Genomic DNA, 66480 nt, shown 5'->3' on the forward strand with positions numbered 1-66480 from the left:
ATTTCCTTTCTCTCGTCCTCTAAACTAGGACACTGATTCAAGCTTAATTTAATATGCGGCCCCATTGGTGTTTTGACAAGTTTACAATCAAGCATATTAAACATCTAATTACTTTCTCAAGATACTCCTTTTGAGATAGAATACTCCTCGTTTTCCTATCTCTCTCTATGTTCATTCCTAGGATTTTCTTAGCCTACCCCAAATCTTTCATTTCAAACTGTTTGTTCATTTCTACCTTAAACTTAGCAATTTAAGCTACATCTTTACAAGCCAACAACATGTCATCAACATAAAGTGCTAAGTAAAGATAGCAGTCATCATATAAACATTTAAAATAAAGGCAGCTATCAAACTTACTTCTTTTGAAACCAGAAGTGATCATGAAACTGTCAAATTTTTTATGACCTTACCTAGGTGACTGTTTTAGTCTATACGAGGACTTCTTTACAGAATACCTGATTTCATGCACCTTTCAAACATTTTAGGTGCCATTAGATTTTTTCTTCTAGATCACCATTGAAGAATGCTGTTTTGACATCAAGTTACTCTAATTCAAGTTCAAATTGAGCTACTAGGACAGTAAAGCCCTAATGGTAGTGTGCCTTACCATAGGTGAAAATATTTTAGTGTAATCTACCCTTTCAACCTATGTAAAGCCTGGTGACCAACAGCTTTAAATCTAGGAGCTTCTACCCTGGATTCTTCCTTCCTTTTGAAAACCCATTTGCACTTGACAACTCTACTCCCTTCAAGTTTCTTAATAAGAACCCAAGTCTTTCTTTACAAAGATCATTCTCTCTGCATAGCTAACCTCCACTACTAGATTCTCTACTTTCCATAGCTTCCTAACAGTCTTAGGTTCATCTTCTATTTCTTCAACAACTTAAAGTGCAAATGCAACCCTGTCAGCTTGTGAATACCTCTTAAGCAACCTAATTTCTCTCTTGCCTGTCTCTAGCAACTAGTAGTTCTGCAGTTTAGTTTCTTCATCATAAACGAATCATTTTCATTCTCCTCTAACACAGATTCTTCCTCTTGAGTTTTTAAGTTCTCTGCTGATATTGGTTTGCAGATTACCAGAATTGTTAGAAGAACTCCTCTATTCATTTAAAACCTAATTACTTCATAATTCAACTTACAGTCTTTTCATTCAAGCCACTCAATTCTTCTTCATTGAATCTGACATTCCTACTGTCTTTTCCTAGCAATATCCATCACTTATACCCTTTTTCCCCATAGGATACCCTATGAAATACCATAATGGCTTTAGGTTTAACTTATTAAATTTGTCATGCAAAAGACAGTGTAACCAAAACTCTCAAGCTACGTAATCAGCGGATGTCGTCCATCTCTCAATGGGTGTTTTAAACTCTATAGCTGAGGAGGGAATTCTATTGATCAGGAATACTACTTATGAGCAGCTTCAGCCCAAAACAGTGGGAAGTTTTCACAAGACAAAAACTTTTAACCTTTTCTAATTAGTTCTATTCATCCTTTTAGCTAACCCATTTTGTTGTGGGGGATATCTAACTATCCTATGTCTTAAGATTCCACTATCCTTACACAGTTTATCAAACCTCATTTATGAATTCTAAACTGTTATCAGTCCTCAATTTCCTAATTTTCTTCCTGTTGTTCTCAATCATAACTTTCCATTCCTAAACTTACCAAATGCTCTCCCTTGTTTTTCAAGAAATAGATCCATACTCTCCTAGAGTAATCATCTATGATGTTAATGAAATACTTACAACCCCAAAGATAGATATTTAGTTGGCCCCCACACATCAGAATGGTATAATCTAGGATAGCCTAGAACGGTGTTTCCCACATTTAATCTAATTTTGCTCATCTTCCCATAGATGCAATGGTCATAGAAATCGTTCTCTACTTTATCCCCTCTAGAACCTTTGCTGTACTCAGATCAACTAGACCTTTTCACTAACATGCACTAACCTCCTTGCCATCAAGTTGTCTATTGACTTCTGAGATAAAGATACAACTGTTGTCCCATGATGGTTGAACCATTTAGAAAAATAAACCCATCTTGTTCTCACTCTTCATTACAACTAAGGATCCTTTAGTGGACTTTAAGGACTCCACCCTAGCGATAGCTATATCCCATTGAGTCTAGACTTCCTAGAGAAATTAAATTTCTTTTTAGCTTTGGTGTATCTAACATCTATGACCATTTTGAACTACCATCATGCAAATTCAGCTTACATCTCCCAGCTTAAGACTCTACAAACTACATTGTTGCATCAAAAATTTCTCAATCCAGTTTTCTAAAGTTTGAAAAAAAAAAAAAAAAAATCTATTTGGAGTCATGTGGAAGTACAACTAGAATCAAGTATCCATTCAGTGTCAATTTCATTTCAGAGGCTACCAACACATAGAACTCTCATACCATTAGATCTACACTCCCACTAGCATCATTTTCCCTATTTTTTTCTTTCTACAAGACAGTCCCTCTTAAAATAACATCCTTATGACAGTGAAGCACTTTTCTAACAAATTTTGACTTAGACTTGATATACTCTTAAAACTCCCTTTTTATGACTTTTTTTCAGATCTTCCTTTCACATGTAACCCCTCACCATCTAGTTTACTGCTTTCCTAAAATCAGATCTTTGTAGTAATTGCAACCACGACCTCATCTAGTTCAAGGGTTTGCCTAACATATTTAGGGTATCAACAAAGTTAAAGCACATTTAGGTAGGGAGTTTATAGGATGACAAATTGATCCTCATCCTCTACTTTAAACTCAAACCTTCTAAGTCTTGCACTAATTTCAAAGTCATAATTTTCTCCTAATACTTCCCTCATCCATCTTAAAACCAAAGAATTTCTATTTTAAAACTAATCTATAGGAGAGACTTAAGACCTATATAAGGAGTCAAGTTTTTCCCAAACCCCTACTAGTGTATTCATTCTTTACCTCTCTCAAAACTTTGTCCCTCAAACCTAGAATAAGGTACCATGGGTTTATCTAGAAGATCTTTTTTCTCCTTTTCAGTTAAAGACTCTAGTAAACTGTCCTCCCTCTAAGGTAGCTTAAAACCCATCCTTAACTAAGACAACTCTCATTCAGTTCATAATCAATATCATTATCACCTGTCAACTCTCTACTTCGAACTTAGATATATCTGGTTTACTACTTCCTTATTACCAGGAGATGCGAAACCCAAAAAATCAAGATTTAGAACAAACCCTAAACAAGAACTGGGAACCAAAACTTATATCTAACCCTAGATAATCCAAAATCGAACAAACTCTAACATTCAAACCTAGTCTAGCTCTGATACTAGTTGTCAACTTACAGATTGTCAGTTTAGAAAACCTAAGTTTGCACCCAAAATTGCATTTGGAGCCGTGCTTAACGAAAGCTCCTTGAAGAGTCTCATCAGCAATCTATTGATAAGAAAAAAGCAATGAATGGAAGTAAGAGCAACTGTTTGAACATGCATATTCATGCCAATAAGATTTTGGATAGAGTTGTTTTTCAAGCTTTCTTTGATACATATCTGTGGTCTTTCACGGTTGTGTAAAGGTTATTATCGCCAAAATGATGCGATATGTTAAAAAAAATGATAAGACATTGCGTTGGGATAATAAATTTTCAACCAGAACTTCTGGTTGGTGCATAAAAGTGGCTCCTCGACCTCTTTGCAATCAGGTCGGGTAAACCAGAATCTCTCCAAAGCGTCAAGTCACGACATAATATGTAGTTTCCGAGGTTTGATTCTCAAACCTTAAAAACTGGGGAGTTCTGTTATGCCTGGAAAAGTAGGGTGACGCGGAGCCTAGTGAACATAAATGGTCAGAGCTTAGGTAAACTCTCAGCCATCCAAGCGCAGCCATCCAAGCGCAGCATCCAGGCATAGCCGTCGTGTGTGTTAGTAAACGTCCTGTATACGCAGCGGAAACAAAAAATATAACAGGATCGTTTACATGAGCCAGATCAAGGGTATAATTTTACAATTCAATAAAAGCAAGAATCTACAGAAATTAATAATCTGTGTTTAGAAACCATACACACGTTTGGAGGCTCCACCACGATTGTCTTTGAATGTTTTGCTACCAACAAGTGTAGGATCGAATCCACGTAGTCCACACGAAGACAATCTCAAAAGAACCAAAGAGGTATTCGCTAGACCTCTTTGGCTTCAAGATTAAGAAGAAAAACAAATCAAATGAATTGATTTAGGCTAAAGAAAGGTTTCTTGTAACGCCCCACTTGAGTATGTGTTATTGTTTCTTCTTTTGCTTTATTGAGTTGGTTTCTTGGTAATATTGTTGGTTGACCTTTGATTGAGTGTTATGTTGAATACTTGCCTGAAATGGTTGAAAATAGAGAAGTTCAGTGTTCCAAGCTCGCCGCGGCGAAGAGGTGTTGAAGCCACAGGAAGCTGCTGGACAGTTTCGCCGCGGCGACAGAAGCTTCCTGCCCGCGGCGACAGGCCGACCAAATGTTTGTTAAGTTTTAGATATTTTCTCCCTAAGGGCAATTTGACCATTCTACCCCTAATTAGCAGGAAAAGTGGGGAGTAAAATGTAAGGAATTTTATGGAGAATATGTTGCTATGGGGGTGTATTTGTAATGAATCAAAGGAAAGATATAGATAGAATTCCTAAAGAAGAGTAAGGGCAAAATGGGAATGTTGTGTATAAATTTCATTAAAAGGAATTAAGTCATTGCAAACCTTCCATATTTCTCCATCGCCACTCTCGCTCTTGCTTCCTCTCAAGTTCTCTTCTTTTGATCAAAGAGTTTTTAGGGCTTTTGGAGTGATTTGGGGTAGAAAAAACCAAAGGCATCCTAAGGCAAGGATTCTGCTTTGGTTGTGAAGTCTTGTGAGTTTTTGTTTATTTGAGTTTAAGGGGTTTTGTTCATTGTGGAAGAGTAGAGAGAAAGTCCAGCAAACCAAGTGAGAGGAAGAGTTATGAAATCTCTCCATAACAAGGTAAGTAAACCCCAACCCAAGTTGAGATTGGGAATTTCTTGATTAGGGTTTTGATAGCACTTATGTATGTATGTTATATACTGTTATATGCCATGTTATAAGGCTTAAATAGAGATTTCTAGTGCTTTGTGGTTGTGTATACATGCAAATGTAAGAAGTGAGATGTGGGTTGGAAAGGTAGTTTGAGATGGAATTGAAGGGGATTGAGGAAATCCTTTTGGAAGTGTCTTTCTTTGGCAGGATATGTGGCTATGTGGGGGTTTCTCCCCATTTGGATGGTTAGAGAAGATTAGAATTATTGTTATAGTAGAGTTTTATTATGCACTTGAGTGTTTGATGAAAAGCCTAATAGAGGTTTGAGTATGAGTAGTGAACCTTAATTCTTGCAATATTGCATGTTGCAGTATAAGTGCAGTAGGAGATGAACCATCCATAGGCATTAATTGTGCATTGAGAAGTGACCTAAGAAAGAGTAGGAAACTGTGTGATGCACTTGCTCTATGAGTAGAGAACTTTTGGGATGCAACTACTCTAAGGGTAGAGAGAATGAGAAGTGCTGAATAGAGTGAATGAGAAGAGTATTAGAAATGGGTGGATGCTTTGTGTCATCACGACAGTTATGAGAATCGGGTTGATGCTTTGTGATCACCACCCGAATAGCCATTAGAGATGGGTTGATGCTTTGTGATCATCACCGATAGGCATTAGAAACGGGTCGATGCTTTGTGACCATCACCCGGTTAGTTATTAGAAAATGGGTTGATGCTTTGTGATCATCACCCGATATTTATTAGAGATGGGTTGATGCTTTGTGATCATCACCCGATAGTGATTAGGAACGGGTTAATGCTTGGTGATCGTTACCCGAAAGTCATGAGGAATGGGTAGGTGCTATGTGGTCTCCACCTGATAGTTACGAAAACGGGTAGGTGCTTCGTGATCCCCACGGTAGTCACTAAGAAGGGTTGGTGTGTGTGATTCCACCCGATAGTCATGAAGGTGAGATAGTGCTGTGGAACACCATCCGGGTACCTCGGTAGATGAAGGCCATGACGTGTAGTAGGAAACAACAGAAAGTGTGAGGAAAGAATAAGAGTAATACATACGGGATAGACAGATAGAGGGTTTTACTTACTGAGCAATATTTTGTGTCACCCCGTTATTTTCCTTTGTGGATGCAGGATCTAGGTGATGATGTAGTCGGAGGGGCGTCGGCAAGCGAGGAGCAATAGCTACACTGTTTCCCCCTGTTTTGTCTTTTTAAAATGGCATTTTGTGAATGACGTTCTTTGTGTACAAAAGACGAATGACTAATAATAAAAAGGAAAAGGTTTGGGCCTATTTTCTATGTATTATGCATGCATGTACTAGTTTACAGTGGTTGTTACATTGGCATGGGAGTGTCAAATGGGGGCGTGTGTGTTTTATTTTTCAAGGAAAAATCAATTCTCTTTATTAATTAACACACACTTTCTTTTTATAGTAAAATAATCAAGTTGCCCTAATCCCATACGGAATAGGCTTGGGCTCCAACCCAAACGCCCCATATTGCCAAACACTCCTAATTTTATTTATTTATTTTTCATCATTATCTCAATTAAAATCAATTAAATAAATAAATATATATTAACATTTAACAATAATGATAATATATTTAAATATGTGCGAACACACATTTAAACGTAATTTCACTTATTTAATTTTCTAACAAATTAATAAAGGCTGCGACCTCAGCAAATTTAATTGCACTGTGAAATTACCAAAATATCCTTTCGCCTCAAAAGACGAAAACACCCTCTTTCTTCTTAGATCTTAAATTATTCTATGTGTGTGACCCATAGGCTCCTCATCATATCGGCAGTGTATAGTATCGCGATTAACACCAATTAATGTCTCACTAATACACAGACCAAGATTGGCCTCTAGCAAGGCATCATGGCCACCCGATAGATTCGGATTCAGCAAAGTAGCTACCTGGCAACGATATGGTTATCGTGCAATCGATCCTTTCATCATACATTATCTCGATGAGACGAAGGCATAGAAATAATGTCAACCTTCGGTTACTCTCGATTATGTATTTAGTTTCTAGACCAATGACCCGTATCATAAACTGGATAGAGCAACAACTCAATCCCACTGTGGCCACAGTTTTAGTGTCATTGCCATATACTAAATTGCGCCGTGAGATAACTTTCTCCATACCCGGGAGTGATGAATCTCTGTCAATCCACCATAGTCTTGATACACTCCTTGAGCAGCCAATCACCACCGTATTGCACACTCTGAAAAGAACTGTGTTAGGCTAGTGTCAAACTACACCAATCGGTGCACAGGCACTCCGGTGATCTCAAGTCTAAGGATCCCATGCACCACAATTCGTTAGAGGATTTATTCCATAGACACTGAGGGGACCATCCATATGGAATCCTCTGGTGGGTCAGTCCAGTGAACTTACTGCGGTGTAATCGCCTATAGCAAGCACCCATGTGTTGCACCAGGTTGTCACCAAACAACCTTGACAAGTGAGATCAGTCACTGCCTTTCGACAGGGTCGTTCAACACTATGATAGCCTTACCGTATTATCTGTGCCCTTACTTCAGAATAATACTGGGGCTACGGATGTTTCTAGAATGGCCACCATATGTGCTCATAGGGTTCTCACTATCAAGATTTGAAACACTTGATACCCTCGTCACGTTTCTACCATTCTAAGGACATATATCAATACATATTGCAATAATAATGATTTACGCGATATAGAATAAAATGCCTTCTATTGATTAATGAACATTATTACAAAGAGTCAATTCTACAATAATTGATTGGCTCTAGGGCATCTACTCTAACATGATGACATGAGCAGCATGCTTTTGTCAGTGCTGTGGGTGCGCGCCAGACTAGCTAAAGGCTGGAGAAGGTCCACGTGTCCAATCCCTGCACAAATCACGTAAATCGCTCTAATAGGTGGGCAACGGGACATAAAGAAGGATTTGCACAGAAGTCTGACCAACTCACAAATTTAGTAATCATTACCTTAACTCATCCCACTATAAATAAAGAGCTTCTCTCTCATTTGTGGGATTGGCTAATTTCTCTCTGGAATTACATATACATACTCTCTCTCTCTCTCTCTCTCTCTTGTAATCACTTGTAAGTCAGCTCGCTGATCGCAACCTGATCTCGATATATTAATACAATATTAGTGGACGTAGGAATCGCTTGTTTATGCATCCGAACCACTTTAAACATTGTTCTTCTTCTATTCAGTTCAATACCCTCATTCACGTGTGTTTTCTTGGCCAGCTCAGCATCTCACACGTACATTTAGTTAGTGTCAAAATCACGCATCAACAGTTTGGCGCTAGAAGGAGGGCTTGATTTAGTATTCATCCTTCATCAGAAGAATCTCTAACTAACTAGTCTTACAATAGCAAATGGCTTGCAGATTCAAATTTGATGACCCCATAATGGTGAGGAAGAAGTCCCTCAATTGCAAGAGGGCACTTCTTCCAAAGTACCCCCAGCTCCGAACAATCTCGTAGGGGATATTCCCTCAAGCTTATAGCTTGATCCAGCTGTCATGAGCTACCTGGAGAGGTTCAACAATACTCTCCAAACGGTCAACCAAAGGTTGGACCGCTTGGATTGGGTTGCACCACCCAAATCAAATGAGGCGGTGCCACCGCCAAAAACGCCTGCAGGTTGCATGAAAGCGCGAAAAAGGGCGATAGTCCGTGCCGCGCGCACTGTAGCATGTCAAAGGAAGGGAAAACAGGTGGCGAACAATGGGCCTAGAGGCTCTGAGGGACCAGCAAACACCGACCGTACCCTAGGCAGAATACCCATGGCGTAAAGACTCAATGACAGGTCACAGATCGAGCTGTCCCATGCCCTATCGCGCGAGCACTCCTACAAAAGTGCAAGACGAGGAGATTCCCACTATCGCCACAATAACGACCCCGATTGTCGTCACGCGGGAAGTTCCAACCATCCGTGGGTCGGTTCGCACCACCGCAGAGGTCAGGAAGGTTCCCTAGGCCATTCATCGCTGTCGCACGACTCTAACCAGCGTGTGTCAAGAGCGGCCAAAACTATCAGCCGAGGTGAGGAGGAGTCCGACCTCCGAACTTTTCTCAACTGCAATCAAGAGGGTCGAACCCGCATGAGGGAAAGCGATCCCCAGATAGCTCTACTGCCTCATATTGAGGAGCTATAGCAAGCTCTCGATCAATTAAAGGCTCGGCAAAATGACCGAGGTCACGTTGCAGAGGCGTATCCCTTTTTTGCGGTTGTGTTAGCCGCCTCTCTCCCGTCCAGATTCAGAATGCCCGATATGTGGGTGTTCGATAGGAATTTTTATCTGCAGGATCATCTGTACAAATTCAATGACCAGATGGAACTTTATCAAGAAGGTTCCCTGGGCCATTCATCGTCGTCGCATGAATCTAACCAGCGTGTGTCAAGAGTGGTCGGAACTGTCGATTGAGGCTAGGAGGAGTCCGACCTCCGCACTTTCCTCAACTGCAATCAAGAGGGTCGAACCCTCATAGGGGAAAACCGATCTCCAGATAGCTCCACTGCCTCATATTGAGGAGCTACAGCGAGCTCTCGATTGGTTGAAGGCTTAGCAAAATGATCGAGGTCAAGTCGTAGAGGGGCTCCCTTTTCTGCGGCTGTGTTAGCCGCCCCTCTCTTGTCCAGATTCAAAATGCTCGATATGCAGGCATTCGATGGGAATTTCAATCTGTAGGATCATCTGTATGAATTCAACGACCTGATGGAACTTCATCAAGAAGGTTTCCTGGGCCATTCATCACCGTCGCATGACTCTAACTAGCGTGTGTCAAGAGAGGCTAGAACTGTCGGCCAAGGCGAGGAGGAGTCTGACCTCCAGACTTCCCTTGACTGCAATCGAGAGGGTTGAACCCTCATGAGGGGAAAGCGATCTCCAGATAGCTCCACTGCCTCATATTGAGGAGCTACAGTGAGCTCTCGATCAGTTGAAGGCTTAGCAAAATGACTAAGGTCAGGTCGCAGAGGTGTCTCCCTTTTCTGCGACTGTGTTAGCTGCCCCTCTCCCGTCTAGATTCAAAATGCCCGATATGCTAGCGTTCAATGGGAATTCCAATCTGCAGGATCATCTATACGAATTCAACGACCTGATAGAACTTCATCAAGTTTCTGATTTGGCAAAATACCAATGCTTGATGGTGACCCTTACATCTTACGCTAAGCAATGGTTCAGGTGGCTCCCGGCGAGATCGATCAGCTCATTGAACCAAATGAGCTCGACATTCTTGAGACACTTCCAGGCAAACAGGAAGTTCTCAATGCCTTTAAGCTACCTCAGCAATATAAGGCAAGAGAGGGATGAATCCCTCCAATCTTACATCAACAGATTCCACAGAGAGCTCCATAAAGTAGCTCACACTCCCAAAGAGTCCGTTCAGACTCTCATCATAGCTGGAGTTCATCCACAGATAGATTTGAGGAAGGAGCTACAATCAGAGGATGATGTTTCTCTCACCCGCTTTTACAGCCTTACAAAGCAATACCTCTGTATCAAGAACTCCGTGGCAGCACTCCACCGCCATGACCCCGGCACTTCAGGTAGTGCGCTAGGTTGGGGGGAAAATAGGAGGGCTGATCGTCAATGGGCTAACGATGATTAGCGAAAAGGAAAGAAACAGCCGTTTGAGCCCAAGAAGTCTTATACTCCTGTTCCTCGTCGCGATCACGACAGGAATTGTATACCCCTTTGAATGCATCTGTCTCGACAATTCTTGACAAGTCAGAAGAGGCCAATCTGCTCGGAGAGTTGGAGCCCATGAAAAATCCCCCTTCAACTAGAAACAGTAAAAAGTACTATCATTATCATCGGGACAATGGGCATCACACTGATGAGTGCCAAGCTCTCAAGCAGGCAATCGAAGATCTTATCAAGCAGGGGCATTTCAAAGAGTATGTTGATGACTCTACTCCCGTAAGGGAGAAAAATTGAGAGGAATCGGGCAAGAAGCGTTGTAATCGCAAAGGTATCTATAGTATGGGGATAATTTTTGGGGGACCACACCTTGGGGGAAACTCGCAAGGTGCCCAGGAAAGATATGCTCACGTAGCCCATCACGACCCTATCCGTGTGATGAACATGATGCAGTGACCATCAAAGGTTTGGAAAGAGAAGGTGATTAAAAAAGATGCAGTCCGATTGCATCATCCCAACAATGATGCCCTCGTCATTACACCCCAAATAGGGCGCTATGATGTCCACAGAATTTTGGTGGGTAACGGGAGTGCTGTGAACATCCTGTTCCAGTTAGCTTTCGAAAGATTGAACTTGGATAAGGTCGACCTGAAGCCCGCCTCAATCCCTCTATATGGTTTTACAAGGGATCACCTGATCCCCAAGGGAATGATCTTGCTTTCAGTCACGTTGGGTGACTTCGACGAAGTGACCAAGGTCACCGAATTCTTGGTAGTGGACTGCCCCTTCGCCTTCAATGGTATCCTGGGACGACCTTTACTAAGAAGCTTCAAGCAGTCACTTCGATTTACCATCTTAAGATGAAGTTTCCCACCCCGACGGGGATAGGGGAAGTAAGAGAATCTTAGCATGCATCTCGCGACTGCTATGTGAGGGCAGTACAGATGGTGTGTAAAGGAAAAGGCATCCCTCGTGGCATTCCCAAACAGGCAATGGCGATCAGCCAGACCGAACCACCGAGCCGAGGATAATATGGATCCTCGTATCCAAGAATGCCCTTCCAGTGGGCCAGTTGAGGATCTATCGGAGGTGTCAGTCGACTTGAACGAGCCGAGCCGGGTATTAAGGATTAGAAGCAACCTCAACCCGCAGCTCGTTGACGACCTAACCAGCTTCCTCAGAAAAAATATAGATGTGTTCGCATGGACGCATACCGATATGGCCGGGATCAGCCCGGATATCATTTGCCATGCCTTGAACATTGATAACGAAACCAGGTCGGTCCGCCAGAAAATGAGAGTGATGGATCCAGTGTTAGTGTATATTAGTGTATGCCCTAGAAACCATTCGTGTTGTCGGTTTCAGAGCATTTTGTCTTGTATATATATATATATATATATATATGTGTGTGTGTGTGTGTGTGTGTGTGTGTGTGTATCATAAAGTAATAGAAGAAAGAGTTCTTCAATTGATATATGTAAATTGCTTCCTTTATTTAATCATGCATTTAAAATAAAGTATGTATATGAATTGTCCAGATGATTCATTTAATCGGTAAATGAATTATCGAAAAGGGTTCCCTACGGAAGCAATATAAATTTGGGCAACTATATTGCACAGTAGGCATACCGGATGCTTCCGAAAGATATCATGAGTTGATATAAGTACGGATGACGATGATAGTCATGTCACTGGGGCATTGGTATGGATTAACGGTTGGTGAACTGTTTTTCGAACGTGACCGAATAACGACAAATCACTTGGAAAAGCATGTAGTCAATGATTTATCGTTTGGTTATATCAGTGCACGATGTAGTCCTTTGACCTGAGACATTGTAGTCGGATCCGATATGGATGCGTATGGTTCATACGGTGTATAAGTACGAGACTAATCATGTTTCGTACAATAAAGCCTATTTGGTCATGCGTTGTTCATATGCGGAAACGAACGATGGTCAAGAGGGGATCCATTGACTCGGAAATATAGGATCGGGAGTACCGCTGACTCCATCCGGATTCGAGTTCCTAGACGAACATCGATAAATGTCGGAAAACTGAATCTCTGGCCAGAGTCTATTATTAGTCATACAAAAGTAAGTTTGTGATGACAAGTTCCGGACATATTGATCGACAATTCGGTAGAAGATCGAGTTTAGGATTTTGACGTTCCATGAATCCATACTCGATTAGGATATCTCAATGGAGGGACTTTACCTGCATGGTACGTATGATCTGAAATGGGTTCGATGAAGTATTTCTTCATCGTGGTTTAGGGACTATGGCACATTGCTAGATGTTTACCATAGTCGTTGGGCCTCCGGACAGGTTTTCGGATTCATCCAGAACCGGCTCACGGCTAATCCACGGTGGACCTACATGGTCACACCAATAGCCTTGAGAAGTTAGAGAAGGATGAGAGAGAGAAATGATTATCCGAAGAGGGCTAGCACCTTCCGAGGGTAATAACGGGATTTCTATAGTAATAGTTACATAGAAAATAATTTGTGACATTTTAAGGGTTAAAATGGTCAAGCAATAATTAATTATATTTAATTATTATATCTTAAAGTGTTAAGATTAATGAGATGAACAAAAATAACCTTTTAATAGTTAAAGGGTAAAAAGGGTAAATTTATGGGTTGTTAATGTAAACTAGTTTAGTTTACATGGGCCCTTGAATAATATTGATTATTCAAAGGGTAGCATATTAAATTCGTGGGGTCCCTTTATAAAATAAGATTTTATTGGGCTTGGAAGTGAAAAATAAATAATTGCAATATTGCCCAAGTATATATAAGTGCAAAAGGTTGCATTTTTGTTCATTCTTGACTAGTTCACAAAAACACAAACCAAAACTCTCTCTCAAACCCAAGGCCACTCTCTAATCTCTCAAGGTGGTGTTAAAGTGTGGAGGTTTCATCCTTTTGAAGCTAATCTTCATCAATCCAAAGCAAAGGAGTAGGTATAATCTCTTTTCCAAGCTTTGTTTGAAAACCGGTTTTAGAATCCATGCTTTCATGCTTTCATTCTCCATCTCCACCACTCTTCATGCATGCTGATTCTTACATCCAGAGCTATATGTCGCCTTGAAAATCAAGGTAGATAATCTCCCTCAAAATGGGTCTATCCAAGAAGCTCTCTACTCGAGCTAGGTTGCTAACCCAGTTCTAGTGAAAAAGCCCAACGGCAAGTGGCGGACCTATGTGGACTTCACCGACCTCAACAAAGCCTGCCCAAATGACAGTTTCCCCCTACCCAGGATCGACTAGCTCATTGATGCCACTTCTGGGCACGAGCTGTTGAGTTTCATGTACGCATACTTGGGATACAATCAAATTCCAACGTATGAACTGGATGAAGAGCATACCTCCTTTGTCACAGATCGAGGGCTGTACTGCTACAGGGTTATGCCCTTTGACCTAAAAAATGCTGGGGTGACTTACCAGCGTCTGGTTAACTGAATGTTCTCTGAGCAGATCGAAAGGTCGATGGAAGTCTACGTTAATGACATGCTAGTCAAGTCGCACGTCGCCTCAGATCACGTAGCGCATCTTGTTGAGATGTTCGACATCCTCTGGAGATACCGAATGAAGCTCAATCCTTTCAAATGCTCATTCAGGGTATCCTCAAGAAAATTTATGGGATACATGGTTAACTAGTGGGGAATAGAGATCAACCCTGAGAAAATCCAAGCTCTCTTTGACATGAAAAGCCCGACCAATCGAAAACAGGTTCAGAGTCTTAATGGGCAAATAGCGACACTTAGTTGCTTCATATCGAGGGCAACAGATCACTGCTTGCCATTCTTCAATATCCTAAAAGTCAATAAGAAGTTTGAGTGGACTCTCGAGTGCGAATAGGCATTCCAGAGCATTAAAGAGCACCTCGAAAAACCACTTCTTTTATCCAAGCCTGTCCCATAAGAAATTTTGCTCCTGTATTTGTCCATCTCTTAGTATGCGATCAGTACAACTTTAGTTCAGGAAGAGAGCAGGGTTCAATGGTTGGTTTATTATGGGAGCAAGCGTCTGCTAGATGCTGAGATGCAGTATCCAAAAATGGAGCAATTGGCTTATGCCCTGCTAATCGTTTCTATAAAGTTACTACCTTACTTCCACGCTCACACAATCCATGTAATAACCAGTTACCCGCTCAAGCAGGTCCTCCAGAAGCCAGAGGCATCGGGTAAATTGCTTAACTGGGTCATGGAACTAAGTCAGTTCGATTTGTCCGTCTCTCAATACACGATCAGTGTAACTTTAGTTCAGGAAGAGAGTAGGGTTCAATAGCTGGTTTATTACGGAAGCAAGCATCTGCTAGATACCGAGATGCAGTATCTAAAAATGGAGTGATTGGCTTATGCCCTGCTGATCGTTTCTAGAAAGTTACGACCTTACTTCCATGCTCACACAATCCATGTAATGACCAGTTACCCGCTCAAGCAGGTCCTCCAGAAGCCAGAGGCATCGAGTAAATTGCTCAAGTGGGGCATGGAACTAAGTCAATTCAATCCACAATATAGACCGAAAGCAACTATCAAAGGCAGGTTATTGCTGATTTCATCTCAGAATTCGCATATTAGCCGATAAGGGAATTCGAGCAACAAGCCAGCAAAGTCACCCAAGAAACTATTCAGAGTCTGTCAAATTGGAGCCTATATGTTGATGGATCATTGAACAGAAAGAGGGCCAAGGTCAGTCTTCTTCTCTTAAGTCCCGAGGAGACTTGTATTCATGGCATCCTCTGGTTCGGATTCAAAGCGACCAATAATAAGGTCGAGTATGAAGCTATTCTCGCTGGGTTGCAGTTGGCCAGAGAAATGGGATCAACCGCGATTAGCGTCCATAGCAACTCCGTGCTGGTTGTCAACCAAATCTTGGGGGAATACCAAGCCAAGGAAAAAAATGTGATCTGCTATCTGAAAAAGGCTAAGGCCACGCTCGAGCACTTCATGATCATATAGATTCCTAGAGATAGCAATTCTGTGACAGATGCCTTGGCAAAGATAGCCTCGTCGCTGGACTCGGATGCATCAGAAAGTATTCCTGCGTGGTTCATGGAGGCCCCCAGTGTCAGCTCGACCGAACAGGCTACAAATACAGTAGAATCAGTTTCTTAGATGACTCCTATTATTCAGTATCTCTGAGATGGGATCTTGCCTAACGACAAGGTCGAAGCAAGAACCCTGCGAACAAGAGCTGCTCGTTACACACTCATAGGAGATCAGCTATTCAAGCGAGGGTTTAGCGCCCCTCTTCTCCGATGTGCAACTGATGAAGAAGCAGATTACATCATGAGGGAGATACACGAAGGAATCTATGGTAACCGCACAGCCGCACGATCCCTCGCTAACAAGGTTGTTCATCAAGGGTATTACTGGCCCCTGATTCAAGAAGACATCTACAACTTTGTTAAAACGTGTGATAAATGCCAGCGGTTCGCAAACATACTACGAGCTCCTTCCCACCAGTTGGTAACCATGTCCAGCCCCTAGCCATTCTCCATATGGGGAATCGATCTCAACGGACCCATGCCAGTTGGTAAAGAGGGGGTCAAGTATGTGGTGGTCGCGGTAGACTACTTCACCAAGTGGGTCAAAGCAGAGCCCTTAGCCGCGATAACCACCAAAAAGCTCAAGGATTTCGTCTTCAAAAATATTGTGTGCTGCTATGGGATTCCTCATACCTTTGTCTCTGATAACGGGAAGCAGTTCGATGACGAGGAGTTCAAGTAGTTTTGCGACAAGCTGGGTATCCATAAGAAGTTCACCTCGGTCGCAAGACCGCAAGCAAATGGTCAAGTCAAAGCTGTCAAGAAAATCGTCAAGCACACTCTGAAGGCCAAACTTGGCGTAGCCAAGGGGAATTGGGCCGACGACCTTCTCCAAGTCCTGTGGGCATACAGAACAACTCCAAGAACCTCTATCTCAGAAACCCCTTTTTCGCTAGCATATGGCTGCAAAGCAAGGATCTCTGTGGAGGTGGGAACCGGTTCACTTTGGAGGGACATGTTCAACGAGACAGACAATAAGGCACATATACGCGCAAGTCTGGATCTAGTTGAAGAACATTGTAGCAAGGCTCAATTGAGAATAGAAGTGCAAAAAAGTTCTTTGACTCTAAGGTCAGAAGAAGAGACTTCCAGGTCAGTGACTTCATTTTAAAGGAAGTCCTTCTCGGTACTAGGGAACCAAGTGTGGGAGTTTTAGGACCGAACTAGGAAGGCCCATACCACATCGCCAAAGTGATAAGGCCGGGGACTTGTAATCTCAAAAGGCTGAATGGTTCCGAATTACCGCGAGCTTGGAATGCGGAACATCTCCGACCATATTATCAGTAATTCCGAACTCAACTTTTCCTTGTAGACTATTTTTAGTCCTGTAAATAAAAGAATTACCTTTTCAAGTGTATAATTCTGTTCGCATAGACTTGTTATAATTCTGTTCACATAAACTTGTTCCAATGTTATTATAAATAGTTAGAATGCGATCTCATGTATAACAGGGTACAGATTGTAAGTACTCATGAAAGATTAAAAAAGATGTATTTATTCATTAATAAAAGGGGAAGTACATGAACGAGCAGGAAAAGATTCCAAAAACAAAAGCAATCATTGGCCTTCATCCCCAATTCCCAAAGGCACGACCTCATCGTCCCCTAGCTGACCGCCAATCACCTAGCCAGCTGTTGACTCCTTGGGGGCATACTCTGAAGACTCTCCGTGGTCAGGACCTCGGGCGGCCTCCGCCGCATCCTCATTGTCAAGCCGAGCCATGGATCCAAGAATTTCCTGGTATTCCTCTGGGAGGTCGGATATATCCATTTTAGGATTCTTGGCCGTAGGGCATAGATGGACTAAATTACCCATTCAGCAGCCTTTGACTCGATCTCCGACCCTTGACGCTGTATCTCTTCAGTCAGCAAAGTGACTCTTCCTTGGCTAGCTTGGAGTTCGGCCTCAAGTGCCCACCTTTGTTTCTCAGAGGCCTCCCACAGTTCGCCCCTTTTTCGCTCTGCTCGTGAGGCCCGTTTGAAGGTCATTTTAAGCTCTTGGTTTTTTTTGCCACCCTCCCTGGTGATTTTGTCCACTATCCTCTGGAGCTCCTTTATCTCCTCTTCGTGCTTCTCTAGCTCAGCCTTTTGAAAGTCCATCATGTGAAGAGTAGCATTCCTTTCATTCAGGTACTGGTTCGTCGAAGCGCTGGATAAGTCCTTCTCTGCCTCAGCGGCTTCAAAGTCCCACTTAAGTTGCGCGTTCTCTTTCCTTAGCGTGACCTCCCCCTCGGCAGCTCCCAGCCGGACCTTTTGTAGGGACAATTGCATAGAGAGCAAAGCTTGTGAACAAAAAGAGTAACAAGTTAGCTTCCTTGCTATTGAAAAGGATAAATGTAAAGTCCTCACCGAGGACAGCTCGTTCTACCTTGCTCAAGTGTTGGATGGATGTGGACATTAGGTCCACATGATTGGAGGCTACGAACTGCTCGAATGCCTCTACAAGCCCGTACTCCAGCAAGAAAAAAACCACCGACTGCAGATGATCCGAGAGTTGTCTCATTGAGTCCAACACTAGAGTGTTCGTGTCTGCGCCTTTAGTAGGAGTCGTGTCGCCCGTCGGTTCCTTGCCTGGTCTCCTCCCAAGATCTGTGACCTCGTTCTGCCTTGCTCGCGGTGCTCTCGGAGCAATGGAAATGTTGGGCTGCGGCCTCCTAGGCTGAGCGCCCAGGTCCTCTGGTTCAAACTCTGACTTTTCGGTTCGAATTTGCCTCATCTTCTTGGGCCATCGTCTTCTGCCTCGAGTGACTAACCGAAGGCTGATGAGCCCCAGTAGGCCATATTAGAGTTCCCACTGTTGTCTCTCTGGCGGGGGGACCGTTGGGAGCTACTCTAGTTGGTCCGATGGTGCCCACTCAAGGGAAGGTGAACTGCCTCGGTTGTGGTGATTTGGGCAGCTTTGGAGGCATGGGTGCTGCACGTGAATGTCATTAGTAAAACAATTCCCTGCATGCACAATCAAAAAATAAACCAAGGTTACGAAGCTTACTCTGTGGGGGCTCTAGGGTCGCTTTTGGGTTGAAGAAATCGTATTTTCATAAATTTGCAGTTGTCACGAGCAATCTAGCGTCGCGACTCTCTTTGAGCAGAAAGCCGAAGGTAGTGATCCTATCCAGTTCCTCAAAGAGCTCTAACCTGGTCGTTTGGTTAATTGCAAAGAAAAAGGAGCTCGTTAGTGAAGACCAAAAGAGTTCGCAAATTCATAAAAAAGGAAAACCTACTCAGATTCTGGAAATAGCAAATGCCATCGTAACGAAAGAAAAAGAACTTCATCTCATATGCTCCTACATTGCTCGGGTAACTGTGTATTCCCGCTTCAATGGTAGTTCACTTAGAAAGATAGTAAGAATCCTTGTCCTTACTTTTCTTCAGAATGTATGAGCAACCGAGCTCCACTGCAGTTAGCTCGCCTAATCCACTCTCGCGGCACGCAATGTACATAGCCACAGCTATCATGTACACGTTTGGCGTGAGTTGAAGTGGTGCGATTCCGAAATGATCAAGGACCGACCTGAAAAAAGGGTGGAAGGGGATCAACCCTCCACTCTTGAATATATTCTCGGAGATCGCAGCTAGCCCCCGTGGCAGATTTCAAGCTATGCGTGTCTTATCTCAGAAGACCTCCACGCGGAGAGCGTATTGGTCTACTACCTTTTCAAGATCCTCGGAAGTCATCACCGACAAGATCTCTTGAGGGGGGCCCGCAGGAGCATCCTACGCAAGCGAGCTGGTCACTTCCTCGGCTTTGGTCGTTGAGGGGTCCATTCTACTGTGGTTTGCAAAAGCGACAAGTAGGGAATCGTTCAGTCCTCGTGCACTATTTCGTATGATGACGTGAAGGAAAAAGTAAATACTTCCCCCCTTAAACCCTAGAAAAACCCTAATAGAATATTTTTAGAGCGACCATTCATGGCTTGAACCTAAGGAGAATGTTTCATCTTCGATCGACTACTAGTAGACTGTCATCATGTAGAAACCAATGAAAGCAAAAAATAGCGAAAATGGCAGAGAAACCATCCTTACCTCCTAGAATGAGAAGAATGAATCCTCTTGCTTCGAATATCAAGTGCGCTCCGGTTTGAAAGGCAAAGAATCAAAGTTCACAAAAATCTCTTGCTCTCTCTGAGAAGATGAATATTGTGACATTGCCTGAAGTGAACCTAGGTTTTAATAGTAAAAGAAATGACGCTTTGGTTTTCCAAAGTCAAACGACGTTTGGGTGAAAAAACGCATCTCACCATTGATCACAACCACGTGTCGCAGATCAGTGAAGAAGAGTGACCGTCACACTTCAAGAAACCAAATCGTCATTCTCTTCTGTTGAAAAACTCATGCGACATCACGTTTTCCCTCCTCCACATTAATGCACCCCCATCCACATTTAATGCTCTGATAGGCAATGTCGTTTCATCACGGCTTACATTTAATGCGCATGGCTGACACTTATTACGCATAAGACATGTCTGTCAGAGCGAAAGGTATTTCATTAAATGTATCCGTTACAAAAGTGCAACAGATAACATCTGAAGAAGTCGTTACATAGAACACTCTTCGTCTTGTCAGTCGCGAAGTGACGTAACTCTTCGATCTTATCCCATGTCAGTCGCGAGGCGACGTGACTCTCAATGTGTATCAGTTTCGAGGCAACACAATCCCTTGTCTTCAGTAAAGAACTCCAAGTGCAATCAGGTCGTGAACTTCGGAAGAGGATCAAAATCATGGCACTGATAGTCTAAAAGCAGGTCGCTCATCCTTAAAACAATGACCATCTAAGGTCGCATGCATAAAAGTGTCTCCTCGACCTCTTTGCAATCAAGTCAGGTCAACCAGAATCTCTCCGAAACCATCAAGTCACGGCATAATATGTAGTTTCCGAGGTTCGATTCTCAAACCTTAAAAACTAAGGGACTTCTGTTATGCTTGGAAAAGTAGGGTTGACGCGGAGCCCAGTCAGCATAAGTGGTCAGAGCTTAGGTAAACCCGCAGCCATCCAAGCGCAGCCATGTCATGTGATGACATAAGCAGCATGCTTTTGTCAGTGCAGTGGGTGCGCACCAGACTAGCTAAAGGCTACAGAAGGTCCACGTGTCCAATCCCTGCACAAATCGCGTAAATTGCTCTAGTAGGTGGGCAACGGGACATAAAGAAGGATTTGCACGGAAGTCTAACCGGCGTCGATGGGAATTCCAATCCGCAGGATCATCTGGTACGAATTCAACGACCTAATGGAACTTTATCAAGTTTTTGATTTAGCAAAATGCCAATGCTTGACGGTGACCCTTACTCTTATGCTAAGCGATGGTTTAGGTGGCTCCCGACGAGATCTATCGACCGGGAACCAAATGAGCTCGACTTCTTGAGACACTTCCAGGCGAACAGGAAGTTCTCAATGCCTTAAGCTACCTCAGCATATAAGGCAAGAGAGGGATGAATCCCTCCAATCTTACATCAACAGATTCCACAAAGAGCTCCATAAAGTAGCTCACACTCCCAAAGAGTCCGTTCGGACTCTCATCATAGCTGGAGTTCATCCACAGATAGATTTGAGGAAGGAGCTACAATCGGAGGATAATGTTTCTCTCACCGCTCTTTACAGCCTTACAAAGAAATACCTCTGTATCGAGAACTCTATGGCAGCCCTCCACCGCCATGACCCCAACACTTCGTAGTGCGCCAGGTTGGGGGGAAAATAGGAGGGCTGATCGTAATGGGCTAACGATGATCAGCAAAAAGGAAAGAAACAGCGGTTTGAGCCAGAAGTCTTATACCCTGTCCTTGTCGCGATCACGACAAAAATTATATACCCCTTTGAATGCATCTGTCTCGACATTCTTGACAAGTCGGAAGAGCCAATCTGCTCGAAGAGTTGGAGCCCATGAAAAATCTGCCTTCAACTAGAAATAGTAAAAGTACTCTCATTATCATCGGGATAATGGGCATCACACTGATGAGTGCCGAGCTCTCACAGGCAATCGAAAATCTTATCAACAGGGCATTTCAAAGAGTATGTTGATGACTCTGCTCCCGTAAGGGAAAGAAAATTGAAGAGGCGGCAGAAGCGTTTAATCGCAAAGGTATCTATAGCGTGGAGATAATTTTGGGGGACCACACCTCGGGGGAAACTCGCAAGGTGCCAAGGAAAGATATGCTCATGTACCCATCACGACCCTATCCATGTTATGAACGACGCAGCAACCATCAAAGTTTGGAAAGAGAAGAACACCTTGTCCAAAAAAGATGCAGTCCGATGCATCATCCCAACGATGATGCCCTCGTCATTACACCCCAAATAAGGCGCTGTGATGTCCACAATATTTTTGGTGGTTAACGGATGCTGTGAACATCATGTTCCAGTGAGCTTTCGAAAGATTAACTTGGATAAGGCCGACTAAAGCCCGCCTCAATCCCTCTATATGGTTTTACAGGGGATCACCTGATCCCCAAGGGAATGATCTCGCTTCCAGTCACGTTGGGTGACTTTGACGAGTGACCAAGGTCCACGACTTCTTGGTAGTGGACTGCCCCTTCGCCTCAATGGTATCCTGGGACGCCTTTACTAAGAAGCTTCAAGGCAGTCACTTTGATCTACCATCTTAGATGAAGTTTCCCACCCCGACGGATAGGAAGTAAGAGGATCTTAGCGTGCATCTTGCGACTGCTATGTTGGGCAGTGCAGATGGCGTGTAAAGGGAAAGGCATCCCCCGTGGCATTCCTAAACAGCAATGGCGATCACCCAATCGAACCACCGAGCCGAGGATAATATGGATCCTCGTATCCAAGAATGCCCTTCCAGTGGGCCGTTGAGGATCTATCGGAGGTCTCAGTCGACCTGAACGAGCCGAGCCGGTATTAAGGATCAGAAGCACCTCAACCTGCAGCTCGCTAACGCCTGACCAGCTTCCTCAGAAAAAATATAGATGTGTTCGCATGGACGCATGCCGATATGGCCGAGATCAGCCCGGATATCATTTGCCATGCCTTGAACATTGATAACGAAGCCAGGTCGGTCCGCCAAAAATGAGAGCGATGGATCCAGAGCAATATGTCGCCTTGAAAATCGAGTAGCTAATCTCCTTCAAAATGGGTCCATCTGAGAAGCTCTCTACCCGAGCTAGGTTGCTAACCCAGTTCTAGTGAAAAAGCCTAACGGCAAGTGGCGGACCTATGTGGACTTCACCGACCTCAACAAAGCCTGCCCAAAGGACAGTTTCCCCTACCTAGGATCGACCAGCTCGTTGATGCCCTTTTGGGCATGAGTGTTGAGTTTCATGGATGCATTCTTGGGAACAATCAAATTCCAACGTTGCACTGGATGAAGAGCATACCTTCTTTGTCACAGATCGGGGGCTGTACTGCTACAGGGTTATGCCCTTTGACCTAAAAAACGCTGGGGTGACTTACCAGTGTCTGGTTAACTGAATGTTCTCCGAGCAGATCGAAAGGTTGACGGAGTCTACGCTGATGACATGCTAGTCAAGTCGTACGTCGCCTCAGATCACGTAGCGCATCTCGCCGAGTGTTCGACATCCTTCAGAGATATCGAATGAAGCTCAATCATTTCAAATGCTCATTCAGGGTATCCTCAGGAAAATTTATGGGATCATGGTTACTAGTGGGAATAGAGATCAACCTTGAGAAAATCCAAGCTCTCGTTGACATGAAAAGCCCGACCAATCGAAAAAGGTTCAAAGTCTCAATGGGCAAATAGCGGTACTTAGTTGCTTCATATTGAGGGCAATATCACTGCTTGCCATTCTTTAATATCCTAAGAGTCAATAAGAAGTTTGAGTGACTCCCGAGTGCGAATAGGCATTCAAGGGCATTAAAGAGCACCTTGAAAAACCACTTCTCTATCCAAGCCTGTCCCGTAAGAATTCTGCTCTTGTATTTGTCCGTCTCTCAGTATGCGATCAGTACAACTTTAGTTTGGGGAAGAGAGAAGGGTTCAATGGCCGTTTATTATGGGAGCAAGCGTCTGCTAGATACCAAGATGCGGTATCCAAAAATGGAGAAATTGGCTTATGCCCTGTTAATCTTTCTATAAAGTTACTACCTTACTTCCACGCTCACACAATCCATGTATGACCAGTTACCCACTCAAGCAGGTCCTCCAGAAGCCAGAGGCATCGGGTAAATTGCTCAAGTGGCCATGGAACTAAGTCATTCGATTTGTCCATCTCTCGGTACGCGATCAGTGCAACTTTAGTTCAGGAAGAGAGTAGGGTTCAATAGCGGTTTATTACGAGCGAGCATCTGCTAGATGCCAAGGCGTAGTATCTGAAAGTGGAGTGATTGGCTTTGCCCTGCTGATCGTTTCTACAAGTTCGACCTTACTTCCACGCTTACACAATCCATGTAATGACCAGTTACCTCAAGCAGGTCCCCAAGCCAGAGGCATCGAGTAATTGCTCAAGTGGGCCATGGATCTAAGTCATTCGATCTACAATATAGAACGAAAGCAACTATCAAAGGGCAGGTTATTGCTGATTTCATCTCAGAATTCGCATATCAGTCGATAAGGGAATTTGACAACAAGCTAGCGAAGTCACCCAAGAAACTATTCAGAGTCTGTCAAATTGGAGCCTATATGTCGATGGATCATTAATAGAAAGAGGGCCAAGGCCAGTCTTCTTCTTTAAGTCCCGAGGAGACTCGTATTCATGGCATCCTCTTTCGATTCAAAGCGACCAATAATGAGGTTGAGTATGAAGCTATTCTCGCTGGGTTGCAGTTGGCCAAAGAATGGGTTCAACCGCGATTAGCGTCCACGCGACTTCGTGCTGGTTGTCAACCAATCTTGGGGGAATACCAAGCCAAGGAAGAAAATGTGATCTGCTATCTGAAAAAGGCTAAGCTACGCTAGAGCGTTCGAGCACTTCATGATCATATAGACCTAGAGATAGCATTCTGTGGCAGATGCCTTCAAAGATAACCTCGTCGCGGGACTCGATGCATCAAAAAGTATTCCTGCTCGGTTCATGGAGCCCCAGTGTTAGCTCGACCGAACAGGCCGTGAACAGTAGAATCAGTTTCTTAGATGACTCCTATTATTCAGTATCTCCGAGATGGGATCTTGCCTAACGACAGGTCGAAGCAAGAACCCGCGAACAAAAGCTGCTCGTTACACACATCATAGGAGATCAACTGTTCAAGCGAGGGTTTAGCGCCCCTCTTTTTCGATGTGCAACTGATGAAGAAGCAGATTACTTCATAAGGCAGATAAGAAGGAATCTACGGTAACCGCATAGCCGCACGATCCCTCACTAACAAGGTTGTTCATCAAGGGTATTACTGGCCCTGATTCAAGAAGAACACCTACAACTTTGTTAAAACGTGTGATAAATGCCAGCGGTTCGTAACATACTGCGAGCTCCTTCCCACCAGTTGTGTACCATGTCCCGCCTAGCCATTCTCCATGTGGGGAATCGATCTCAATGGACCCATGCCAGTTGGTAAAGAGGGGGTCAGTATGTGGTGGTCGCGGTAGACTACTTCACCAAGTGGGTCGAAGTAGAGCCCTTAGCCATCACCACCAAAAGCTCAAGCATTTCGTCTTCAAAAATATGTGTGTCTGCTTTGGTATCCTCATACCTTGTCTTTGATAACGGAAGCAGTTCGATACGAGGAGTTCAAGTAGTTTTACGACAAGCTGGGCATCCTAAGAAGTTCACCTCGGTCGCAAGACTGCGCAAATGTCAATCAAAGCTGTCAAGAAAACCGTCAAGCACACTCTAAAGGCCAAACTTGGCGTAGCCAAGGGGAATTGGGCGACGACCTCTCGAAGTCCTGTGGGCATACAGAACAACTCCAAGAACCTCTACCTCATAAACCCCTTTTCGTTAGCATATGGCTGCGAAGCAAGGATCTCTATGGAGGTAGGAATCGGTTCACTTTGGAGGGACCTGTTCAATGAGACAAAATGAGGCACTTATACGCGCAAGTCTGGATCTAGTTGAAGACATTGTAGCAAGGCTCAATTGAAAATAGAAGTGCAAAAAAGTTCTTTGACTCTAAGGTCAAGAGAAGAGACTTCCAGGTCGGTGACCTCGTTAGGGAATCAAGTGTGGGAGTTTTAGGACCAAACTGGGAAGGCCCATACCACATTGCCAAAGTGATAAGGCTATGGACTTATAATCTCAAAAGGCTGAATGGTTCCGAATTACCGCGAGCTTGAATGCGGAACATCTCCGACCATATTATCAGTAATTCCGAACTCAACTTTTCCTTGTAGACTGTTTTTAGTCCTTGTAAATAAAAGAATTACCTTTCCAAGTGTATAATTCTGTTCACATAGACTTGTTATAATTTTGTTCTCATAAACTTGTTCCAATGTTAATAAATATGTTAGAATGCGATCTCATGTATAACAGGGTACAGATTGTAAGTACTCATGAAAGATTAAAAAAGATGTATTTATTCATTAATAAAAGGGGAAGTACATGAACGAGCAGGAGAAGATTCCAAAACAAAAGCAATCATGGGCCTTCATCCCCAATTCCCAGAGGCATGACCTCGTCACCCGGCTGATCGCCAATCACCTAGCCAGCTGCTGACTCCTTGGGGCATACTTGAAGACTCTCCGTGGTCAAACCTCGGGCGGCCTCCACAGCATCCTCATCGTCAAGCCCACCATGGATCCAGAATTTCCTGGTATCCTCTGGGAGGTCGGATATATCCATTTTAGGATTCTTGGTCGTAGGGCATAGATGGACTGAATTGCCCATTCAGCAGCTTTGACTCGATCTCTGACCCTTGACGCTGTATCTCTTCAGTCAGCAAAGTGACTCTTCCTTGGCTACTTGGAGTTCGGCCTCAGCGCCCACCTTTGTTCTCGGAGGCCTCCCATAGCTCGCCCCTTTTTTGCTCTGCTCGTGAGCCCGTTCGAAGGTCATTTTAAGCTCTTGGTTTTTTTTGCCACCCTCCCTGGTGATTTTGGCCAATGTCCTCTGGAGCTCCTTTATCTCCTCTTCGTGCTTCTCTAGCTCGGCCTTTTGAAAGTCCATCGTGTGAGAGTAGCATTCCTTTCATTCAGGTACTGGTTCGTCGAAGTGCTAGATAATCCTTCTCTGCCTCAGCGTTTCAAAGTCCCACTTGAGCTGCGTGTTCTCCTTCCTCAGTGTGACCTCCCCTCTGGCAGCTCCCAGTCGGACCTTCATAGGGACAATTGCATAGAGAGCAAAGCTTGTGAACAGAAAGAGTAACAAGTTAGCTTCCTTGCTATGAAAAGGATAAATGTAAAGTCCTCACCGAGGACAGCTCGTTCTACCTTGCTCAAGTGTTGGATGGATGTGGACATTAGGTCCACATGATTGGAGGCTACGAACTGCTCGAATGCCTCTACAACCCTTACTCCAGCAGGAAAAAACCACCGGCTGAGATGAATCCGGAGTGTCTCATTGAGTCCAACACTGAGTGTCGTGTCTGCGCCTTTAGTAGTAGTCGTGTCGCCCGTCGGTTTCCTTGCCTGGTCTCCTCCCAAGTCCTGACCTCGTTCTGCCTTGCTTGCGGTGCTCTGAGCAATGGAAATGTTGGGATGCGGCCTCCTAGGCTGAGCGCCCAGGTCCTTTGGTTCAAACTCTAACTCTTCGATTCGACGTTTCTAGAATGGCCACCATATGTGCTCATAGGGTTCTCACTATCAAGATTTGAAACACTTGATACCCTCGTCACGGTTCTACCATTCTAAGGACATATATCAATACATATTGCAATAATAATGATTTACGCGATATAGAATAAAATGCCTTCTATTGATTAATGAACATTATTACAAAGAGTCAATTCTACAATAATTGATTGGCTCTAGGGTATCTACTCTAACATGATGACATGAGCAGCATGCTTCTGTTAGTGCTGTAGGTGCGCGCCAGACGAGCTAAAGGCTGGAGAAGGTCCACGTGTCCAATCCCTACACAAATCACGTAAATCGCTCTAGTAGGTGGGCAACGGGACATAAAAAAGTATTTGCATAGAAGTCTGACCAACTCACAAATTTAGTAATCATTACCTTAACTCATCCCACTATAAATAAAGAGATTCTCTCTCATTTGTGGGATTGGCTAATTTCTCTCTGGAATAGCATATACATACTCTCTCTCTCTCTCTCTCTCTCTCTCTTGTAATCACTTGTAAGTCAGCTCGCTGATCGTAACCTGATCTCGATATATTAATACAACATCAGTGGACGTAGGAATCGCTTGTTTATGCATCCGAACCACTTTAAACACTGATCTTCTTCTATTCAGTTCAATACCCTCATTCACGTGTGTTTTCTGGGCCAGCTCAGCATCTTACACGTACGTTTAGTTAGTGTCAAAATCACGCATCAACAGTTTGGTGCTAGAAGGAGGGCTTGATTTAATATTCATCCTTCATCAGAAGAATCTCTAACTAACTAGTCCTACAACATCAAATGGCTTGCAGATTCAAATTTGACGACCCCATAATGGTGAGGAAGAAGTCCCTTAATTGCAAGAAGGCACTTCTTCCGAAGTACCCCCAGCTCCGCACAATCTCATGGGGGATATTCCCTCAAGCTCACAGCTTGATCCGGCTGTCATGAGGTACCTGGAGAGGTTCAACAATACTCTCCAAACGGTCAACCAAAGGTTGGACCGCTTGGATTGGGTTGCACCACCTAAATCAAATGAGGCGGTGCCACCACCAAAAACGCCTGCAGGTTGCATGAAAGCGCAAAAAAGGGTGGTAGTCCATGCTGCGCACTGTAGCGTGTCAAAGGAAGGGAAAATAGGTGGCGAACAATGGGCTTAGAGGCTCTGAGGGACCAGCAAACACCGACCGCACCTTGGGCAGAATATCCATGGCGTAAAGGCTTAATGACAGGTCACAAATCGAGCTATCCCATGCCATATCGCGTGAGCACTCCCATAAAAGTGCAAGACGAGGAGATTCCCACTATCGCCACAATAACGACCACGATTGTCGTCACGCGGGAAGTTCCAACCATCCGCGGGTCGGTTCGCACCACCGCAGAGGTCAGGAAGGTTCCCTAGGCCATTCATCGCCGTCGCACGACTCTAACCAGCGTGTGTCAAGAGCGGCCAAAACTATCAGCCGAGGCAAGGAGGAGTCCAACCTCCGAACTTTCCTCAACTGTAATCAAGAGGGTTGAACCCGCATAAGGGAAAGCGATCCCTAGATAGCTCTGCTGCCTCATATTGAGGAGCTACAGCAAGCTCTCGATCAATTAAAGGCTCAGCAAAATGACCGAGGTCAGGTCGTAGAGGCGTATCCCTTTTTTGCGGTTGTGTTAGCTGCCTCTCTCCCGTCCAAATTCAGAATGCCTGATATGCGGGCGTTCGATAGGAATTCTGATCTGCAGGATCATCTGTACGAATTCAATGACCAGATGGAACTTCATCAAGAAGGTTCCATGGGCCATTCATCGTTGTCGCATGACTTTAACCAACGTGTGTCAAGAGCGGCCAGAACTGTCGGTTGAGGTGAGGAGGAGTCCGACCTCCGCATTTTCCTCAACTGCAATCAAGAGGGTCAAACCCTTATGGGGGAAAAGTGATCTCCAGATAGCTCCACTGCCTCATATTGAGGAGCTACAGCGAGCTCTCGATCAGTTGAAGGCTTAGCAAAATGACCGAGGTTAGGTCATAAAGGCGGCTCCCTTTTTTGCGGCTGTGTTAGTCGCCCCTCTCTTGTCCAGATTCAGAATGCCCGATATACAGGCATTCGATGGGAATTTCAATCCGCAAGATCATCTGTATAAATTCAAAGACCTGATGGAACTTCATCAGGAAAGTTCCCTGGGCCATTCATCACCATTGCATGACTCTAACCAGCGTGTGTCAAAAGCGGTCGGAACTGTCGGCCGAGGCGAGGAGGAGTCTGACCTCCAGACTTTCCTTAACTGCAATCGAGAGGGTTGAACCCTCATGGGGGGAAAACGATCTCCAGACAGCTCCACTACCTCATATTGAGGAGCTATAGTGAGCTTTCGATCAGTTCAAGGCTTAGCAAAATGACTGAGGTCAGGTCGCAGAGGCGTCTCCCTTTTCTACGACTATGTTAGCTGCCCCTCTTCCATCCAGATTTAGAATGCCCAATATGCTGGCGTTCGATGGGAATTCCAATCCGCAGGATCATCTGTACGAATTCAACGACCTAATGGAACTTTATCAAGTTTTTGATTTAGCAAAATGCCAATGCTTGACGGTGACCCTTACATCTTATGCTAAGCGATGGTTTAGGTGGCTCCCGACGAGATCTATCGACTCGTGGAACCAAATGAGCTCGACATTCTTGAGACACTTCCAGGCGAACAGGAAGTTCTCAATGCCTTTAAGCTACCTCAGCAATATAAGGCAAGAGAGGGATGAATCCCTCCAATCTTACATCAACAGATTCCACAAAGAGCTCCATAAAGTAGCTCACACTCCCAAAGAGTCCGTTCGGACTCTCATCATAGCTGGAGTTCATCCACAGATAGATTTGAGGAAGGAGCTACAATCGGAGGATAATGTTTCTCTCACCCGCTTTTACAGCCTTACAAAGAAATACCTCTGTATCGAGAACTCTATGGCAGCCCTCCACCGCCATGACCCCAACACTTCAGGTAGTGCGCCAGGTTGGGGGGAAAATAGGAGGGCTGATCGTCAATGGGCTAACGATGATCAGCAAAAAGGAAAGAAACAGCGGTTTGAGCCCAAGAAGTCTTATACTCCTGTTCCTTGTCGCGATCACGACAGAAATTATATACCCCTTTGAATGCATCTGTCTCGACAATTCTTGACAAGTCGGAAGAGGCCAATCTGCTCGAAGAGTTGGAGCCCATGAAAAATCTGCCTTCAACTAGAAATAGTAAAAAGTACTATCATTATCATCGGGATAATGGGCATCACACTGATGAGTGCCGAGCTCTCAAGCAGGCAATCGAAAATCTTATCAAGCAGGGGCATTTCAAAGAGTATGTTGATGACTCTGCTCCCGTAAGGGAGAAAAATTGAGAGGAATCGGGCAAGAAGCGTTGTAATCGCAAAGGTATCTATAGCGTGGAGATAATTTTTGGGGGACCACACCTCGGGGGAAACTCGCAAGGTGCCAAGGAAAGATATGCTCATGTAGCCCATCACGACCCTATCCATGTGATGAACATGACGCAGCAACCATCAAAGGTTTGGAAAGAGAAGGAAATCACCTTGTCCAAAAAAGATGCAGTCCGATTGCATCATCCCAACGATGATGCCCTCGTCATTACACCCCAAATAAGGCGCTGTGATGTCCACATAATTTTGGTGGTTAACGGGAGTGCTGTGAACATCATGTTCCAGTGAGCTTTCGAAAGATTGAACTTGGATAAGGCCGACCTAAAGCCCGCCTCAATCCCTCTATATGGTTTTACAGGGGATCACCTGATCCCCAAGGGAATGATCTCGCTTCCAGTCACGTTGGGTGACTTTGACGAAGTGACCAAGGTCACCGACTTCTTGGTAGTGGACTGCCCCTTCGCCTTCAATGGTATCCTGGGACGACCTTTACTAAGAAGCTTCAAGGCAGTCACTTTGATCTACCATCTTAAGATGAAGTTTCCCACCCCGACGGGGATAGGGGAAGTAAGAGGATCTTAGCGTGCATCTTGCGACTGCTATGTTAGGGCAGTGCAGATGGCGTGTAAAGGGAAAGGCATCCCCCGTGGCATTCCTAAACAGGCAATGGCGATCACCCAGATCGAACCACCGAGCCGAGGATAATATGGATCCTCGTATCCAAGAATGCCCTTCCAGTGGGCCAGTTGAGGATCTATCGGAGGTCTCAGTCGACCTGAACGAGCCGAGCCGGGTATTAAGGATCAGAAGCAACCTCAACCTGCAGCTCGCTAACGACCTGACCAGCTTCCTCAGAAAAAATATAGATGTGTTCGCATGGACGCATGCCGATATGGCCGAGATCAGCCCGGATATCATTTGCCATGCCTTGAACATTGATAACGAAGCCAGGTCGGTCCGCCAGAAAATGAGAGCGATGGATCCAGAGCAATATGTCGCCTTGAAAATCGAGGTAGCTAATCTCCTTCAAAATGGGTCCATCTGAGAAGCTCTCTACCCGAGCTAGGTTGCTAACCCAGTTCTAGTGAAAAAGCCTAACGGCAAGTGGCGGACCTATGTGGACTTCACCGACCTCAACAAAGCCTGCCCAAAGGACAGTTTCCCCCTACCTAGGATCGACCAGCTCGTTGATGCCACTTTTGGGCATGAGCTGTTGAGTTTCATGGATGCATTCTTGGGATACAATCAAATTCCAACGTATGCACTGGATGAAGAGCATACCTTCTTTGTCACAGATCGGGGGCTGTACTGCTACAGGGTTATGCCCTTTGACCTAAAAAACGCTGGGGTGACTTACCAGTGTCTGGTTAACTGAATGTTCTCCGAGCAGATCGAAAGGTTGACGGAAGTCTACGCTGATGACATGCTAGTCAAGTCGTACGTCGCCTCAGATCACGTAGCGCATCTCGCCGAGATGTTCGACATCCTTCAGAGATATCGAATGAAGCTCAATCATTTCAAATGCTCATTCAGGGTATCCTCAGGAAAATTTATGGGATACATGGTTAACTAGTGGGGAATAGAGATCAACCTTGAGAAAATCCAAGCTCTCGTTGACATGAAAAGCCCGACCAATCGAAAACAGGTTCAAAGTCTCAATGGGCAAATAGCGGTACTTAGTTGCTTCATATTGAGGGCAACATATCACTGCTTGCCATTCTTTAATATCCTAAGAGTCAATAAGAAGTTTGAGTGGACTCCCGAGTGCGAATAGGCATTCAAGGGCATTAAAGAGCACCTTGAAAAACCACTTCTTCTATCCAAGCCTGTCCCGTAAGAAATTCTGCTCTTGTATTTGTCCGTCTCTCAGTATGCGATCAGTACAACTTTAGTTTGGGGAAGAGAGAAGGGTTCAATGGCCGGTTTATTATGGGAGCAAGCGTCTGCTAGATACCAAGATGCGGTATCCAAAAATGGAGAAATTGGCTTATGCCCTGTTAATCGTTTCTATAAAGTTACTACCTTACTTCCACGCTCACACAATCCATGTAATGACCAGTTACCCACTCAAGCAGGTCCTCCAGAAGCCAGAGGCATCGGGTAAATTGCTCAAGTGGGCCATGGAACTAAGTCAATTCGATTTGTCCATCTCTCGGTACGCGATCAGTGCAACTTTAGTTCAGGAAGAGAGTAGGGTTCAATAGTCGGTTTATTACGGGAGCGAGCATCTGCTAGATGCCAAGGCGTAGTATCTGAAAGTGGAGTGATTGGCTTATGCCCTGCTGATCGTTTCTACAAAGTTACGACCTTACTTCCACGCTTACACAATCCATGTAATGACCAGTTACCTGCTCAAGCAGGTCCTCCAGAAGCCAGAGGCATCGAGTAAATTGCTCAAGTGGGCCATGGATCTAAGTCAATTCGATCTACAATATAGAACGAAAGCAACTATCAAAGGGCAGGTTATTGCTGATTTCATCTCAGAATTCGCATATCAGTCGATAAGGGAATTTGAGCAACAAGCTAGCGAAGTCACCCAAGAAACTATTCAGAGTCTGTCAAATTGGAGCCTATATGTCGATGGATCATTAAATAGAAAGAGGGCCAAGGCCAGTCTTCTTCTTTTAAGTCCCGAGGAGACTCGTATTCATGGCATCCTCTAGTTCGGATTCAAAGCGACCAATAATGAGGTTGAGTATGAAGCTATTCTCGCTGGGTTGCAGTTGGCCAAAGAAATGGGTTCAACCGCGATTAGCGTCCACAGCGACTTCGTGCTGGTTGTCAACCAGATCTTGGGGGAATACCAAGCCAAGGAAGAAAATGTGATCTGCTATCTGAAAAAGGCTAAGGCTACGCTAGAGCCGTTCGAGCACTTCATGATCATATAGATTCCTAGAGATAGCAATTCTGTGGCAGATGCCTTGGCAAAGATAACCTCGTCGCTGGACTCGGATGCATCAAAAAGTATTCCTGCTCGGTTCATGGAGGCCCCAGTGTTAGCTCGACCGAACAGGCCGTGAACAGTAGAATCAGTTTCTTAGATGACTCCTATTATTCAGTATCTCCGAGATGGGATCTTGCCTAACGACAAGGTCGAAGCAAGAACCCTGCGAACAAAAGCTGCTCGTTACACACTCATAGGAGATCAACTGTTCAAGCGAGGGTTTAGCGCCCCTCTTATTCGATGTGCAACTGATGAAGAAGCAGATTACTTCATAAGGCAGATACAAGAAGGAATCTACGGTAACCGCATAGCCGCACGATCCCTCACTAACAAGGTTGTTCATCAAGGGTATTACTGGCCCCTGATTCAAGAAGACACCTACAACTTTGTTAAAACGTGTGATAAATGCCAGCGGTTCGTAAACATACTGCGAGCTCCTTCCCACCAGTTGGTAACCATGTCCAGCCCCTAGCCATTCTCCATGTGGGGAATCGATCTCAATGGACCCATGCCAGTTGGTAAAGAGGGGGTCAAGTATGTGGTGGTCGCGGTAGACTACTTCACCAAGTGGGTCGAAGTAGAGCCCTTAGTCACGATCACCACCAAAAAGCTCAAGCATTTCGTCTTCAAAAATATTGTGTGCTGCTATGGGATTCCTCATACCCTTGTCTTTGATAACGGGAAGCAGTTCGATAACGAGGAGTTCAAGTAGTTTTACGACAAGCTGGGCATCCATAAGAAGTTCACCTCGGTCGCAAGACTGCAAGCAAATGGTCAAGTCAAAGCTGTCAAGAAAACCGTCAAGCACACTCTAAAGGCCAAACTTGGCGTAGCCAAGGGGAATTGGGCTGACGACCTTCTCGAAGTCCTGTGGGCATACAGAACAACTCCAAGAACCTCTACCTCATAAACCCCTTTTTCGTTAGCATATGGCTGCGAAGCAAGGATCTCTATGGAGGTAGGAATCGGTTCACTTTGGAGGGACCTGTTCAATGAGACAAACAATGAGGCACTTATACGCGCAAGTCTGGATCTAGTTGAAGAACATTGTAGCAAGGCTCAATTGAGAATAGAAGTGCAAAAAAGTTCTTTGACTCTAAGGTCAGAAGAAGAGACTTCCAGGTCGGTGACCTCGTTAGGGAATCAAGTGTGGGAGTTTTAGGACCAAACTGGGAAGGCCCATACCACATTGCCAAAGTGATAAGGCTATGGACTTATAATCTCAAAAGGCTGAATGGTTCCGAATTACCGCGAGCTTGGAATGCGGAACATCTCCGACCATATTATCAGTAATTCCGAACTCAACTTTTCCTTGTAGACTGTTTTTAGTCCTTGTAAATAAAAGAATTACCTTTCCAAGTGTATAATTCTGTTCACATAGACTTGTTATAATTTTGTTCTCATAAACTTGTTCCAATGTTATTATAAATAGTTAGAATGCGATCTCATGTATAACAGGGTACAGATTGTAAGTACTCATGAAAGATTAAAAAAGATGTATTTATTCATTAATAAAAGGGGAAGTACATGAACGAGCAGGAGAAGATTCCAAAAACAAAAGCAATCATGGGCCTTCATCCCCAATTCCCAGAGGCATGACCTCGTCATCCCTGGCTGATCGCCAATCACCTAGCCAGCTGCTGACTCCTTGGGGGCATACTTTGAAGACTCTCCGTGGTCAAGACCTCGGGCGGCCTCCACAGCATCCTCATCGTCAAGCCGCACCATGGATCCAAGAATTTCCTGGTATTCCTCTGGGAGGTCGGATATATCCATTTTAGGATTCTTGGTCGTAGGGCATAGATGGACTGAATTGCCCATTCAGCAGCCTTTGACTCGATCTCTGACCCTTGACGCTTTATCTCTTCAGTCAGCAAAGTGACTCTTCCTTGGCTAGCTTGGAGTTCGGCCTCAAGCGCCCACCTTTGTTTCTCGGAGGCCTCCCATAGCTCGCCCCTTTTTTGCTCTGCTCGTGAGGCCCGTTCGAAGGTCATTTTAAGCTCTTGGTTTTTTTTGCCACCCTCCCTGGTGATTTTGGCCAATGTCCTCTGGAGCTCCTTTATCTCCTCTTCGTGCTTCTCTAGCTCGGCCTTTTGAAAGTCCATCGTGTGAAGAGTAGCATTCCTTTCATTCAGGTACTGGTTCGTCGAAGTGCTAGATAAGTCCTTCTCTGCCTCAGCGGTTTCAAAGTCCCACTTGAGCTGCGTGTTCTCCTTCCTCAGTGTGACCTCCCCCTCGGCAGCTCCCAGTCGGACCTTCTATAGGGACAATTGCATAGAGAGCAAAGCTTGTGAACAGAAAGAGTAACAAGTTAGCTTCCTTGCTATTGAAAAGGATAAATGTAAAGTCCTCACCGAGGACAGCTCGTTCTACCTTGCTCAAGTGTTGGATGGATGTGGACATTAGGTCCACATGATTGGAGGCTACGAACTGCTCGAATGCCTCTACGAACCCTTACTCCAGCAAGGAAAAAACCACCGTCTGTAGATGATCCGTGAGTTGTCTCATTGAGTCCAACACTGGAGTGTCCGTGTCTGCGCCTTTAGTAGTAGTCGTGTCGCCCGTCGGTTCCTTGCCTGGTCTCCTCCCAAGATCCGTGACCTCGTTCTGCCTTGCTTGCGGTGCTCTTGGAGCAATGGAAATGTTGGGATGCGGCCTCCTAGGCTGAGCGCCCAGGTCCTTTGGTTCAAACTCTAACTCTTCGATTCGAATTTGCCTCCTCTTCTTGGGCCATTGTCTTTTGCCTCGGGCGACTAGCCGAAGGCTGATGAGCCCCAGTAGGTCATACCAGAGCTCCCACCGTTGTCTCTCTGGCGGGGGCATCGTTGGGAGCTGCTCTAGTTGGTCCGATGGTGCCCACTCAAGGGAAGGTGAACTGCCTTGGTTGTGGTGATTTGGGCACCTTTGGAGGCATGGGTGCTGCATGTGAATGTCGTTAGTAAAACAATTCGCTGCATGCACAATCAAAAAATAAACCAAGGTTACGAAGCTTACTCTGTGGGGGTTCTAGGGTCGCTTCTGGGTTGAAGAAATCATATTTTCGTAAATTTGCAGTTGTCACGAGCAATCTAGTGTTGCGACTCTCTTTGAGCAGAAAGCCGAAGGTAGTGATCCTATCCAGATCCTCAAGGAGCTCTAACCTGGTCGTTTTGTTAACTGCAAAGAAAAAGGAGCTCGTTAGTGAAGACCAAAAGAGTTCGCAAATTCATAAAAAAGGAAAACCTACTCAGATCCTGGAAATAGCAAATGCCATTGTAACGAAAGAAAAAGAACTTCATCTTGTCTGCTCCTACATTGCTCGGGTAACTGTGTATTCCCGCTTCAATGGTAGTTCACTTAGAAAGATAGTAAAAATCCTTGTCCTTACTTTTCTTCAAAATGTACGAGCAACCGAGCTCCACTGCAGTTAGCTCGCCTAATCCACTCTCGTGACACGCAATGTACATAGCCACAGCTATCATGTACGAGTTTGGCGTGAGTTGAAGTGGTGCGATTCCGAAATGATCAAGGACTGACCTGAAAAAAGGGTGGAAGGGGATCAACCTTCCACTCTTGAATATATTCTTGGAGATCGCAGCCAGCCCCCGTGGCAGATTTCAAGCTATGCGTGTCTTATCTCAGAAGACCTCCACGCGGAGAGCGTATTGGTCTACTACCTTTTCAAGATCCTCGGAAGTCATCACCGACAAGATCTCTTGAGGGGGACCCGCAGGAGCATCCTACGCAGGCGAGCTGGTCACTTCCTCGGCTTTGGTCGTTGAGGGGTCCATTCTACTGCGGTTTGCAAAAGCGACAAGCAGGGAATCGTTCAGTCCTCGTGTACTATTTCGTACGATGACGTGAAGGAAAAAGTAAATACTTCCCCCCTTAAACCCTAGAAAAACTCTAACAGAATATTTTTAGAGCCACCATTCATGGCTCGAACCTAAGGAGAATGTTTCATCTTCGATCGACTACTAGCAGACTGTCATCACGTGGAAACCAATGAAAGCAAAAAATAGCAAAAATGGCAGAGAAACCATCCTTACCTCCTAGAATGAGAAGAATGAATCCTCTTGCTTCGAATATCAAGTGCGCACCGGTTTGAAAGGCAAAGAATCAAAGTTCACAAAAATCTCTTGCTCTCTCTAAGAAGATGAATATTGTGACATTGCCTGAAGTGAACCTGGGTTTTTATAGTAAAAGAAATGACGCTTTGGTTTTTCGAAGTCAAACGACGTTTGGGCGAAAAAACGCAACTCACCATTGATCACAACCACGTGTCGCAGATCAGCGAAGAAGAGTGACCGTCACGCTTCAAGAAACCAAATCGTCATTCTCTTCCGTTGAAAAACTCAAGCGACAGCACGTTTTCCCTCCTCCACATTAATGCGCCCCCATCCATATTTAATGCTCTGATAGGAAATGTCGTTTCATCATGGCTCACATTTAATGCGCATGGCTAACACTTATTGCGCATAAGACATGTCTGTCAGAGCGAATGGTATTTCATTAAATGTATCCGTTACAAAAGTGCAACAGATAACATCTGAAGAAGTCGTTACATAGAACACTCTTCGTCTTGTCAGTCGCGAAGTGATGTAACTCTTCAATCTTATCCCATGTCAGTTGCGAGGCGACGTGACTCTCAATGTGTATCAGTTTCGAGGCAACACAATCCCTTGTCTTCAGTAAAGAACTCCAAGTGCAATCAAGTCGTGAACTTCGGAAGAGGATCAAAATCATGGCACTGATAGTCTAAAAGCAGGTCGCTCATCCATAAAACAATGACCATCTAAGGTCGCATGCATAAAAGTGTCTCCTCGACCTCTTTGCAATCAAGTCAGGTCAACCAGAATCTCTCCGAAAGCATCAAGTCACGGCATAATATGTAGTTTTTGAGGTTCGATTCTCAAACCTTAAAAACTAAGAGACTTCTGTTATGCCTGGAAAAGTAGGGTTGACGCAGAGCCCAGTCAGCATAAGTGGTCAGAGCTTAGGAAAACCCGCAGCCATCCAGGCGCAGCCATGTCATGTTATGACATTAGCAACATGCTTTTGTCAGTGCAGTGGGTGCGCACCAGACTAGCTAAAGGCTGGAGAAGGTCCACGTGTCCAATCCCTGCACAAATCGCGTAAATTGCTCTAGTAGGTGGGCAACGGGACATAAAGAAGGATTTGCACGGAAGTCTAACCAACTCACAAATTTAGTAATCATTACCTTAACTCATCCCACTATAAATAGAGAGTTCCTCTCTTGTTTGTGAGATTGGCAAATTTCTCTCTAGAATAGCATATAAATAATCTCTCTCTCTCTCTCTCTCTCTTGTAATCACTTGTAAGTCAGCTCGATGATCGTGACTTGATCTCGATATATTAATACAATATCAGTGGATGTAGGAATCACTTGTTAAAGCATCCGAACCACTTTAAACATGTTCTTCTTCTATTCAATTCAATACCCTCATTCACGTGTGTTTTCTATGCTAGTTCATCATCTCACACGTAAGTTTAGTTAGTGTCAAAATCACACATCAACAGGAGGCATTGGCATTTCCCCTACTTTCTCTTCTTCGACGTTCAAATATAAAGATTTATTCCTATAATTAATCCAGTGAATGGCATCGTTCCAGAAAACACCACGCATTGCAATTAAAGTAAATGGACTAAGGAAAGTACTTCCAGAAAGTTGCCAACCCCCATTTTCTGATGAGTAAATTAGCATCTGATAACAGGTATCTTCCAAAGAATCTTCAATGCTCCTTACACAAATGACTTTGTAATGAGGTGATTTCGAAGGATCAAATGCCAAGAAAACACCAGGAATAGCTTTAAAGAATCCAGTTATAGCAGGGATTAGAGGAAGTATAGTGTATTGCTTAGTAGTGGGATTGAAAACATAATAGTTGTCGAAAAGCCTAAAATTTAAGGAGCGGGGAAAGCATGTAAACAATTAACATTCAAACTGCAGAACCATGATCTTTAACGAATCATCGCGAAAAGTAAGCAATTGAAAGGGATGGCAAGAAGAACCGGAATTATGATTGATGAAGTCGTATTCTGAACGCTCAATATTACGCAAAAAGAGGCCAGAGTTGGGTCTATGAATAAGACTTAGACGGACGGAGAAGTGAGGGCGGGAGATAAGGGAAAGCCAGTGTTTGGATACTGATTTGAATTGAGAAGGGATTTGATTGGGAGACGAATAAGTAATTCTATCAAAAGATCAACATTGTTTGCAATTTCTTCAGCTGAAGAGTTTCTGTCTATTTGGATTCTTTGGGCGGAGAGCATGGTGCAATTATCAAACACTTTGTGCGCAACAGCAACCCTAAAACCCCAAAAGTGCGACCAGTTTGAATGTGAAGAAGCTATTTCACTCTTGTTTTAGTTAAATTGAGATTTAAAAAAATTTGAGAAGCACTTTTATTAGTTTTCGGACCCCTATTGGATATAATAAATGAGAAATTTAAATAAAATAATTACTTTTCTATTTCAATTATATAATAATTTCCTTTTTCTTAAAACAAGCACTTTTATTTTAAATCCAAATTTTTAATACAAAATTATAAACTAAAATCAATAAATAATATATTTGACATACTTGCTTTAATATGAACAAATTAATGTCTGTGATATATTTGATGCTTTTTTTTTCTTTCTATTTTCAAATAAACATATCGAACATATTTTTATTTTCTGTGTCCTCAAATATAAGCATTTTTATTTTTTTTTTTTTAATTATTTTCAATATTTTCCAAAAGCAGAAAACAAAATCACAAAATTCAAAGAAGACATCCATAATATTTAGTTCTTCCGTACTAATAAAATATAAAGTTTAACAATGGAAAGGTGGTTTTACCCTTCATATATAATTGAATTGTGAAATTCACAAACAAGATAATAAAAAATAATTTATTATTTCTTTTATCTACAAAATTGATGCAATATTTCCATAAATCTGTCCAATAATTAATAAATAAAAAGTATTACAGATATTCTCCTATACAGGTATCTTCAATTATTTTAAACCTCAAAAAATATTAAAGTTTGTTTAGAAGACAGATTTAACCCTAAAATCAAGTGACTTAATAGTAATTACCTTTAATGAAAATAACCAGAATAAAAATAGTTGGAATGCGAGACCTATCATGCTTTAATTGAACTATTAATCATACTACTAAATACTAGATTACCACATGTGGTATACTCTATCGATATATGTTAAAGAATATATTTATTATTAATTCATTAATGGTATAATTAGTAAGTCACTAGATTTGTCATTTGTTCTTTGTTAGGATTATTTTAGAATTAGGATGAGTGTGTTAAGTATTTTATTATTATCTTTTATAATTTTATTATTATCTTATTATGATAGAATTAGGGTTATCTTATTATCCCTTTATAATTAAAGTCCTTTTGGGACTTATTATCTTTTTACAATTAGAGTCCTTTTGCGAGTCAATAGAGTCAAGTGTAAGGCTATATAATAGCCTAAATTTAGATAGTGGCAATCAATAAAGAATTTTGTCAACTAGTCTTTCTATCTCTTGTTCTTGGAGGTCTCTGTTCCTCATATAAACAGATTCTATCCCAAACCCTATCATTGGTGCTCTCGTTCCCTAGTTATGGCTGAAGGCATTCGCTTGCGTCTTTTGGATGAGCAGCTTGCTAAAATTATGGCTCTACAATCTGCCCAGGCAGAGACTCTCACTTCTTTAACAGAGAAATTGGAAGTTTTGATAGTTGGTTTTCAAGATGTCACTTCGCAGATTTCAGCTCTAAACAACAAGTTCGATCAAACCTGCTAACAAAACCAACAACAAAACCAACATTCTGATGAATCNCAAATTGTAAACCCATGTGCACTCTGTCATGTTTTTAGATTTCATAACACTATTATTATTTGACCTTTGAATGCACTATCCAATTAAATTCAGAACATAAAATTCAGAAAATAAAACAACTATACTAATTGGAATCCAAATTTTGGTTGCGTAGCTATAAAATTACGGATAAAAATACTAGTCTTAGTTATTGTTCAAATATACTTTAAATAAAAAGGAAAATAAATTGTAGGGTCGACCACAATGGATTATTTAAATTGGGATGTTTAAAAAAGTGCTAAAACCAAGATTACTATTGCCGTATTTTTCAAAACGTATTATTGACAATGTGTCGTATTAAACCCGTATATATCCGAATCGTATTTTTTCCGTATCCGAATTTTATGACCAAATTTTTACAAACGTATTTTTCACCATTTGCCATATTATACCCGTAAAATTCCCGTACCGTTTTTTTGCCGTACCCGTATTTACTAACTAGGGTATACTCTATCGATATATGTTAAAGAATATATTTATTATTAATTCATTAATGATATAATTAGTAAGTCACTATATTTGTCATTTGTTCTTTTTAAAGAAAATAAGATTACTAAAATTGGTTATATATGCCCGGACCTTAAAAAATAAATAAAGAAAATGGAGTTAGTCTTCTTAGGTGGTTGCATGACATGAGGGAGGTCGTATAATTCAACAATGTTGGGTTCTCAAGTGCTTATTAACACACGTGCCAAACCATTCCTTAGCAATGTGTGAGACTATTAGGTAGTGACTGAACCCGAATTTTGCTTTAATGGGGGCAGCATAAAAGAAAAATATTAAAACATAAAAATTTAAAGATTAGAAAAAAATTAAAATAAAATAAAATAAAATCAATTTATGAATTATTAAAAATAATGGTTGTTTTAGACAATGCTTTAAAGCCCAACCTGGGATGAAACCTAGCAAAGTCGTCGGGTCCTGAGTTGACCAGTTTAACTGGTTTGACCGGCAGTCAAACCAGTTGACAAAAACTTCTAAAATTTAGCAAATATACCCCTAATAATTACGTTAAGTGCGGTCAAACCGGTTGACAAAAACTTCTTGACAAAAACTTCTAAAATTTAGCAAATATACCCCTAATAATTACCTTAAGTGCGGTCAAACCGGTTGACAAAAACTTCTAAAATTTAGCAAATATACACCTAATAATTCGTTAAGTCCCTATAGGTTTGAAATTTAACAAACACATCCCAAATACAAATCGGCTAGCGACTGGTTGGTAGCGGCGACACCTCATATGCAACCCCAATCGGCCCTTGAGCCCATTCCCCTTAAAATATACCCAAGATCTAGTTGAAATAGGTTCGATTTTGGCCAGATCTCACCGACATCGGTGTCAACATTTCAGTCCAGATCTCATTGACGCCGGCATCGACAACCTCCCTACCACCCAGAAATTACTCCCCCCTTTCTTCTGACCAAAACCCACCTCACCCCACCCTCGTTAGCCTCGCCAATCGTCGGCAAAAGCTGATTATTATCGCTGCCAGTTTTGTTTGATTTCTGGTTGATTTACTCACCGAAAATCAACTCCGTCACCACCATTGCATTCACCGTTACTTTCTCTTCAAAAGCCCTAACATCTCGACTGTCAATTGTCCACCGATCATCCTCCCAAATCCTAGGGTTTTGGGTGAATAGGAAAAATATAAACCGAGTCCATTGAAGCTTTTAAGTCCCGATTGAACTTGTTAAACTGATCGGGCTGGGCCAGGTTTTAAAACATTGGTTTTAGAATGTACTCTATATTTAATAAGAAAAGAAAAAAGAACAAGCTTAAAATATATTCAGGGTTTAGGAAAAATAATGATTGCATTTGTTTCTCTATTTTAACACTATCCTATCCTAAAAAAAGAAAAATGTGTTTGTCTTAATATTCTTCAAAATCCACTCTTATTCCATTCAACTCAAAACATTAACAATTACCTTTCTTAATAAAAGTTTTAAAATTAACAAAAACACCCCCATCCACCCAAGCCACTAGCACTTGCCAATAGTTGCCACCACCCCCGTTTGCTGACACTGTAACAACACATGACCCCATTTGGCCGATTATGCACTGATCTGTCTGTTTCCGGCCAGATTTATGGCCAAAGATCCGGTCGTCGCCTCAAAAAAGGCTAGATCGGCACATGACCGACCAGATCTAGCCAATCATGCATCATTCCATCGAATTTCAACCATCGTCCAGCGGTGGTGGCTAGCTGCTGACAATTCTTAGGTGGGTGGGGTGTTTTTGTTAATTTATAAACTTTTATTGTAAGGGGTGTTTAGCTAAATTAACAAATATAGGAGGTAAAAAAACATTCTAAATATTTTCAAAAAAAAGTTATTAAAAATTGTACCAAACACATTCTCATAATCCTATCCTATTTTATTAAATGTTGTTTAGAATATAATACTATTCTAAAAAACTAAACAAACAACATTCTATTCTGAATAGGATTTTTGGAAAATATGATAGGATTCTGAGAATGTTTTTGGAAAATATTTAGATTATTTTTTATCTCCCAAGGTTTGTTAATTTAACTAAACACCCCCTACAATAAAAGTTTATAAATTGACAAAGAAAAAAAAACTCCCACGCACCCAACTATTACTGGAAGCCAATCGTCGCCGCGCCAGATGGTAGCCGAAAGACCAGGATGGCGCACGACTAGCTAGATTTGGCCTATCATGCACCAATTGGCATTTTCCAACTAGATCCCCCATAAATTTGGCCGAAAACGGCAGATCTACAATCATAGATATGGTCGTTGATAGCCAAATTTTGCCAGATCTAGTTGTTGTTGAGACATATCTTGGCCATTGTTGATGGCCAAGATATATGGCGTCAGGACGGCCAAGCGACGACCAAGGTGGCTGTATTTGGCCATCAATGACCAGATCTTTGGCCTTGATCTGGCCAAAAGAACAGATCGATGCATGACCAGCTAGATCAACTGATGTGCATCGTTACACGCCGACGGCGGCGGCGGCTACTAGCGGGTGATAGTGGCTTGGGTGGGTAAGGGTGTTTTTGTAATTTCAAAACTTTATTGAGAAAGTATTTGTCAAGTTTTGAGTGAATAAATATGATTGAATTTTGAAAAATATTAAACAAATGCATTTTCATTTCTTAGGATATGATAGTAGAATAGGATAGTGTAAAAATAGTGTGCCAAACGAGGGGGAACAAACGAAGCCAAAAGAACTAATGGTTATACAGTTGATCCTATTTTTAAATAAAATAAGGGAGAAAGGAATTTTCCCACCCAAAGTTTAGCAAACGACAATTTCCCACCCATCAAGTTTCAAAAACATTCCAACCCAGTCCGCAACTTTAACTAAAAAAGGATATAATGGTAAATTTAAAAACATTTAAAGGATAGTTAGTCATTTTATTCTTATATATAAACTTAAAAAAAAAAAAAAAAAAAAACTTGATTCAAACGCTTCCTTCCCTCCCCACCGACATCTCCTTACTTTCTCGTCAACACCATTACGGTCAAGCTCTCACCTATGCTCAGTTCATCGCAAGTTAACAATTCCCATAGGTGTGCCAATACTTGTTGTGCCATCGTTGCCCTGAAATACTCATTAACTACACTTAAATTAGTATTATTATCATTAAAACTAAAATAAATATCCTTAAAACTAAAATGAAATCTTTATATTTTTTTAAACAATAATGAAACCATGAAGTTCATAATTAATTATAGGTGTAAATATTAAATATTTTGTTTCTGTTTAAATGACAATAATTTTTTTATCAAATGTAACTTATTCAGAGTTGGACATCTTCTGCTTGGTTAAAACGTTGCCATTTAACATGTATCGTCTTTAAAAGCAAATTAGGGATTATGGCCATTTTTTCCGTTGACTTTGTAATCACAATTGCACTTCAAAATTTTCGTATGTATCAACAAACTGAATTAATTACTTTATTGACTAAATTGATATTTTTTATCGACTACATCACTGTTCAACTTGTTTTTACTAGCATTAACCACAATTTGTGCGTAATTTCAGTTTTTTTTATGGTTTTATTTGCATCTCATTTTTTTGTCTACAATGTTGGTTATAGAATTCCTGCAAGTTACCTATGCTGATCTTTTGCAATTCCAAAAACATTACAATATCACCAACATTTTGATTTATACCATGATGGTTTTAAATTTTTATAAATTTGTAGCCCCACTGGGTTTTTCACGTTTTGAAATTTTTCTCTAGTGTGGTCTTGCTCCCCTTTCTCTTCATTTGTTGAAGAAGTCATGATTTTCATAACATTACACCTAGTCAGCTCCATCCCAATGCCTGGAAAATAGTTTGGGTTTTGAAGCTCTGTGTTTAAGCATGATATTCTACCTATGTTTTATATTTTAACTACTTCTATGCATTGAAAAGAGGCCGAATAGTTCGTTCTATTTCCAAGGGTAGAAAAGGCGAGGATTGTTAGCTGGATTATTAATAAAGTGCAAGGATGGAATGATAGAGTGTTTTGTGGGTTGCAAAAAAGGTTAGGGTCGATTACCCACAAAATGGACAAAAGCTACAATACCCCACCATAACTCGGTAAAATAGATGTGAATGAACCTGGCATCAGACATTGGAGAATTTTATTCGCAATCAAAAAACATTTGATGTTTTCAATATGATGGAGAAATAGTTGATTCTTCAACAAAGAGGTATTGCAATTTTTTATATGAAGTTTTCATTTATTTATTAACTGTTTCTCATGTGCTTTTTTTTTTTCACCCTAGTTATAGTGGTATCGAAAAAGCTTCCCCAAACAACAGCTTCAATATTAACTTGTACGCCAAATTGATGGGCCTATTTTTGTGGGACCATCTACAGTTGAAATTGAGATAAAGATGAAGATATAGAAGAGCTCCACTGATCAGGGAAGCAAATGTAAAAAGGTGTGTGATGAGGAAGCTCAAGTTTCAATTCCTCCCAACAAGTTAAAGACAATGTCTAAAAAAGATCTTGAAGAACTTACATCAAAAGGGGAATTTTGTGATTTAAAATTGATGAATTTGGTTTACTTTTAGTTTATTAAAATTTTTTTATATATGTTGTTGTTGTTGACTTGTTTGTAGAACAAAGAGTTATGGCTTATTTGGAAATTAAGAGGCGATGGTGGCCTTCGATAAGGTCATTGCAAATTTGGAACAAATAAAAAGATTTGTTGTTCATAGGACCAAAATCATAGAGGAAATAATGGATTTAGAGAACAGATGGCAGAAGCTATGAATGAATTGGAATTTCATAAGAAGAAATTATCAGTTATTGAACAATCATGTTTAAATGCAAGTTAGAAAATGATGTTCTTGAAGAAAGGAGAAAGAAGTTGGACGCAAGCCAGTATGAAAACTACCCTTGTTGCAGTTGAAAAGGAAAGGATAGAGCTTCTGATGTTGTCTCAGCATGTTCTTGAACACTCGAGAAGTCTGGTGTCATGCATTAAGTCTAGATTTCCTGATAAGATTTCAGTTTCTAGAGAGTTTGACTACAAGAAGAAGGATTGAAATGCTGACGTTGTGGTAATAGCGGTAACTCAGTTCAGACCTTGAGGTTTCCTGTTACTTATGCTTTGGTTACGGATCTGGTTCTTATAGTACTTTCGCCGAATTTTTTGGTTAGTTTGGATTTTGGTTTGGAAATGTCAATTTTGCCAAGGGCGATTCAATTCACATTAAGAGGTGTGGAATGATAATCTCACAGAGGAGTTTGCTTTAATTTGTGAAAATGTTGATAAGTATAATACGTAGCCATCGATACTGAGTTTCCTGGCGTTGTTTTGAGTCTGGTTGGGACTTTCAAGAATATAAACAATTATAACTATCGATGTTGAAAGATAATGTCGATATATTGAAATTGATTCAATTGGGCTAACGTTTTCAGACGAGAATTGAATTACCTTTTTGTTGTTTGCAAGTGATTCGGTGGAGTTGTGCACCAAAGTGCGGATTGACTTTAAGAAGACGTGAGAAGGGTATTGATGTGAATCGATTTGGTGAGCTTTTGATGTCCTTAGGGTCGTGTTGATGAAGTGTTCACTAGGTTACGTTTCATAGTGGTTTATGTTTGTATTTGAAATATTCCCTGATATATTATTACTAAACTATGTGTGGAGCTATTGTAACTGCTATACTTGGTTAATGAATGGTACACTTTAAGAATATTAATTTGGATTGTATCAACAAATATTGAAATAATGGTATTACAATATTGTGAACCTATTGTTAACCAATACAAAATAATTTCAAAGAGTAACAAAAAAAAAAAAAAAAAATTATATGAGAACAGAGATTTGTTTAATATATTTAATATCAAAATACATGTGTGCATTGCTTTATATATTTATCAAGGTTTAGCAAATGGTGTAGGTCTAGGTTCTGTAGTCATCTGATCAAAACATTCTGATTCTTCTTTTTTGAGATCGATACACCAACAGGTTTAAAAAACAATGAATTTCAATTGTCTTTTGTTACCTATGATCAATTGTGTATCATGTGACACAAAAAGACAAACTTATTTTTATATTGATTAATTTTCAGTGCATTTCCAACTTTACTTTCCATCTAACAATTAGGCTAACAACATCTACTTTAGATGAAAATGTCATTAATTATTGGTTATAATGTTACTTGTTTAAACCTCTAAGTTAACTTTACTTACACTAAACTTAAAGGTGCTTATGTTTTAAAGACGTGACTTGAGCTAGTGACTGAACCAAGATTTAATTTGAGTGGGGGCAGCTTAAATAATATATTAAAATATTAAAAAAAATAAATGATAAATGAAAAAATTATTTTTCATAGAATTTTTGTACAAAAATTTTTTAAATTTTGATTGTTAATTTCACACAGCAAAAGATTGAAGTTCTCTTTTAAAGAACTATTTGTAGTTTTTTTTTTTTTTTTTTCTGAATATAAAAATATGAAAATTTTCATAGATATATTTATAAAATTTGTTTTAGGAAGAGCTTGTAAGTATTTTCTACATATATATATGTTTTATATATCAAAACAAATGCATGTATGGTAAGTTTTATTTTGTTGGTGTAATTATATGGGAGATAAAGGTTGAAGTTCGAAATTTATTTGAAACTTGAGATAAAAAGAAGGAAGCGAAAGAAACCAATATTTATATAATAATAAATAATTCAATAACATCTATAGATCTATATAATCCTAAAACACTTCTATTGAATGCCTAGGACTCATGACTGTTGCAAGTGTCTGCATGTTATTAGTTTAGGCTATTTTGTATTATTAATCAAGATATCTATAAACCACATACATTCAATGTTTTGTGGATGCGTTTAATTAGATAAATAAAACACTTCACATTCACATTAATGTTTATTAATTAGATCAAGAGAAACTCTTCACATTCATTAAATGTTTTATGATTTACGTTTTATAATAAAAAAAATTATTTATTATTCATTGTTTTTGTGAATTTAGTTGATTCATGTTTTGTCTAATTGAATGTGAAAGGTACAGGTATATTAGAGCATCTCCAAGACTCTTTATATAACCAAACCTTTATTAAAAAAGTTTATCTATAGAAACAAGATCCAACAGACTTTTATTCTTAAATAAATTAAAAAGTGATTTAGCTCCTACATTTAGAGAGTCAAATTCACTTCTATCCAAATTTTAAATAATAAATTGCAAGTTTCTATACATTTTGTTTATGATTTATCTCTTATTAAGATTTCTTCTTAAAAAAACATATTCTCTCTCCTAAAATTTAAAGAGTCTATTGGATTTGAATAAAAATTTTGTTCTTTATATTAAAAATCAATGAAGATGCTCTTTATTTATATGAAAGATACTCTTTAAAATAAAGAGTGTTAAAAATTCAAAAAAATAATAAAAAGAGGAGGCTAGGGTTTCATGATACTGCAATTCATTGAATACAAAGTATGATTTAACCTAAATACAAAGATATATATAGGCTAAACAAAGGAAATAATGAAAAAAAATCTAACTTAATAAACAATAAAACAAAATAACCCATATTTCTTAACATCTCCCCTCAAACTCATGATGCGGGGCTACAAGCATCGAGAGTTTGCCAACTAGAAACAGAAAACGGGAAATAGAATGCGACTCGGTAAAGAAATCTGCAATCTGAAAGAAGAAGAAACAAAGGGCAAGGTAATGGTGCCATGCTTGAGATGATGACGAGTAAGGTGACAATCGATCTCAATGTGCTTAGTTCGTTCATGAAAAACCGAGTGTGAGCAATCTGAATAGACTCTGGTTGTCAAATACATAGGAGTGGGATGAGAAAAGAAACGCTATTTGAAGTAACCAACGTAACCAAACAATCTCTTTGGTGTAGATGCCATAGCACGATATTCTGTCAGTTGAAGATTGAGAAACAATGGATTGTTTCTTGCTCTTCCAAGAAAGAGAACACCCAAAAGATACAGAAACCAGTAACAGACTTGCGATCGTGGGACACTGCCATGATAGCATCAGAGTATGCACACAGTCCAAGGAAGAGGTGGATGGAAGTAAAAGACTCTGAAGACTGTACCCGAAGACCGCAAAATATGAAGAACAGCTGCCCAATGAACTGTAGTAGGAGAAGCAACAAAATGGCTAACAACATGAACATCATATGCAATATCTGGACGAGTAATAGTGAGATACCAAACTCCCAACAACAGTACGGTAAAAGTAGGATCTGACAAAGGTAAACCATCAGAAGAAGAATAATTTGCATTAACCCAATCGGAGTATCGACAGTCTTATTATCAGTAAGTCTAGCCCGTTCAAGAATATCTGCAACATATTTCGACTGAGAGAGAAGATAACCTCTAGGTGAGGGCTACCTCAATACCTAAGAAATTCGTAGAGAACCCAAATCCTTCATTTCAAACTGTTGAGCTAACTCTGTCTTCAAAACTGAAATACCATCAATATCATACCAGTATAATCATGTCATAACATAAAGACAGAATGATACGACCTGCATCATGCACTTAACAAAAGAGCAGAATCGTGACTAATAGAGCAATCCAAGGGAAGAGATCACAATAGAAAATTTCCAAACCAAGCACGAGGTGCTTCTTTAAGACCATATAACGCTTTCTTCAGCTTGCAACATACCCAGAATCATGTAAACACCAGGAGGGGGTGCCATATAAACTTCTTCTTGAAGATCTCTATTCAAGAAGGCATTTTTAACATCAAGTTGAGAGATATGCCACTGACAAACCGAAGCTACTGCAATAAGAGTACGAATAGTAGTCATTTTTGCAACAGGAGCAAATGTCTCCTCATAATCCATACCATACTGTTGAGAGTACCCTTTTGCAACCAACCTAGCTTGTACACTCAATAGATCATCAGAATGGTCTTGATCTTATACACCCAACGACAACCAACAACAGTCTTACCAGGAGGTAGAGGAACCAAATCCCAAGTACCTATGTTAGCAAGAAGAAAGTTCCTCATCCATAGCTTGCTGCCAAAGAGGATCAAGAATGCCTCTTTATAGGAAGAGGGCTCAGAGAGACAATGAATAAAAGCTAAAAAGAAGCAAAAGATGAAGAATAACAAGAATAAGCAAATCGGTAACTGTGGACTTACGAATGCGTAGGATTGATGTAGAGGTGGATCCACAATCTCAGACGAAGCTTGAGTGACCATAGGAGAAGAGGGAGCTTCAGGTGTGCTGGAGAGTAAAGTGTCAGTACCTGCAGAATGATCAGTACTAGGAACCTGAGATGACAAACTATCAGAATCCTTAGAAAAAGGATCTATATGAATTAGATCAGATCTAGTCAAGGTATGAGTAGTGGATGGAATAAAAAAGAAAGGTATATGCTCAAGAAAAACAACATGACGAGACACATAAAGTTTCCGAGTTATTGGATCAAAACAACATACCCCTTTTTACCTTCACCATAACCAAGAAAGACACAAATAACAATCGAGAGGACAACTGTGTTCTACATGAGCACGAAGAATGAAACAAGTACAACCAAAAACTTTAAGGAAGATAATCAGAGGCATACCCATAAACTTTTTGAAAGGAGAAAAACCTGAAATATGAGAGATGGAATTGTGTTAATCAAACCTACAGCAGTAGAAAGCTTCACCCCAAAACACACTAGGAACAGAGGCAGACAATAAGAGAGAACGAGCAGTTTTAACAATGTGCCTATGTTTTCTTTCAGCAACACCATTTGCTCAAGAGTATCTATACACGAGGTTTGGTGAACAGTCATCTAGCAAGCAACTCATAAAATTTATTAGAAGTGTATTCCCCACCCAAATCAACCTAAAAAATTTGATAATAGCAGAATGTTGAGTTTTGACAAGAGCTCGAAAGGCTGTATATATCTCAAAGATTCAGAACGATGTTTCATTAAATAAACCCAACAATAACGAGTATAATCATAATTAAGAAACATAATATCGAGACTCTTTTGTGGCAACAGGAGAAGGTCCCCATACATCAGAATGAATCAAATCAAATAGAGAAGAAGAAACAGAATACTTCGATTAAAAGGTAAAGCTGAAAATTTTGCCAGTTACATCCATACAATCGAAATATCACAAGTTTGCAATTTCCTAAAGCCTTGTGGTGCCAAAAATCTCAAACAAGAAGAGAAAAATGACCTAAATGAGAATGCCATAAATAAAAACTAGAAGAAGAAGGACTCAAACGAAAAGAAGACAAATCAACAATAGTAGCGGCAACATCAGCACTGTAGCAAGCAGCAACTGACACTTTAACTCATCCAAGATATATAGTCCCCCCTTCCTACGGCCTGTCCCAATCAGCTTCTAAGACTGTAGATCTTGCACATAACAAGAAGAAGAGGAAAATGTGACTAAATTACCAGAATCACATAACTGACCAACAGAAGCAAGATTTAATGTAAGTTTTGAAATATGATAAACATTAGAGAGAGACAAGTGAGGTGTGACAACAGAACCAACACCTGCTAAAGGCATAGGAGTGCATCAGTCATGACAGGAAGAAGACGAAGGGGACACAGAAGAAAAAGATAAGAATCTGGAGACATATGATGTGAAGCACCAGAATCCAAAACCCATACAAAAGTGACATACCAAAGAACTATGAGGTAACTGACCTACGGAAGAAGAAGCAGACATAGCTTGTGGCTGTAAGGAGAGAAACTTTGAAATTGGTCCGCAGAGTATTAGGATCGGTGAAAGGACTTGAGAAACTAACTGCTGCAGTATAGACTGTGGTGTTTGCAACCCTGAGGTGGTCTATGAGCATTAGATTATTACTGGTTGCCAGGCTTCCAAGCTTGAGATTGCTACTGCGATTGATTCTGCTGCTCAACTTAGGACATTGAGCCTTCCAAGACCTTTTTGGTACAGAACTGCAACGTCAAAGGCAACCCTGTGTAGGTTTATTCTGATTATTAAAGACGGCTTCGAAGGTATGCTAACACAGAAGGATTAGAAGTAGAAGCAAAAAGAATTCCCTTTTCAGAATGAGACTTAAGACGTATTTCTTCAGCCAATAACTCACTGACAACTGAGTCAACAGAAGGCATTGGAGAACGATGCAAATTGAACCTCTAAGTCCTTCAAAATCACTACGAAGTGCCATTGAAAATTGTACAACCGTTGCTGCTCCCTATGAGCAATATAGGCACCACATGCCTTTAATTTGTAGATTCTGTAAGAGCCAATTGATCCAAAGATCTGTCATAGCAGAATAAAACTCATGAAAACTCATATTCTTCTGCTGAAGAGCTCGTATGTCATTCTCCAATTGATACTGCTTTGCAAAATTTGAATGAGTAAATAACCTTTGTAGATGATCCCAAACCTCCTTTACTATCTCATACTTCGCTAACGTGTACATAGGAATGCCCAACAGATATTTAATCCAAGTAATAATTTTTGCATTGTTTGCTTCCCAGGCATCTATCAAAGCATCATAACCCTCCTCGATATTCTTAGGTTTCACAGAAGTTCCACAACATATCCCGACATCTTTTACCCTTAAGAAAATTTCTCATCACATAACTCCAATACAAATAATTCTTGTCATCTAACCTCACACTTACAGACTAAAGCGAATCGTCTCTTTCAGTAGCCTATTCAAAAACAAAGAAACCAGAATGCAAAAGAAGGAAAACGAATACCAGATTGCCGAAATTGAACGAATACCAATGAAATATCAGATTGCAGAAACTGAACGAATACCTCTCCAAAAATTTGCTCTTGATACCATGTTAAACATCCAAAGAAATAATAAAAAGGGGGCTAGGGTTTCATTGATACTGCACAATTCAATTGAATACAAAAAGTATGATTTAACCTAAATACAAGATATAAATAAGCTAAACAAAGGAAATATGAAAAGAAAATCTAACTCTCACTTAACTAAACATAAAACAAATAACACTATTTCTTAACAAGGCCCATGGAAATGTCTTGCATTATAATTAATTGAACGTGAAAGAGGTACAATATAATAATATTGATATAATTAATATGCATGAATAAATGTGAATATTAATGTATTGATAAGGTGAGTATTGAATTTGTGCATGTGAAAATATTTGGTATCAGTTAAATGATTCATTACTTTGAATCCTTGTTATTTGGATTATTAATAGTTTGGTACATGATTTATCTGAAGAAAGAGAGGTAGTCAATTTTAATGTTATTTGTAATGTATTCTTTTGGTTTTGCCAGTGTATTGTTAAACTTTTTATTCTGATTTGAGTAGGTATACTTTTAGTCAAAGAATAATATTTTTGTCAGCGTTGCAAATTACGTGACATTGAAGGAAATGTATATATTATCTATGTCTCTGTATGTTATACTCTTTTAATCGCTTATCATGTTGCTATATAGTTTTTGTTAAAAGGTTATGTAAGTATTGTATTGTTTTCACTATTTGATTGTTTTAGTCAAGATGGTGAATCGTAAATTCTGCTATAGAGTTGTAGATCATTTGCGGACCATAATTTTGTATTCAATTATAAGAAGTTATAAAAAGACCTATATGGACCATTTCGAACCATTTATTTGCCTATTGTTGTACTTAAAAAATGCATGTGGCTAATTATGTGGATCAATGGTTTTGGTGGTGTTTTTTGATGCTTGTGTCGAACCATTTTGTTCACCAAGGTGTTTACAATTGTACTACAGAATTGTAGCCACTAGCCAAATCATACTATTTAATGTAAGAGGGAATATGCAAATCTATTTAGATTGTACTATCGAATTACAAGAGACAAATGTCGAGCCATTATTCATTGTACTATAGAATATAACAGTCAATAGTAAATTGATATAACTTGCACAATAAAAATCCAATTGACAAGCTGTTTGAATTTTTGAAAACTAGACAAATGGGGTTTTAATTTAATATATATATAGTGAATTTGGATAATTATAGCCCCACTATTGAACCACTTTTTATCATCACACACACTTCGGTTTCCCTTGTTTCCGGTTTCCACTGAATAGTAAATAGTAAATTGATCATAACTTGTAATAAAAATTCAATTAATGAAAGGTTGAATCTTTGGAAACTAGACAGACAGAGCTTTAATTTGATAATTACACAATGAATTTAGTGACTGTAGACCCCTTACCGAACCATACATTTATCATCACACACATTTGGTTTCCCTTGTCCTCGGTTTCACTGAATAGTCAGTAATAAATGGGTCATAACTTGCTTAATAAAAATCAAATTGATAAGAGGTTTGAATATTTGAAAACTAAACATATAGAGCTTTAATTCATATATTATACGTTGAATTTCGATAAATATAGGCCCACTGCCGAGCCATTCATTTTATCACCACAACATTTCAGTTTCCCCTGTTTCTTGGTTTCCACTGAACAATCAGTAATAAATTGGCACAACTTGCTCATTAAAAATCTAATTGATGAGTTGTTTGAATCTTTGGGAACTGGACAAACAGGACTTTAATTTGATATATTAACGATGAATTTGGATAACTGTAAACCCTCCAATTGTGGTCAAACCACACTTAAAAGAAATTACAAGTTATTTAAAAGAATGTATGAAATGACATCATTTTAAAACATTAGACTTTTGCGCTAAAAACGACACCGCACAATAAAATCATAACGTAAAACTATATATAATTAAATCTTTAATTGATAGACCTATCAATGTATGTACGGTGTTAGTAGATATCAACCAATTGAAATATCCAATTATTCAAACAAACTGATGTCAAAACCAATATCATAAGTAAATTGTGCAACGCGTGGGAGTTTCAACTAGTATAATAAAAAAAGGAAGTGGAACAAAACCAATATTGAACCAATATTATATTAATAATAAATAATTTAAAAAAATTAAAAAATTTAATAAAAATAATAACTTTCTTACTTATTTTCATCCCTAGGCCATATTTCTTCCACTTCCACCAAAACCAATATTTAACCAAGATTCTACAAATTCCACTATCCGAAATTTTGTATTTTAAACATCCAAAAAAAATCCCACAAAAATAACCCACGATGTCTCACAAGGAGAATGATAAGATTTTGGGAGATTTAATTTAACAATAACTACAAAGCTGTCATGCATTTAAAAGTGAATCCAAAGCTGTCGAATTTGAATTTGAAAATTCATAAAATAATAATTAACTACAAAGCTGTCCTGCATGTGATCAACCATGTTGGACATATATAAAGAGGAATAAAGCAGTGGGGCATTCTTGCTTTTTTAAATTAAAATTTAAAGACGAATAAGAAGAACGAATCTTCTTTTCTTAACATTGTATTAATTCAATTTTATTCTTTTCCTTAGATTGATAAATAACTAGTCTCAAAATCAAAAAACCTGTTCTTCCTCTCTTTCAAATCAATGGGAAACGTGTTCTCAAATTTGATTTCTGCCATATGTAAAGCCACTTTCCCTCGTTGTCTAGATTGCATTTCCAAAAAAGTGGCATACATACGTGAGCTTGAAGATAATGTTAATTCGTAAAGAACGAATTGCAGAAACTGGTTGAAACAAAGGCCGATGTGAAGACGGGGGTTGACGCTGCTGAACAACGTCCACAAATGCGACGGCTGAGTAAAGTGCAAGGGTGGCTTTCAAGGGCGGAAGCTGAGGTAACTGAAGTTGGAGAATTGCTACGTGACAGCTCTCAAGAAATTGAGAAATTATGTCTGGGAGGCTACTGTTCCAAGAACTTGAAGTCAAGCTACAAGTTTGGAAAGAAAGTGGCAAAAAAGTTGCAAGATGTGGTTAATTTGAAGAATGAGGGAGCTTTCGAAGTCGTCGCTCAGGAAGTACCAGAGCCTGCTGTGGACTTGTTACCTATGCAGCCAACAATCGTGGGGTTGCAATCAATATTTGATAAAGTTTGGAATTGCCTGTCGGAGAAGAAGTGGGAATCATTGGGATATACGGCACCGGGGGAGTTGGCAAAACAACCTTACTAAAACAAATCAACAATAAGTTCTGCAATGAGCTTCAAGGTTTTGATCTTGTGATTTGGGTGGTGGTATCTAAGTTACATTTTGAAAAGATTCAAGAAGACATTGGGAAAAAGATAGGTTTAAATAATAAATCTTGGAAGACAAGAAGGTTCAAGAGAAAGCTGGGGATATCTTCAAGATATTGAGTAGCAAGAAGTTTTTATTGTGGATGATATATGGAAGTGGATTGATTTAACTGAAGTCGGTGTCCCTATTCCAAACTCAAAACCTTATCGAAAGTAGTGTTTACAACTCGGTTTTTTGAAGTTTGTGGACGATGAATACCAACAAGGATTTCAAAGTGGAGTATTTGACAGATGAGGAAGCTTGGAAATTGTTTGAGAAGAATCTAAAAAGTGAAGTTTTGGAGATCCTGATATTCCTCAATTTGCAGAAGTTGTAGCAAAAGAGTGTGGTGGACTACCCCTTGCGCTATTAACTGTTAGTCGAGCCATGTCTTGCAAGAAGCACTCAAGAATGGAGGTACGCGGCTAATTTGTTAAGGAACTCAGCATCCAATTTGCAGGTATAGGGACAGAAGTGTATCCTCTTTTAAAGTTAGTTATGATAGTTTGCCTAGCGACAAAATTGATCTTGTCTTTATATTGTAGTTTATATCCAGAAGATTTTCAGATTAGTACACAGGATTTGATAGAGTGTTGGATAGGTGAGGGTTTTTGGATGAATCTAATAGAAGCGGAGCATTGACCAGGGATATATATATCGGTATCCTTGTTCATGCATGTTTATTGGAGAAGAAAAACATGATGAACTTGCAAGGGAAGATTATATTGTAAAAATGCATGATGTGATACGTGACATGGTTTTATGGATAGCTAATGATATTGAGAAGGAAAAGAAAATTATTTGTGAAGCAGGCGTTGGATTAACTGAAGCACACAGAGATTGGAAAATGGGTTGGAGTAAGAAAAATATCACATAATGGGCAATACAATTACGATTCTGTCACAAACCCTAAATGCCCGGATCTCCAAACTCTGTTTCAATCAAAATCAGTTATTAATTGTCTGCGATGACTTCTTTGATTTTATGCCTTCTCTAAAAGTTTGAATCTGTCACTAATTAGTTCTTGTAAATTACCAATTGGAGTTTCAAAATGGGTTCATTACAATATCTTGATCATCACGGTACTTTAATACAAGAGTTGTCAGTTGAGTTAAAATCCTTAACAAATCTTAAATGTTTGAGCTTGGTTTATACATTTTTCTAAAACAATTCCGCGTCAATTGATATAATCTTCAAGGTTACATACTTTGAAAATGTTCGGATGTGGAATCGATGTCGTAGATAGAACAGAGGAAGGTTTATTTGATGGTGGTGGTGAAATATTGGTAGAGGAATGTGGATTGTTGGAATATTTAAATGTGTTGTCCATAACCTTGGGAACTGAAAAGCTCTCCAAAGACTTTTGAGCTCTGTTAAGTTACAGAGTTGTACTCAATCTCTATACTTCAGGGCTTCATGAGTCAACGTCAGTCAATATTTCAGCTCTAGTAACTCTCAAGCATCTTTGTGAACTACGAATTGATGAATGGCAGGGCTCTGATATTGTGAATGTAGGGGATGTACAAAAAAATACGTGAACTATCTAGTTTCTACAGTCTTCATGATATAAGTATCAGATTGCTACTCAATGAGGGATTGACATGGATTGTTTATTCCAAACCTCAAGACTCTTTTTGTAGACTATTGTACTGCGATGCAAGAGATCATCAATGTTGAAAAATTGGGTGAAGTTCCAGAGATGATCTCAGATCTAATCCCTTTTCAGAAACCCCAATTTCTTCGCTTGGATTATTTAAAAATTTGAAGAGCATCTTTGGGAAGGCCTTGCTTCCCACATCTCAGGGAATTCAATATTGGACTGCCCAAGCTTAAGAAGCTTCCACTGGATGCCAATAGTGCAAAGGAACATAAAATTGTTATCAAGGGACAGGAAGAGTGGTGGAAAGAGTTGCAATGGGAGGATGAAGCACTCTAAATGCTTTTCTTCCTTGTTTCAAATCACAGACGTGGTGACTACACAGAATCGACGTGGAAGGAGAGTACAGGTGTGTATTTGTCTAAAACCCCTTTTTTTTTATTACAGAATGTCGAATTTGCAGTGTTGTTGCAGGATTGCTTGAAAAATTCTCATAAATTTATCGCATCAAAAAAATAATATTTATTTGAGCATCACAGATTCATTGAGATATCTTAGATTAATAATTAATTACTTCCAATATCAAATCTAACCCCAACAGCTATTTAGGATTTCTTTAAATACTTTTTAAAATATTACTTGAAGATTGATTAGATTGAAAACCCAGAACAAATATCTCCATTGTTTTGAAGTATTTGTTATTTCATTAAAATGTGAAGAGCATCTATTGTGAGGCATTGTCCTTCTTACATCTGAAATAAATTTATTTCTAATGCCAGATTGTTGGATGGTATTAGAGTGCTAACTAGTTTCTTGACAATGTCTCCGAAAATTTTGATTTAAAGGCTTCAAAGTTTCTTATTCATATGAAGTTGAACTGAGATATCTAAGTCTAATTAGAAAATAATTATAGTCTTGTTTTATTTAATTTAGATTGATTCTTGATTAATTATTTCATAGTCTTTACTTTCTTGTTGGACAGGGCACTGAAGACTATTGGCAGTTTACCAAGCTTCACAGCTTAAAATTCAAGTAATGATTCTTGTTAGGAGATCTTTTAAAGAATTTGACTTGTTTTTTAAAGTTTTTCCCATTTTCTGATTTCTGATAATGTAGAAGTTATTGTTTCCTTCAACCGATATGAGTGAAGTTTTTAACTTTTAAGATGTTTGACCGCTGTATTTTCTTACAACCATACCCAATGGTGAAGTGCTTAACATTGCTAATAGTGTTTGACTCAAAACCTTTAAGTCATCGGGTCTCATCTTGTCATAATATGGGGTGAAAGACCAACAAAGACTTGGCATATTCTCAATCTTCAACTCTTCCAGATATTCACAACTATGCTAAGGCTAAGACATAGAAATTGAATCGAACTCTGTAATTTAGTGGAGCTCAAAAATTTTCAGAGAGCATTGGAACTTCTTAAATTAATCTTATTATGGAGAAAAGATGTGTCAAATTATCTTGTTTTGGACAAAACTATATCACAATCATCTTGTTGTGAAAAAAATCAAATTATCTTGTTTTGGTAAAGAATACATCAAATTAGCTTGTTTTCGTTAAAAAAAAAAATATACCAAATTATCTTGTATTGGTTAAAAAAAAATTCAAATAATCTTGTTTTGAAAAAAAATCAAGCTATCATGTTTTGGATACAAAATATACCAAATTATCTTGTTTCGGCAGGAACAACCAACAAAAAGATATGAAAAATATTCCTTACAAATCTTATGCGTAATTTTGATCTTATCCATTTGTTGGCTAAGGATTGGATCATACAATCTTATGATATATATAAAGTTGGGAAAAACATATTATCCTTCACCAAAATATTCCAGCATTTTTAAGAAATAAACAATCAAAAAGGAGAATGGCTACAGCTAAAGACTTTGCTCAACAAACCAATTTCTGGTTAGGGATCTTATGCATAATTTTGATCTTATCCTCAGGTAAAATTCTGAATTTAAGGTTTTCATTCATGACTTTTATGCTTATATGAATGAATAATGTATATTTGTTGTAAACTATATGTCCAGCCACCGCCATAACCTTGGCTATAAATAACCCCTCCTCCCCTTCATTTTTACACAACAATTAATTGAGAAAGTGAAGAAGTATTTCAACCCCGTCTAATTCTATTCTCTTAAATGTCTATCCTTCTTAGTCCATTATACTTGCACATTTAAAATTACAATACATTATCAGCACAAAGAGCTTAATAAGTGTAACTGTGTACGTCTACTGAAAGTACGTATTTTCAATTCTACAAGTGTTATTTAATTCCTGTTTCCGCCTCCATGGTCAGATTTATTTATTACTATTAAATTCCGTCCTCATAGTTGGATTTATTTATTACTGTTAAATTCCACCTCCATAGCCGGATTTATTTATTACTGTTAAATTCCGCCTTCATGGTTGGATTTATTTATTATAGTTAAATTCCACCTCTATAGTCGGATTTATTCATTATTATTAAATTTTGCCTCTGTGGTCGGACTTATTTATTATTGTTTAATTCTGCCTTTATGGTCGGATCTACTTATTATTATTAAACTCTGCCTCTGTTGTCGGATCTATTTATTATTGTTAAATTCCGCCTCTATGGCTGGATCTATTTATTATTGTTGAATACCACCTTCATGGTCGGATCTATTTATTATTGTTGATACAACCTTTATGGTTGGATCTGTTTTTATTATATTTTTTGCTAAACAATATAAGTAATTGTGTTTCCATCTTATATTTGATAAATGAACTTGAAGTTCCACAAAAAAATATCATTTTAGAACTTGAAGTTCTAAATACTTGTTACAAACATAAAGTTAGTAAAACAGAGACAAAAATTGGACTTGAAGTTCCATATCATGAAGATGAAGTTCTATAAACATCCTTACTAATGTAAATGCTTTTCTTCCTTGTTTCAAATCATAGATGTGGTGACTACACAGAATTGACGTGGATGGAGAGTACAGGTGAGTAATTTGATCTAAAACCCTTTTTTTTATTACTAGAATGTCGAATTTGCAGTGTTGTTGTCAGGATTGCTTGAAAAATTCTCATAAATTTATCTCATCAAAAAAATAATTATTTATTTGAGCATCACATATTCATTGAGACATCTTAGATTATTAATTAATTACTTCCATCAAGTCTAACCCTAATTTTCCAACACTTATTATTTCATCATAGAGACATATTTAAAGAAACTTGAGGTTTGGAACAAAAACAAGCCATATCATATGCCTCAAATTTGGAACAAATTCCAACTGTGTGAAGGCTGTGGAAATAATAAGGTGGTTGTGTTTTTTGCACATTCTCAATCTTCAACTCTTCCAAATATTCACAAATCACAACTATGAATATTTAAATCTAAATGTTCTTTTATAATAAAGCAAGCAAAAAGGAGTTGATAATAATAGCGTAATCCTATTATCAAAGTTTCTACTCAACAAACATTCCCAATGCTTGTGATCTTATGCATATTTTGATTTTCACTACTCTAAGTAAAATTCAACTCTATTCATATTATGATGATTGGCTTATGATTGCCACTTTGAGTCAAGCTTTTTTAGTTCAAAGTTTGGGCTATGCGCACCATTTTGCATTTGGGATCACTTAACATATCGTGTCAAGTTGTAATATTTTTTCTAGCGAGCGTTCTTTGAAAAATATAAGTAAACTCATTAAATATTATAGAACATAATATATATATATATAGAAATTATAGTGAGCCCAAATGAATTTAACTTTATATACAAATCTCTACATCAAGTAACAAGGTCACAAAATAAACTCAAAGTACAGTCAGATAGTAGTGCCATTCTTCCCCGCTACTTGACGCTCCACCTGACCACATCTCATCTCTTACCTGCAAAAACAGTGAATCAACGGGTGGGCACTAATTGCCAGTAAGTAAACAACCCACTATGCTACTCTTCTTCTTCCGTTACTCATATTCTGGATTTCTTTCCTTACATCAAACTTCTCTATTCTTCTCTGCTCTTTCTTAGTTTCTACTGATATGTAAGCACAAATAGGAAAACGAACTGGGTAGTAGAAATGGTATGATGCATATGCACAAATGCATAAACTTTTTCTATGCAATGCATTTTCTTTCCTGTTTTTCTGTTTTCTATTCAGTTTCTCTATTTCTTTCTTTCTTTCTTTCTTTCTTTCTTTTCTTTCTTTCTTTCTTTTCTTTTCTTTTCTTTCTTTTCTTTTCTGTTCTTTTTCTTTCTTTTCTATTCTTTCTTTGCCGATCGGACTCGATTGAGACATGGATTCGAAACCCTGGCCATATGAGTGTATTCTCAAATTCTTTTTTGGGTACATCCTCATCAACATGCACTTCTTACATACTGTACAAATTCTTCTTTCTTATTCTGGGCGCTCACTAAAGGAGGCATGCATGTGGTGATATTTTTCTTCTCTGTCACTCAAGGGTTCCCTATCGCAACAACCTTCTCTTCTCTTTTCTTTTTATATTCCTTTAAATAAAATTTAGTTTAAAATGTGTTCTTTTAATTTCTTTCTTTCTTTCTCTTTGTTTTCTAGTGTTCTCATACATGTATGTATGCATGTAGATGGGCTTATTCTTTGCTATTCTTTCTAAATTCAAATGCTAAATGCAAGAATGCAATGTGGCATGTACAGTTCATCTCACCATCTACAAACTCATATCAGATAACAAATTAACATACTCATGAATGCACTTTACTTGGAGATTTCATCAAACAATTTGCATGCACACACAAACTCTAAATTGGCTACACTCATATCTCTCTCAAGCCACCAAAATTTGAAGCAAAACTCCCTAAAATCAACATCAAACCTGGCCAGGAATTACACTTCACAATTCTACTCCAATTCCTCCATAACTTTTCCAAACTTCCGCCAAATCACCACATACATAAACACTACTTGTCATGGCTGAATTCTAACCACCATTCATCATCAATTCAATCAACAATTCTCACCATACAAATACATACATAATATAAGAATTTCTCCACACTAATTTCTCATCAACTCAAAGTTAAGTTGGATTTACTTACCTTGAATTTGAGCAATTCCAACACTATAATCTCCTTTGATAGACTCCCATTCTTCCACCTAAGCATATAAACCATAAGATTTCAAAACTTTAAAATTTAATCTCACATCTTGGTGCAAGAATCTTACCTTGATGCTTAGGATTGAAAATCTATCAAATCTAGCCAAAATCCTATTAATTTCCTTGGAAATTTAATGAAGAAATTTGAGCGAATTTGGAGTGAAGGTGGCGTGAACAATGGGTGGAGTGGCTAGGGTTTCAACTCTTGAACTCTTATTACTACATAATAATATATATAGTTTCCTATTTTACCCTTGCACTTTCTAAAAATTCTATCTATGTCCCTTAGTCAATTACAATAATGCCCTCATTTCCATTGCCTTCTCCATGTAATTCTACTCTTTTCACTCCTTACACTTTCAACTAATATGGATGAAATGACTATTTTACCCCTCAACAAGTTTCCAGAATTTTCTAAAGTTCCAGAGAGTTTTTTGCCCCGAAAAACTTTTTTCTTTGCCTCGACGAAGTCTGTATTTTCTGTAAATCGAATTTGGGTAGAGAGTTCATTGCCGCACGACAAAACTCCTTTGCTGTAGCGAACTATAAAAGCTTGCCTCAAGCTAACTTTCATTCATTCATCTTGGAGTAAACATTACAACTAAGGGAAATGAAGTTACATACCTTGGTGTGGGTGTTACATAAGTGATCCATTTCTCCAGCCACAACATTTCACTCTATACCTCATGAGAGAGTTAACATGGAGAAGCTTCTAGTGTATTTCTTCATCTCATGACTGTGGAATGCTTCAATCTAGGTGGAGATTGATTTGAGAGTGTGTGGGTGTATAAAATCAGGTTGGCTATTGAAGGAAGAGTAGAGCCTTTCATAGATAGAGTTAGGGATTTTGCTATTCCTCTCGGGTGTGTTCCTTCCTTGTACTCTTTCTTTTCAACTCTGTAACTTTATTATTCATGACTAATAATACCCCAAAGTGAGCCTTGAAGAGTGGATGTAGGCTTTACAGCCGAACCACTATAAATTGCAGTATCTTTTTTCCTTTGATTACTCTATTTTGTTGATTTGTTTACCTTGGATGTGTTGGTTGATTGATTCACACATATATATCTGATTGTTCATCAAATTAAACCCATTTGAGATTCAGATTAAGACACACTGTTAACCCTAGATTTCTACACTATCTTATGAAATATTTCGATTGCCACTTCATGTATAATAAGCTTTTGATTTTTAAAAGATAACTAGTCATGAAAAATTCTTTTTTCTCATTTTATTGCTAATTTACGTTCATTGATTTTCTTAATTTAGGATTAGTAGTGGGAACAAGGATGCCCAAAGGTGTTTCAATGGAGCATTGTAAGGATTTCTCCAATTGTGCTCTATCTTGTCGTGGAAGAGGATTTGAAAAGGGTGGTGCTTGTATAGCAGAAGATGGGTTATGCTTCTGCTTTATATAAGACTCAACTAGGGATGGATCTCTTAAGATTATATATTCTTCAAATTTCTAATTTTCTATTGCATGAGTTATGTTTAAAAAAATAATAACCGTTTAGTTTGCGTTTTTGTTTTACTTAAATATATTTCACTTTTCAAATAATTAAACAAATCAAATCAACTCATTCAAATAACATATTAGGCATAGCATGGCACAAGGTAAATTTTTTTTTTTTTTTTCAACTTATTATGAATCAGAAATTGAGTCCATTTAACATACACTTCTACTTTAACTTAACCTTATTCAAGGTAGATAAACTTTAGTTGAGGCAAAGCCATTCTTTGAGGTAGATCCCACCTTTGAAAATTCAAAGAATTTTTTTCCTCTTATCTTACAAATACAATAAAACATCTCTATAGTGATACTCTATATAGGAATAACTTCCATATAGTCACAAAAAATTATAGTTCTAACTTGGGATAGTTATAAATAAGAATAAACTCTACATTATAATAAGTTATAATTTTTCTAATTCCCATCTTAAGAAAGTTGTTTCCACTTAGTAATAATTATTTGCATATTGCAAAAAAAAAAATATGTTATGTTACATTAAAAGTTTAAGACGAAATGAAATATTTATCTAAAGTTGATTGGGACAATAATTTATGTTTTAGAGTTGTTATCATATCTTTTAACTTGCGGGCACGTAATAACTCACTAGCATGGATACTTCTTGTTCAAGTCAAAATACTTCTAGCTTCTCAAACATGTTTAGAGCTTGTTGGCACGAAATTTTTGTATTTCCGTACTATCATCCTTAAGATTATTTCAATTCTCTTATTGTCTAATTGCAACAATGACTACTAAAATAATGAATTGATATCCTAATACCTACTACTAAAATGTGAATAATAAAATAAGAAATTAAAATAATAATTTTTGTAATCACACCTCTACTAAGTTACAACCTCCTTATAGTAAAAAATTAGTTTGATTATACCATTATGACTATATAAAGGTTTTACTGTACAGTGATTTGAATTGTTCTTAATAAAAAGAATATAATAAAGAGAAGATTTATTAACGATTAATAGAGTACGAATAAGGAGACAAGAAATTGAAAATGTCAAACATTCATTATAATCCAATTTAATTTTTTAAGCTTTTCATCATTTATCAGGAGAAAAGAATTATAGCACACAAAAGAAATATCCAATTCAATGAGATAAAGTTTTGTTATTTATCAAATTAATTTAAGCTAATGGTTTCATTC

At 39.7% G+C, this 66480-nt stretch overlaps 1 pseudogene; it reads right to left on the bottom strand.

Annotated features, from left to right (window-relative positions):
• Nucleotides 1–39188: 39188 nt before the first annotated feature.
• Nucleotides 39189–39955, bottom strand: LOC116125900 (annotated as a pseudogene).
• Nucleotides 39956–66480: the final 26525 nt, after the last annotated feature.

This window comes from Pistacia vera, unplaced genomic scaffold, assembly GCF_008641045.1.
Source record: "Pistacia vera cultivar Batoury unplaced genomic scaffold, PisVer_v2 Contig173, whole genome shotgun sequence".
In the NCBI taxonomy this organism is placed as follows: Eukaryota; Viridiplantae; Streptophyta; class Magnoliopsida; order Sapindales; family Anacardiaceae; genus Pistacia; species Pistacia vera.